The sequence below is a fragment of the Spodoptera frugiperda genome, chromosome 27 (genome assembly GCF_023101765.2).
Source record: "Spodoptera frugiperda isolate SF20-4 chromosome 27, AGI-APGP_CSIRO_Sfru_2.0, whole genome shotgun sequence".
In the NCBI taxonomy this organism is placed as follows: Eukaryota; Metazoa; Arthropoda; class Insecta; order Lepidoptera; family Noctuidae; genus Spodoptera; species Spodoptera frugiperda.
The window spans coordinates 4,434,095-4,494,720 of NC_064238.1; the positions used below are offsets into that span (position 1 = coordinate 4,434,095).

Here is a 60,626-nt window from a genome sequence, read left to right on the forward strand (position 1 = left end):
GGACTTACAACCTAAATTGTGAAAAGTGGGTGTACATTGTACAGTGGCATTACGTGCCAAAATGTGCACCTTTGCCTACCCCTTCAGGGATAAAAGGCGTAAGGATAAAATAATGTTTTATGTAGACAATATCAAGGCAAATTGTATGTTGTAATTTATAATATAATACATAAAATAATTTCATTTATCGGTACCTGCTTTATAATCTGCCACGCAGACGTACTTAATAGCTAGTAAAGACTACTTAATAGTCACCTTACAGTGCACTTTTTTCTCAATCTTTCTTAAGATGATAATCGTTTCCGATTTAATCTCATATACTGGCGACTGGGTACTTACCTATGTGATAAAGAAACCTTGAAAAGCCGCGATATGATTTATATGTTTATAGCTTTGATACAAAATCTTGCATAAGATTATTGTATTAGCTCATTTGGTTTTTGCTGACGACTTTGCAGAAGAAAATTAAGTGTTTTTTTATTTGATGGGTCGACGTTTGGCCAAAATCTCACCAGGTGGTTAAGTGATGATGCGGCCTACTCGGGCCTTGAAGACACTCCATCAGGAAACATAATGATGTTCACAAAATGTTTCAATAGGTATTTAAAATGGGCTTATTACTCAAAACTCAAACTCAAATTGTTTATTTGCATGTTAAGGTACTACAGGTCTTAATTTAAAAATTATGTACTTACGGCCCTTCTTTTTTTTTAATAGTATGCATGTGTTATAGTAGTATGTATTCAAACTTTTTTATAAACTGTGTATAGGTACTGCTTTCTTCAAGCAACATACCAAAATTCAGTTTACTACGACCAAAAGGTACGTAGTTTCAGCTTAGCGGTGTCCGTCATTTAGACATCATTAACGGTTTTTTATTAATTGATTGATTGACTGGTGGGCAGCCAATAAAGAATAGCATTCAGTTCGAATGTTTTAATAATAAAAACAATTACGTAATCTTGACGTAGGTACCTAATTACAATGTCACTTTAGCAATTATATACAGACCTAAGTAGATGCCTATGTAGACGTTAGTAATTATAAGATATATTATATTTTTGTGCAGATTTTATTTGCTAAAGAAAACGATTATCCTAGTAAAGTTAATTTTTTATCCACTTATGAATTTTGTTTTCATATAAAAAAACATGTGTGTATATAATTTTAAGTATTATATTTTATACTAGATTTTTGATTAGTAAACTTAATGTTTTCTTTCCAATGAACCCTTCAGGTAAAAAATAGATTTGTCATAATTACAGGATATTGTGTAATTATCTCGCTATGACAATTGTTTGATTTGTCTAGAAACGACTGAACCAATAAAGCCTTATATAGTACTGATGACGTTTATTTACTTCTACGAAATTAATTTCACAGAATAGCAAATCTAAAAAGATTGGAGTTTTTTTGGCTGCAGTAAAGTACATTTGTAATATTGCTATTTCTATTTTGATCTGACTACTAGTCAGCTTTATCTTAGGTAAATGCGAAAATGTGTTTGTTTTTCATTCCTTCATGTTCTTTTTTCATTGTATAAGCCGGTAAACTAGCAGACGTATCTCCTGATGGTAAGCCATCACCTATGGACATCCGAAACATCAGAGGTGTTACAAGTGCGTTGATTTAAGGGTTGTTGGGGAATCGAGGATTAGGAAGGGGGAAGATTGGGACGTGACAACTTACAATAGAGTCATTTTATGGTACGGTATCTGAGTCTAGAGATAGAAGGCTGAATAGTGATATAGGCTACGTTTTTTTGCTTTGAACAACTCTGGCAAAGTCTCGAGTATGTGTGAAGAGCGCAAATATTTTGTTGTTGTGCGGGAATTCTCCAGGTACTACCTACGTAATACGTTTATAATTTCACTTAGTTGTCAAACACATGTTGGTTACATGTGTTTGACACACACATTAATAAGTTTGTTTTAAGTAGTCGAAGAATATCAATATTGTGGACTAGTTGCATTTAAAGAGTCATATGGAGAGAGCTCCAGAAATTTAGGTAATTGTTTTACCAACCCGCAGATTTAAGTCTTTTTAATCGAATTACGAATGGATTAGTTTTTCTAAGGTACAGTTTTTTTAAGGAGGAAATTATCCAATGACTTCTTCCGCCTTAGGTGAAGCGAGAGAGACTATCAGATTCTTACTGACTAAAAACCACCCCGTTCCTACTTCTGCTCTTTGAGTCGGAGCCCCGGTAAACCCGCTAGATACTCCGCAGCTTCGGTTTAGGAGCTACTAGGATTTTCTTCTGGTCATTTAAGAGTAAAGTAATGACTATTATTATTATATTTATTAAAGATAATATAATTATAACCTTGTCTGTTACATTTATTCCATTTTAACGTCCCATCAGTATTTTTTATGTCATGGCCAGTATTACCCAATGTTACTTAAAGTCTAGAAACTTAATCTATTTATTACAAAAGTAAACTACACACTTATAGTATAAACAACACACGCAACGCCACGTGCGAATTCGATTCCGAATTATGTAATTGAGCTTCAAACAATCTGCATAATTATTTTTAATTAATCGACGGAGCCTCATAAGGTTTTAATAAAACTTGTTTTTTTTTTGATAATTATTATCATTTAAGCGTCTATTATAAGTTCAAATAACTGATTATGGTTTCGATGTGCTGTGTACATTCTCTGAGAGTATTTCCATTGTAGACTCGGTGTCGCGAGGACGTGCGGACGCCGGTCCTATACAATGCAACCGTCGTAACTTCGCAAACTATAAATGGATACGTGTTACATTAAAAATAACTAAATTTAAATTAAAATAATATAATATTCACTAATTATATTAAAATATTTGGGTTAATATTCGTCGAGTTGTTAACATTTTCGGGTTTTAATTTTAAAACGTGATATTCGGTTACTGTTAAAATGGATGAGGCTTTCGCGCATATAGAAAGTGATGAAAAGAAGTCCAAGAAGGGGCTGGTACCTCCAGACGGAGGCTGGGGATATGTGGTCGGAATAGGAGTCGGATTCACATTCGTAAGTATTCCAGAAATTTAACATTTTCTCTCAATTAAATTTCGAATTTATTATATAGACTTTTAAGTAGAAATTAGATTGTTTTGTATTATATAAAATAAAAGCTCGTCGGAAACGAGACAAGTTCAAGTGCACTGAACTCTAGTACATAAATAATACGAAATAGAGGTGAAGATAGTGAGGCACATAGTAACAAAAAAACTGATTTATTGTTTTATAGTACAATAAATCAAAGGACAATAATATTTAATAATGTGTCCAACGTTCATCTACTGAAGGTCCCAGCACGTTCGTTCGTATTTAAATTAACACATGATGGGGTCAGGTCAAAACTGAGGCATTCGATACCAATTGCTTACAGAATGCAAAGCACTAAAAGCTGCGAAATTACCTTCTACTCGTACTTACATGACCATTTTGTTGAATTTTCAACTTTAATCTTGACAGGGTATGGTTTGTTTTTTGTTGCCAATTTTTTGTAAAATAGGTTATTGTTGGGTTTTTACTTTCTGTAGGGGTGGTCTCAGATGCGATTATAATTATTTTTTTTGATAATTATAATAGTAGTCCCATGTGCGTCCCGGGAGGAAATTTAATGTAATTTATTGAACATAATTTTAAAATTTCACGAGCACATTAATATTTGATTTTTTATATTTTAAAAGTGCATATTCATTTCCTTCTTGCAAACGGTTCGTAACAATTATCGCCATTTAATACAAAAGTGATCAGTAATGATGTATAGCGTACATTGATCGATGTGTTTGGCACTTTAATCTTTCGCTCGCCCTTGACCGTTAATTACAGGCCATCCAACCAATTCATTCTTTCATTACCACATACTTTTCATAATTTAATAAATACTTACTGAAAAATATTATAGAAATAATCTCGGTTTTATGTTGTACGTAGCTTTTGCCCGCGAGTTCGTACGATGTGAAAATCTTGATATTTCAAGTTTTTACCGGATTTTTGAGAACTTCTTTCTAGGTGCCTCAGAATTTTGTGATCAGTAATTTGTTTAGTTTTCTGTATAGTTTACAAGTTATATTAGACATGAAGACAATCACTAATAAATATTTAAAAGATAGTTATCTTTTTTAACTCCAGCTATGTATGTAAGAAATTACATATAGCAAATAGTGTTGGAAAATTCCTTAGCTTTTCTTATGACCAATAAGCAGTTCGTCGGTACCTATGTCGATATACGTTTACTTTGCAAAAAGTGTTCTATATTTTATTAAAATTAATTTGTTTCCTAAGGATATTGCGTAGCTACCAACATAAATCAGATTTGTTCAATCTTTCGTTAAACGATACCAGCTTCCTATAGCTTAAATAGTGTTAGTCATTCCAAACTGTTGCTTAGCGAATAACGACAGCTCATTATCTATAACGACCGGTAAGTTTAAAGAAACGGATATATAACGATAAATATGCACGTGAGTCATATCATTTAGTAAGCATTATCACACTTATTTGCAAATAATAAGATAATCTGAAAATTTACGTGTAGATCTCTATCTAGTATTGCAAAATACTTACCCAAGTACTAGTTCAAATGGGGTTACCATCGGCGTCGAGACGACTTGTTTACGCTAAAAAGTACCGAAGTATTGGATGGTTTGTTTTTAATTAGTATTATAGAGACACTAATTTGAAGATTTGCCGGATCGTTTGGAGGCGAAGGTGCTATTAGTAGCGATTGCCAGATAAGTGCGTGGCGGGAAGTGATTATTGTCCAGCGACTGTGAGGGCGGCTCCTGTAGGACAAGTACTTGGCGGGCAAAACGATCCTCACCTACCGCCTGAACATCAGTTCTTTGTTTTAAATTGGTATCGCCCTGACCGAGACAGGACAGTCACCAATTTCTCATCGGGTTGAGCATTTCATGTGTCGGCGACGTCGACTTCTATGTAGTGGTTATTTAGACGATGCCAGTCTTTTTCAGTTGTGCTGCCCTCACGTGAGAAAATGATTTAAGTTTCATTGGCCCCTGATCTGCGCCCTCTATAGTCAGACGCATCAAAAATGCTGGAGGCCCCACAATCTTTTTCTCGAACTCCCATTTCGGAGCCAATAAACCGCTAAAGTAACTTAGTTATATATAGAGTAATTTGCCTGAGTATTTTTGATTAACGATTGATATCCATTGCTATTGATTTCATCCATATTTTGCTTAAAATTTGTAATCTGGCTGCGAATGGTAAGTTTAAAAAATAGTTCATGACATCAACTTTTTTGCAACATTTCGAGAATCAAGAGATTAAACAATTTGAAATTCTGAAAAGGGCTTTCAATCCTTTTTTAGAGGCAAAGCTGAAAAATTTGACAGGGCTTTCAGTTCGAGGCGAAGGACAAATCACACACAACAGACATAAATTATTTGGACGCGTTATTTACTTTCTTATCGGTGGGCAAGTATTGTTAATTGTTCTAATATTGCGGATTTTTTATGCCTTCTTTAATAAATAGGTACTTAAAATAATGACCATATTAATTTGTATTTCTCATGGAACGAATAAATCATGTTGGAAATAATAAAAATTAAATAAATATTATCTGATCACTGTCAATCGTAAAGTATAACCCTACATTATTGGCACATTTTTCATTGAAATGAAATAAAATATATGAAATGAAATGACATTTATGAAATGAAATTTGTAAAATGAAATGACACTTATGAAATAAAATGAAATTTATGAAATGAAATTGATTTATTCGCAAGAATTGTAGTACATATTGACAGTTTATTAGTGAAAGAGTCAAGGAAAAACCCCTGATTTCTACTTATTACATGACATATCATAAACAAGGGTGCGATACGTTACGTAGCATTGCACTTTGTTTATGTTTATCAACATGGATACAACAAGGATAATAGTTGATTGCATTGTTTTTCTACATAGGTATAAAGATTATAAGTTATTGATATTAGTATAGAATCCCCTAATCAGTATTAGTATTTACCGAATTTCCAGATGTCCTTCCGATAGCATACTTAATGCCAGATAGGTTAATATCTCAAGATATTGTGAATTTGATACTAAGCATAGTGTTTACTACACACCCCAGCTGAGACAGCCAATCCGGGGCTCTGAATCGAAAAGCAGGAGTAGGAACGGGGTGGTTTTTAGTCAGTAAGAGTCTGACACTCCCTCTCGCCTCGCCCAAGGCGGGAGAATTCATTGGATGAATTTCCCGCATTTAAAAAAGCTGAGACAACCCTCACGTATTTTCCGTCACTTTGTTATTATTGGCCATTATAAATAACCAGATATCAGTTTTGTAAGTCAAAAAGGGGCACGTAAAGTTGTATCTTTATTATTTTATTGTTTCCTTATCATGTATTTACCGCCTTTCACTAATTATCTGATACGTGATAGAAAATATCGTTTTCTCTACAAAATCGTTTAATTTGTAAAGTGCAATATCTGAAAAATTATTTCAACAAGCCAAAAAAACAGACTTATTCCTCTTTATGATCGATTTAAAACCTCTTGTTTTATAGAAAGTTAACAATTTCGCAACAAACAAAACCTTCTTTGTTCTCGTATTTTTTAATTCTTTCAAAAATCTTACTTTTATATACATTTATAGACTATAAATGCAATTTGACGAGAGAGCCATGTTTCTAGCAAAAAATAAAAAGTAAATCCAAATGTAAGTGATCTCATTTAAACACGTGACAAACGGCTCAAATTTTGCTTTCAATTCGTATTTTTATTGAAACTATATACTCTTATTCGTGTATAATTACATAGCATTCTTTCGTAAATACGTCTACTGTTCATTCATGGGAGACTTTCAAAAATGATTACTTATGAATCGGACGGATTTCTCCAAAAAAGATTTTGAATATTATATAACTGTATAACTATGTATAATCGTGTAATAACGAAATAAAACCTTTTGATTTGATTGAAAAAAAATATGTTGAGAGTGTAGAGTAACTTTGTAACTATACATAACAGTATAACTTTAACTATGTATTATCACACAGAGGGTGCTTCTTAACAGGGTCGTACTTCTATGTGGTTGAAACACAATGGCCGAAGACATTGTACACCATTCAAAGTTGTTATTCAGGTCGTTCATGCTAAATTCTAAAACGTGCAAGCAAAAAAACTGTGACGCTTACATACTTTTCACTGCCTATAATATAAAAGTTGACCCAGGTAACGATCAAATCTAATTCAATATTACCTTTATCAGTACTTAGGAAATCAAATAGCTTTTAATACGTATCTAATGATAAATAATATCTAAGTAAGTAGGTATATCTAATGCAGGATATCCTAATCTTGAGACAAGGCACGCTTTCATTACAGATTACATTTTATAATGGGTAATTCTCAAGTTGATAAGGAAGTAAAACAATAATATCTAAATAATGTTATTTACGGAACGGAAAATATCATAAACATTAAGACAAATAAACAAGAAACTCAATAATATGTTATTGTTTTGCTTACAATGTACCTCAATGTAGTTATCGTATTGATTAAACCATGTCATATATCTTGCCTATGGGTATAATCCATGTAATATATTTTGTTTATTATTATACAATAGGCTCACCCCCTATTGCATGGAACATACAGCATAAATTATAAAAATTGGGTGTATATTGTACACTGTACAGTGCCATTATGTGCACCTCTGCCTACCCTTTCATGGATAGAAGGTATAATGTATTATTTCTTTTGTTTGGTTTGTTGAAACACACTGTAATGAAAACTCAAAAAACTAATAAAAAACAAAACATTAAGGCTATAAGTTATTTTGTTTGTAAGTTACTCATTTTAACCAATGAAATCCTTTACTTTTATGGCAATTTCTATTACTTTTTCACTCGAAATTGTCAATCAAAAAACCTGCAATTAAGGTAGCCATTTTTATTTTCAATGAAACATAGTTTCGTTTTATTCATCGCTAATTATTTTAACAGAAACTTGTTGGTGACAAACGTTACATAATTCCAATTTAATTGTCATTAATGGCGGAGTAATTTACTCAATTCTTTGTAAAATCTCACTTTAGGTTTTTGTAACATAATATAATTGATGTTTCAAACGTTTACTTTGTCATCGTTGATGTGATGATAGTGTTGATCTGATTTTTTATTGATTTACCGAAGAGTCGGCCTTGACATTTTAGTAAAGGACGCTTGGTGGACAATAGCTTTCGTGAATGCGGATTTTACACACGTGCATCATGCAGAAATAGCTAAACTAGATAAGACGTATAAATTAATGTAAGACGTAAACCCGTTGCTATAATATCGACGGCCCCTACGTAAACTATCGAAACTGCAAAAAAGCCATTTTCATTTTATTGCACTAATAGTATGTGGAGATAAAGATCTATTATTATATATATAAATTATGTTCCAATTGTATACCTACAACTATTTTTCAATCGAACAGAATCGTAACTGCATAAAATGAACACATTAAAACATCGAACCTGCCGTTTTCGATGATATACGCGGTCAGCGTTGTGCGAGCGAGACACGAAACTGCCTGTTTCGTCAGTGTTCCCGAAATGTGAGTGAGGACGCACGTGTATTTTGAGGTTAGGATTACGTTAGTCATTTTTTTACTTTTAATTCAAAATGAATAGGAGAGGTATACACATGGTAAATATAATATACTATCGAAAGTGGTAGATTCGATACTGTTCTAGTGCAAAGAGCAAATTTGTACTGTCGAATCTACCACATTCGATAGTATTCTTGGTATTTGTACTGAGCAATTTATCGAAAGTGACACATTCGATACTTTTCTCTGCTATAAACACATCGAATGTACCACTTTCGATACTTTACTACGGCAAAGTAATAGATTGTCCTACAATTTCGATAGATATAATATGTTTGTCTTGGATTTTCAGCATCTCCTGTGCAATGTTAATTCACCGACGAAGAGTGGAAATATTTAAATGATATTTACAAAGAAACTGATGCGGTTGAAGGGGATTTTCTGTATAACGATTCTGAAATCGTTCCATCTCCTAAATCTGTCCAAGATTTTTATTTCCAACAAACCAAACCTTTTCTTTTACATTTGATGGGTAGACGTTTGGCCGCTATCTCACCTGATGGTAAGTGATGATGCGGCCTACGGTGGAGCACGTCTGCCCATAAGCAACCTATTCACTCGGGCCTTGAAGACACCCAGGTTATACCCATCAGGAAACACAGACTCCGGCAAGGAGTTCCACTCCCTAGCAGTTCGCACAAGGAAGCTTGAAGCGAAGCGCTTCGTGCGAGTGGGTGGGATATCTACCATGAAGCGGTGACGCCTCGCCGATTGTTTTGTGGTTCGATGATGAAAAGGACTAGGGGGAATCAAGTTGTGCAATTCCCCCGCACACTCTCCGAAATGTATCCGGTAATAAACGGAAAGGCTTGCAACCTTACGCCTGTGTTCTAGGCTTTGAAGCCGGGCCTCCACAAGCGCATCATCGTTGATGAGCTTCTTGGCACGCCTTTCGATTTGTTCTGGCGCATCGAGCTGGTATTTAGCCGAGCCGTCCCAAAGGTGAGAACAGTACTCCATACAAGACCGAACCTGCGCTTGGTACAGGCTCAGTAGCTGTTCCGATGTGAAATACCGTCTCACCCTCCAGAGGATGCCCAACTTCCTACCAGCCAGATGCGCCTTCGACTTTATACAACGTGTAACAAAAAGGGGGTATACATATCAATTGCACGGTTTCTAGATAACATAACAAACGATACGGGAAGGGTTTTTAAACTCATGTTTTCATGGTACCATGTTATGAATCTTTTCCAATCGCGCCGACGCGCGAATCAAAATTAGGTAGACAGGTACTAGGTGATCAGATTGACAGAAAATATGTTTCGTAATATTAGCGAGTGATCCCTGCAGGGTTGTGACACGTTTGTATGATTTGAAATCAAGAACTATGCGATACCAAGTATTTGGTACTAATTTTTTTAAACATATTTTTTGCTGAAGCTTTGTCTAGAGATTCTATTCAACCTGTATTCATCAGGGCTTCTTGATGTATATGGGTATTTTGTTACACCTTGTATACGAGCCGAAGTTTAGGGTAGGCGATAGAGTTACGCCCAGAAGCTCAAGATGATCCGATATTGGAACGGATACATCTCGGAAAGTAGGAGCCAGCGGAAATTGGCTCCGTTTGGCAGAGAATAGACACGCCTGGGTTTTGGTAGCATTGAACTTGACCAAGTTGGCGTCACCCCAATCGGAGACCGCCTTCAAGGAGGAGTTCAACCATTCGACCATGGATTCTCTTAGAGACTGGATCTGTGTTTCGCTAGTCCGCGCATCGGACACATACCTTTCAACAACTGTGCTGTCATCTGCATACCCAAATTCGTCGTTGATATGCAGCAAAAAGAGCGTTGCTGAAAGTACTGTCCCCTGAGGACTCCGGCGTTGATGCTAAATTGGTCAGACGAGCAGCCATCAATGACTACTCGGATTGACCGACCCCTAAGGAAGTCAGCAATCCATCTGCACAGATCAGCGGGAAGTCCATATGCAGGAAGCTTGCCGATAAGGCTGTCGTGCCAAACCCTGTCAAAGGCCTTCGATATATCGAGTGAGACCGCTAATGCCTCCCCGTGCTTCTCGATGGCCTCGCTCCAAATGTGGGTGGCATACGCAAGAAGGGGACCTTCTGTGGATCGGTTGCGGCGAAACCCATACTGCTGATCGCTGAGGAGGTCGTTACCTTCAAGGTATGCCAGGAGCCTGTTGTTAAGTACACGTTCCGACGTGACTGAGATTGGTCGGTAATTGTTAGGGTCGGCACGACTACCTTTTTTGGGCACAGGCTGCACGTTGGCCTGCTTCCATGCAACCGGCACTTGACCAGTCTCAGGCGCACAGGTTTTTAAAACCACGGCTGAGATTCCGTCGGGTCCACTGGCCTTGTTCACGTCAAGATTACGCAACGTCTTATATACCTCCTTCTATCGGATGCGAATTTTTGACATATTCGTCTCGCAAACTCTATGGAGAGAAGGAGGCAAAGCGCCACCAGTATCAAGACGTGAAGATTCCGCAAATAGAGAAGCAAACAGGTTTGTTTTCTCTACCGCGGTGTGTGCCAGCGTCCCGTTAGGCCCCAGGAGAGGTGGGAGTGAAGGGCGGCAGAAGTTCGATTCAACTTTAGTGCAAAACCGTGCAATTACTACATTTTTAAGTTCTTTATTTTTTAATACAAATTGCTTGATTAACAATATTTGATTGATTTTCTTCATTTGTCACTAATTCCCCAGAAAAAATAGCAGTAAAAGCTTGACATAAATAAATAGTTGGACGGTATCTCATATCGAAACTAGTCTAATGTTACCTTGACTTGAGCAATGTAACAATGAATACAATCGAAAGTACCACATTCAATCGTTTACTAGAGATACTTGTCGTGGAAAAGTATCGAAACTGGCACATTCGATAGTAGATTAAATTTTTTTGTCATAGAACACTATCGAAACTGCCACATTCGATAAAAAAGTAACCAGCAGTAACCAAGAAAAGTATCGAGTGTGTAATATTAGAAAAAGTATGATAATTATGTAAAACTACAGTAGATAGTATAAAACACTAATATTTTCCACGTTAGATATACTGGTAATATTGAATATACGAATTTCATGTTTAACAAAAATCTAAATCGAAACTTAAAATCGCTCTCCTGTAAAGTAGAGGTTTTGTAGTTTCGATAGTTTACGTAGGGGCCGTCGATATCACATCTGGTTTATTGAGTAAGGGAAGGTCAGGTTTATTGTACGCATTATTATATTCTATTGACATTGTGTGTATTGGTAGGTAGTCTATGCACAAATCAAACACTATGCTACTCCTACGAGTCTGTAGTTGTATTTCGGATTAATATGCGCAATAATAAGGAATTAATTTACGTTACGAATACAAGAAATACTAACTGATGGGTAGATAAAACATCAAAATGATTATACAAGGTACAGTTTTGGAATCATGACTTATTCAAGGACGTAACTCGGCTATCGATTCTCTCAGTCCGAATCAATAAAAAAATTGCGAGACATTTTTTTAATTACGTAAATTCGCAAGTGTGAACTACTTTTATAAACTGCCCGCACGCCTGTAACTAGCTTTAAAACGTGGCTCGACACACACAAACTCAAAGACGTATTTGGTATTATGTAAAAATACGCAATTAAGTTATCACGTATTACTTATTATATTTCTGTAATAACTATATTTTGGTCTCTGTTCTATAATAATTACTTACAAAAGCTCTCGTTTTTCACTGCTTTTCATATAGGTATATCCTTATTATCATGTTATTGAACTATACGAAAACAATACCAATTAACTATCAACAGTACAGATCAATTTATTAATCAAATCAATTTATTTCGATAAAATTTCCCGCTTGGTGGTCGTGGTAGCTTACCGATAGATTACATCAATGTTTTCTCATTATTAGCCATTAGGCGTCTTGATAAAAGATAATGTATGAGCAAAAAAAATATATATTTTTTAACAGAATTTTAGTGAATGTATAACTAACTTTTCGTCCTCTGGATAAAATATTCCCCATATTCCAGTAATGCAAAAGTTACTGTTTTCACAACTTTTTTCATCCGATCCGGAGCTGCGGACCACGTAACAGGTTACCGGAGTCTGACACTCCCTACTATCGCTTCACACAAGGCGGGAGAAGGATTTTATTCCCCATTGGATGATATTCCCCTTTTATATTTTATAAATCTTGTATAAAATAAAGATTTAAAAAATAAGAGAGTAAGTTAAAGTAAAGAGTATCTAACTAGGTTAAGTTACCTCGACGGATAAGTGCGAAGTGCCACGTTTGAGTCAAAGTCAAGTTTGAGTTTTATTAATTCAGGTTTTTCATAATTTAGGATAGGTAATAATAGTATGGAATGTAGATTTGACGTAAATGTCGGTTAGATGACTTTTCGATAAATTTTATTATAATAGTCTACATAATATATACAATAAAAATAAGATAAGACTAAGGTACCAGGTTCTGAATGAGACATTTAGGAATATCTAAGTATAAGATATGAAATTATATTCTTGCTCAAGACACAGTTTGCGAGGGGTAACGTATTCCTAGCACCTAGTTGACTGACGGACAGACTATTGTTTATTTCTTTCTTTGTTAACGTTTCAAAAGTTCCTAAGTATATGGTTTAATTGGAATGAATGGTTTAACTTTGATATAATTTTTCTCTTTTGCATACAGGTGTAGGTAATTTGTAAATTGTTTTTAGGAACATTAATGAACCGTGATTTTCTAGATTAGACTAGATCGATCTACATGTAGGTTATATTATCCGAAAGATAAAATGATTGATCATTACGAATTCCATTCGATTTAATCCGTGATTAATTAATGCAACTACATGTTTAAAATATGAACGACAAAAAATGTGTTGACGGGCGTATGAAATATATTTTTTTATATTATTATGTTTAAAGCACCAGTTATAAGTATGGTAATTAAAAAAATATACAAACCCCATTTTTTGTTTAAAGACGTTACTTTTCAAAATGTGTCAAAAGTGACAAGACAAGACAGGTATTAATTAGTATTTTTAGATACCATAAGTAGAACTTATTTTTCAAGTTGCTAATAATGTAATGTGATGTTACATTGACAATTTGAGAATAGTCTCTAAAATTAATTATTGTAATTTGTAATCAATGCCTATCCAAATAGTTTTGATCTAAATTTGTTCTCAGTAATCTTCTTCCCTACCTCTTAGTTATACAATGAAGTCCAATGTCAAGTTTCAAAGAAATAAACAATCTCACTCATAGCATTATTAACGACAATTAATTAATTTATTATCAATAAAATAATTTAATTTACTGCAAACAAAGTACCTTGATATCACACAATTTATGTAGGTATTTTATCATTGTTTTTTAGCCTTTACTCTGATGAGAAACACAATATATCTAACTATGAACCGTATATTTCAGCTGTAAGTCCTTCATGTTCCTTAAATAAATCTATTATATAAAAATAAGTCGGGTTTTCCTTCCTGACGCTATAACTCCAGAACGCACGCACCGATTTCCACGGTTTTGCATTCGTTGGAAAGGTCTCGGGCTCCATGAGGTTTATAGCAAAAAAAAAAACAGGAAAAATTCAAGAGAAAAGCCAGAAAACCGGGAAAATCATCGGTGGCGAAACGGAGTTCGCCTGGTTTGCTAGTTACCTATATATTTTTGTCCTACTACTATTTTCTCTACAGTATGTTGTTTTAAAATCACTCTAATTCAATAATGTGATCCTTTACAAATTCAGCGCATGCCGACTTAACCTAAAAACACCCTACCTTGACCAGATACCTACTTGGTCAAGGGTAAGGATTACAATATTTTAGTGAGCACACTCGTGTTTGTTAAAACTACTTTTTAAACTTAGTTTTCTTAAAAAAAAACTGGATTATTTTGTCTATATTTCGTACCGTGTATTGATTATAATTATAGAATGCCAGTAACCAAATAAGAACTAAAAGTAAAATAACTGGTGAATGTAAACTTCGCATATGTATAGAGTATAGACACCGTATTGCCAACGACCTATTATCATAGTTTGATTTAAGATTCAAGCCTAATTAACCTTGGTACTAAGTGTATTTTTAGTACAGGCTCATCTATTTCATATTTTAAATGTTTTAAAATTCCTGCATAATAAAATAATTATCTGAGAATAATCTGATTTAATTTTGTTTCATTCTTTGCAGATGTTGGGTTTCGGATCTTCGAATGCTTTCGGCATATTGTTTCATAATTTCTTCTTGGAGCAAGGCAGTGCCAGTGGTCTGCCCTTGGTGATAGGAGTCTACAATGGAGCCCTTTCAATAGCTGGTGAGTTCAAAAATAATATGACGAATAGAAATTAAAAAATGAAATTCCAATAGAAGGAGTGCAAGTCTTTAAGATTTAAAGCAAGGGTTTTCTGATATCTATTTCTTTACTTTACATGCTGATTGATAGCTGCCTTTAATTGATTTTCAAAAATGGTTGTTGCTTTAGTTAATACAAATGCATTAACTTTGATTGACAGTCAAAAGATTAACACTAATGTTAATCCAGAAACACGTGTTAATCCCAGAAGCCGTTGGGACTTACGTACACTATTATAAACCAGCTCAATTAATGCCATACAATGGGAGTCAAGCCTACTTTCAAACACAGGCCATTGTGCTTCTAATTCTGTATTTCAAAATTAATATTTTAATGAATCATCATTGCTTGGGCCCCAAAAAAAGTAATTCGATAGCACATCACTTAAACCAATTTTGTCGTTACGCGGATGCATTGAACTGTGCGTACAGGCGTACACGTGTAGTTCTACCAGTTCTAGTATCGATCGTGGCTCAAGTTACTATCACTAATTAAGGATAGACAATGTAGCACAGCACAAATCGTTTAATCGAGTCAGATTGGGCAAAGAGACCGATAGTAGTCTAGTTACAGTGTCCTTCTGACCTCTTTTAACATCATTATTCATAATTTGTCTTGTCAAAGATGCTGTCGATGCTGTAACGTGAAGCACGTGCGGTTTTTTTTGTCTATCGATATCGTATTAGATTGTTGCTATACAGACAACTAAAAAATAACTAAAAATGAATCTAGCCATAAATGACTTTTAGTTAATAAGTGCCTCTTAAAAGAGGAGGAGAAACTACATCTACGTAAAAATCAAATTCAATTCAACTTCATCACTTTGGTTAGAACTCGAAAATCGTCTTGAAAATCATAGCTGTGAATGTTCAGGGTAAGATAAAAACACTCGTGGAAACCGCGTGTTAAAAAAAAAGTTATTTTTATAAACATAAACAAAATTACGTCTCATGTATTATTTATTTCTATTTTCAATCCGGCCCTAATCTGTAAACTGATACAGTCTGTAGTATGTAGTGTAAATGACACCATTTCCGCGAGTGACTGCACTCCTGTGTGATACCGACCTTACAAACATATACTTCTTATTACGCAACGTTCTCGTTTCATGTATCAGCATATTATTCACTTATATATCATTTCGGTGGATAATATTACTAATAATAATTTATATCCTTATTGTAATTGCCGACATTGAATATTTTAACATCTTTCCTTAACTTATAAAATTGTAATGATCTCGACCATGCCCCATTAATTCCTATCTGTCTGCTGTGGCGTCTGTATTTATGAGAATTTTTAAACCTGTTCAAGAAGAATTAAATTGTGATGTAATTTTTAAATTTCGTTTTATTTAAATGATGTTTTAATTTTATATTAGCACGTTGTCTTATGTTGAGACATGGCGAGACTGTAGATATGTTAGATACCGATGCGATTTCGAAACTTCACAAGTAAAGTAGAATTGTATGTGTAAAATTCGATGATTTATGAAATCTTCAGCCAGTAGCTTTGCCCTGCGCCCGCGTTCCCGTGTTATAAAAAAGCCTATGTGTTATTCCATATTCTGTGTTATTTTATGTTTGCTGTTTTGACGTTATTGAGTTACAAACATTCACATAAACGATATTACAAATTGTAGCATTTTTGTAATATTAGTAAGAAGTAAGATTAATGGGTATGGTGAGATATTCATTCGCGTACGCACTTGACTCAGGCTCTTCACGCTGACTCTGGGTTGTATACATGCACCAACAGGTAGAAAATATTATAAGTAATTTATATTATTTACAGGGTTCTTGGGTGGGATTGCTTTGAAGCGATATTCCTTCCGCCAAGTTGGTCTGGTTGGAGCTGGACTCTTCGTGCTTGGCGATGTTCTCACAATATTCGTTCAGAAGACTTATCAATTAGTATTTACATTTGGAGTAGTTAGAGGTAAGATAAACCAATTCTATCACTAATAAAATAATTTATGCTTTTTATACCGAGAGCCCATTACTATACCATTCTATTTCTTTCCGCAGGGGCAGGTTTCGGTATGATGATACCAGTTAGTTTCACAGCATTTAACTGTTATTTCACCAAGAAAAGAACAGCAATGATGAGTGCCAACCAAGCAATGAGCAGTTTGGCGTCTATAACGTTCCCAATGCTGGTGACGTTCCTTCTTTCGGAGTATGGGTTAAGATGGACCCTCGCTTTAATCATGGCTGTGGACCTACATCTAGTCTTCGCTATGCTAGTCATGCATCCTGTTGAATGGCATATGATTAAATCTGACGAATATGTTGAAAAAGGTAACAAACAAATTTATTGAGTTTTTGAGGCTTTGAGTTCTCAATACCGGTAACATCGGGTTTCTTTGACCCTAGGAGGTAACTTTGGCCCAAATTCTACAACCAATAGGAATCCAGAATAAAACGTATATTAGTTTTTCATTGGTCTAAAAGTTTGGATCAAAGTTACCCTCTAGGGTCAAATAAACCCGATGTTACGGTACGGATTTATGATGAATTGAACTTTAATAATATGTTCTTTTTCTTCAGAATTAAGTGATATAAGCAGTATTAAAAAAGAAAATTATGATGAGTTCGCGGTAAGGATGTTGCCAGCTGGTGAAGATGAGACAGAAGTTAGACCTGTTAAGAAGAGAAAGAAAGAATCAATGAAGATGAACATAGTGTAAGTGTTTATAAAGATTAACTTTAGGAACAAGAATGTAGAAGTAACTACTGAGATAAGGCTACAAATAAAATACACGTTGTAGATCATCGCTCTATTGACCCATTGCTTTAAGATGACAATGCACCCTCACAGACAACACTGACAATTAACCTTTCTCAGTCTTATCTTTGTAGTGTTTCTCATTAGTACTTCGTTAAGTATTCGTGATAATGATGTCTGATATTTGTTTCAGAAAAATTATATGTGAAAATGTTGAGATGGACTTGTTAAAAGATCCCAAGTTTGTGAGCACGCTGGTTGGCCTCGGATTTGCTTTTGTGTCCGACGTAACGTACTTGGCCATGGAACCAATGCTCCTATTCTCATACGGATTTTCTAAGGTAAAGAAAAATGTTCAGCAAATTTTGCGGTATCATATTTTTACACGGCGCTTTTAATTAAATCTACAGTTTAAATCAAGTTTAACGTTTTGGCCTTTGCTCTTGATAACAAAAATGATACTGAGATAATTTACGAAAGATTACGATTATCTTGATCATTATCATTTCAATTAATATACATATTATCAGTTGCTGCGGCGCCTTAGTGATTGTTAATGTATGTTTACTTTCGAAATTTACAGATGCAGGTAGCAACGTGTGTGATGGTCGGGGCGATATCTGATTTATTAGCAAGATTAGTGCTCGCTGTAGTCACTTATTTCATTGTTGTCGACAGCCGATTAATTTTCTTCATAGGCACCTGTATCACTGTTTTTCTTCGTATTGGTAAGTATTTTGATACAAATACTTTTTAATGTTCTTTTTATCAGTCAGACAAACAAATCATTTTAATTTATTTAATTGCTCATTAATTCGTGAGCCTTGGACTCCGATATGGTAGGGTATAATTATGTAGATTTCTAATCTGTTACGATTATGGTTTTGTTTTTCCGTTTTTTTACCTGAATTTAAAACGGTTTCTTGTCCCAGATATATAATAAGGAATGTTAATGTTTTATTTCCAGGTTTAGTAGCCACTAGTTCACTGTGGGTTGTTTTTGGCATCACTGCAGTTTCTGGGCTGGTGAGATGTTCAGTCCAGGTGTTGTTCCCGTTGGTTCTAGTCGGTGCAGCACCGGACAGGTTCCCTGCAGCACTAGCTCTGCACATATTATTCTCTGGTACACTCATGATGTTAGCTGACCCCATGATTGGTGAGTAATCCAGCTCAATATCTACTTTACAAAAATGTACTTCGATAGTTTTCTATCTTCTAATCAGCAAAGATGCACGTCCATTGTTAAGATATTGAACGATAAGATTTTCAAAGCCAAAGATCGAAAGATTTGGTTTCTATTAATTACATATTTATCTATGTATAATATAATATATCAAGCATTAATAAGTAAGATAAGTAAGTTAAGTAAGATTGTATCGTTTTGATACTTCCATTAGTATATCACTTATTAATTGCGCTTTTCAATTTCTTAGTCATATAAGTAATTTGTCAATGTCCAAGATATCTTAGTACATGATTGATAAATTAATAACTTATTATTCAATGTATTGTTGTTTTTTTAATTTAGTGATATATACATACTAAGCTTGCGGAAAATGCTTATCTATAATGTTGTTTTCTTTCAGGGGTGCTGTACGAAGCTACTGGCAGCTACGTGTACTGTTTCTTCGCAATGAGCTTCTGTTGTTTAGTTTGCGTAATGCTGTGGAGTATAGAATACTTAGTATACCGCCGAGGTAGCACGAATAGTAATAGAAGATATTAGAAAAATTCAATGGACTCATAGTTTGAAGCTAAGATTTGTGACTAATTAAAAAACGTTTTAGTTAAAGACTAAAACAATGTGATTGATCTTACCAGCACCATGCCTTTTAGTAAGACTGGCTGGGTTTCTTTGTGTGATGTTCCTTAGTAGAGTAAGTTTAGTTAATAAGATATTGATAGCGTATTTCATAGGTTAATAGTTACCTTATTAGAACTTTCACTTCACTTTATATCAATGATATGAGCTGCGGACTACCTAGCGGGTTACCGGGGCTCCGGCTCGAAAAGCAGGAGTAGAAACGGGGTGGTTTTTAGTTAGTAAGAGTCTGACACTCACTCCCTCTTGCCTCGTCCAAGGCGGTAGAAGCCCTTGGATGATTTTGCCCTTAAAAAATACAATGATGTACAGACCTAATGTAGATAATTGGACTCTAAAATAGATGAAAGTTCAATATTTTGATTATGAACAAGATTGTTACAATTTTATGTGGAAACACATTTAAAATTCATAAGAGAATAAAGTGAAGTAAAATTAAAATTAACCAAAGATTTGTATACTTTTAATGTGACGTGACTTAATGACTGCCAATTGCATTGATGCAGTAATTTATTAGACTTAAAGTAACTGTAAAATATTCATACATTTATTAATGTAAGAGTATATGTATTATAAATATCTTGCTAATAACAGGAGTGTCATAAAAACGGAGTTTTTTTGTAAACAAGTAAATAGTAGTTTCTCTTCTAGCATTCTTTCCACCTCAATCCCACTCATGATTTTAAAACAGATGACGTCACGATTCATGTTATTTAAAGCTATCAGATTTTTAACGATTGTATTATGTTTATTTTATTGTGATAAAAGTATTTCAACCCATTAAATTATCACTTTTATTGTACGACCAAAATATCTTATAAATTACTGCATTAACGTCCTTTATGCAGAAATATTGTATTATTAAAAATATATTATAATTATTTAAGTTTGATTTAGGATTGTTTTAAAACCATACGTTGAGGCCGTAGCAACGCGTTGCGATGACTACGTACAAAAAGACACGCGACGTGTCGCAAAATGTGACGACGCGACGCAAAAATTATCGTACGACATTAACTCATCAGTTTAGTACGATTGATTCATTTGTACAATCGGAGTGCCTACTGCGAATTTGTATTTCGTTAACGCGATCGACACGTGTGTGACGTTATGCGCAATGATTGGCTGTTTCAATAAAACAACCAATCAGAGGGTTATACATACGCGCGAATGGTTCGCTCGTGTTAACGTAAGGAATTACTTGCACTGGGGCTCGAACCATATTAATATAGAGTTGTGTGTCTTGTGCGGTGTCGTAGATTTCTGCGACGCGTCGCCTCGAGTCGCGGTCGTAACACAATACAGCGTCGCATATGTTGGCGGTATATTGAATGTAATATTTCAGTTATTAATTAAGTAATGTGCCATCTTGTAAATATTAAATATAACTATTGATTTAGTTATAGGTATCAATTTAGACCTTATATCATAAGTAGTAAGAGCGAATTTGATAACGAAAAAAATACCTTTTTGTATTCTGTTTTTCAATGAATTAAATATTCGTCAATGTATATCCCGTGGATTTCAAAAAGTGTATATTAAAATAAATTACGGTACTTTCTTGTGTTCATAATTTCTTATCAATATCAATCATTCTAGCTTAAAATAGTTCGCAAAATTATGTTAATAATATTTGCTTTAAAATGTAAACCAGTTTTTGTAAACAGTTTATTTACATGTTGTTTTATAAAAAAAAAAAAATGGTTGAGGAACAGCTGTTGTTTATATTTATGTTAAGTGTTATTTTTACATACCAAACTTGAATTATAATTATTCATTCTTATCACTTAATTTTATTTAAGCACTTAAACCTTTCTTCCGATTTTTAATGGGACACTATATTTAGTAGATTTTTTTTTTACATATTTCCTCAAATAATGAAGCGAATATTTTTTTATTAGCAATATGAATGTTTTGAAACACAATTTTGTACAGCGATGTGAAAACAGTGTAGTAAAAGTCATTTTATACATATGTATCATACATCACACTTGCACGAAGCGCTTCGCTTCAAGCTTCCTTGTGCGAACTGCTAAGGAAGGAATTATTTGCCTGAGTCTGTTTCCTGATGGGTATAACCTGGGTGTCTTTAAAGCCCGATTGAATAGGTTGCTCATAGGCAGACATGCTCTATTGTAGGTCGCATCATTACTTACCACCAGGTGAGATAGCGGCCAAATGTCGACCAATTAAATATAAAAGTAAAAAAATGTAGGTATCTAAAAACAGTAAGCATTTCTTTACAACTAAACGAATACCACATTAAGGTAGCCATTAAATAATAAAAAAAATATGGCGTAATAAAACCACAAGATATTTTTTAACTTTTATTTAAAGACATAATTAATCAATTGACCTTAAAATGACACAACTAAAACGTCTAACAATAAAATTATGGTTACCAAAATTAGTAATCAGGTTTTAAAATAACGATATCTTGACGCACTGGTAATAATTTAACCGAAAATTAATCGAAAATAGATATATTATAATCTTTACATATTTTTTAATAATAATCGTATTTTCCGAATAATAATAGCTTTAATGATATGTCATAAAATATATTATCGTGACTAACGCATGCATATCAATATAATAAATGTAGATATAACAGATTTTTTGAATAATATATTTAAAAATTACAAGTTCTCATTGAATTACAATCTTCTATTTGACGAGTTCAATTTATCAAGATCTTTGTGAGATACATTTTCTAATTTTTTTTCTGGTATCGACCTATCTAGAAGTTTATATTCGTATTTAACATATGTCTTAAAAAATCAGGTTTAGCTCTACTAGTCCTTACATCGACCATGAATTAAACAATCTATCTTAAGATAGTACTAAGTTTTACAAATAAGTTAAGCTGCATTGGATGGTACCCTCACTCGTGGTTCGATTCTGATCCTGAATCCATCAGATCTCTTCAGAATGATGTCTCCTTTGAGCTGGAACTCTTCCTCAGGAACGTCAGAAATTGTCTTGTAGTTTCTCAAGATGGTTGATAGAAGAATCTTTAGTTTTAGCAGAGCGTACTTGCGTCCTGTAAAGTTATTGTCAGTGTTAGTATGGAGTACAACATAATACCTAACTTATTATTGGCTGATATCAGTCCACACTGTCCACAGTACAATAAAAATGTAGAGATGAGAAATAAAAGTAATAAAAAAAGATGGCAGAAAGCAGGTTGATGGCCAAACGCAGACTAACCAACGCTAAAAAAAGTGCCTAGATAAATTTAATAGTCAGAGAATTGCCATGACATTAAGTTCGTCAATTTTACAGCGTATGTGCAATAAAGTTTAAAATAAATAAATACTATTTGTTAGGTACCCATTTTCTGTTAAAGTAGTACTTATACAGTGTGGTAAAGTACAAAGTAGGAATCACACCAAATAAGTATTTTTGGCTTGAAATTGTTTAAAACTAGTCGAATTCCTAGTCGAGTTACATTTATCATCAATTAATCAATTTAATTGTCCAACATTAGCATGGTAACTAAATCAGTACTGATAGGTAAAATAGAAATAAATAATGAATTTAGATTTTACTGAATGTAGTACGTAAAAAACTAATTAAATTAGTAACAAAAAACGGTGCTTAATGAATTATGTAATTAAATTTTAATTAATGGTATATAGCGAAAGTTTATAAATGAACAGTGAAACTGTGACCTTTTTTAGGTAATAAATCAAATTATTCAGTATCTACTGAATAACTACTGAATGATAATAGATAAGGAAGTAAAAAGTATTGTCATTACTCGCAATCTTTGCTTTGGCATAAAATATGGGTTTTTCTAACAAGTCAATATCTACGGTACTTATGATGAAATTAAAAAAACGATAGTCTTCTATTAATTTTGTTCATACTTTTTAGAAAATTAACGCGTATTATAACCATAGCCGTCCATGATTTTTGTATGGTAGTAATAAAGATATGTAATTTTTCTAAATTTAATTGCTATTTTTGTTTTTGCATTTTTGTTACACCCAAAAGAAATAATAGACACGATTGCTTCACTTATATAGTAAAGCTAGCTAAAGTAAAAATATACTAAATTGAGTAATTTACTGATGTTCTGAAAAAATGATCAGCGCTACCCATAGACAGCCGCAATACAAAAACGATAGTAGGTATTGTGTTACCGAGCCTTAATAAGATTTTGAGTTTCGGGCAACCTCATAATGTGGAGTACAAAACGTAATTTGGGGTGTATTTAAGACAGTTCTACTAACCGACGCAGCTCCTGGGTCCAGCGCTGAAGGGTATGTAGCTGTAGTAGTGCCTGTTGGCCATGTTCTCTGGGAGGAAGTTGTCAGGGTTGAAGGTGTCAGGGTCCTTGTAGTGTTGAGGGTGGCGGTGGATGCCGTACGTGGCAATCACAATGGTAGCTCCCGCAGGTAATACGTAGTTGTTGGTTACTGGAATAAATAAAGTTATGATGAATGTAAATAAATCTGAGATTGAAAGAAAATTGCGACCCTTCGCAATTTTCATTCCCTGGTCAGGAAAAGTAGGTACTACATACTTAGATTTCTATCCTTCTGAAATTATGCCTGGTGTATGGTAACACATTCATAACACGTATGTGCACGACCACGGCCTCACAGAAAATCGACGTGAAACAACGCTTGCGTTATGTTTCTTTGTGTGAATGAAGTTATCGGAGGTCCAATTACCCCCTTCCCATTATCCAATTCCCCAACAACCTCTAAATTCCTAACTCCCAAAAGGTCCTAATTCCTAACTCCATGGGCGACGGCGATTGATAAAAAAAACTTTTGCCTACCTTATCGGGGATTACAAGGGGTTTATGTGTGACGAACCTATGTATAAAACATTTCTTACCGATTTGGGCGTCTTTCTTCAACTGCCTAGCAATGATGGGTACAGGTGGGTACATTCGGAGAGTTTCCAGGATCACTCGCTCCAAGTACTTCATCTGTAGAGTGTCGTTAAAGGTGGCGGGCCTGTCGGAGTCACCGAAGATCTGGTACAGTTCATCGTAAACTCTCGTCTGCACATCCTGGTGGAGACCCAACATGCACAATACGAAGCTAGAGCCGGCTGCAGTGGTGTCGTGACCCTAAAACAAAAATACATGTCAGTAAACGATTTTGAGTCTATTTTCTATCTACTCCAGAGTCCAATTTGCAAATTGATAGGTACCTCAAACATAATGGTGTCAACTTCTTCCTTAATCTCGTGATCACTGATCTGGTTGGTGCCGTTTTGAGCTGATTCAATCATCAGATCCAAAAAGGCCAGACGTTTTTTCTCACCTGTAACATTTAAAATCATATTTTATACCGACATCTTTAATTGATTTAGTCTGGACTTTAAAAGAGACTATGACCTCTGAGTTTATTTCGGCATTTCTTCTCAGAGTAGTCCGATAGGAATTGCCGGCCTCATCTAGTTATTTGAAATATTGACGTGTAAAAGAGTTACTTGCAACCTATTTGCAAAAATAAATATCATTTATAATTTATAACATTGAATGTACTATAATACTCATTTTCTTGTTTGAAAATATTAATTGATCTGCTTTTAGCGGAATTATCCTTTTTTTTTAGCATGGCGTGTCTTATGATCGAGTTTCTTGCTTTTGTTTGGGCGAAGTAAAACGACAAATTGCTCAACTTTTTCCTTTTTTTATTACTGTCACGCGACATTAAATGACACCTAATCAGGTTTTATGTAATTGGTTTTTAGAAGCAATTTCTCAACTCTGGCGTCAAATTCAAATTAGTTTCATGAACTGTATCTTTATCTGTAACATTGCTAGTTTGATTGTTTAATTATACCAATTAATCCTATTACTTACCGACGTCATTTTCGTCGTTGAAGTCCAGATCGTCACGGTAGCCTTTGAAGACTGTGTCTGACAGAGTTTTAGCATTGTTCGCCAAAACAGTATCGTTATTGAGGGCCTTGCCATCAGTCAACTCTTGGAGACTGGGAGGGATGATTCCCTTAGCTTTGTTTTCTTGGTAGATTTTCTTCTTTTGCTTAATGACCTGAAAAAGTTTACCATTTTAAGTTAGGAGTCTAATCCTTATCTGTATGTAGCGATGTTAAAATCGACATAATCTCGTTCGCTATGCCAAAATTCGCTTCAAGCTTTGTGATGTGGTTTGCTATATTTAATATCGAGGGGTAACGGGCTATTTGGTTTAAGCGACATTTTTGCAACTTTACAGGAGAGCCTTTTAAAGTTTGAAATTTCGAAATAAAATTCATAACAAAAAAACTTCTGCGGTTATTTAAACGGGGTAAACTGCATTGAAATTTAATTAAAAATATCTAGTTGTTGATGCTAATACCAAATAAAGCGGACCTTTATTTACAAAGATAAATGTCGCTTAATACAACGTGCCCTTTTTTAGAGACAGGAAAAACGATTTAAGTGACTTCATAACCTACAACTGGCTACAGGGGAAAAAGTTAAGCGACAACGCACTCTATTTACGGAGTAAGCCAAAAGGTATGAAGTAACGAAACCCAAAATTAGTAGAAGCAAGCTATTTATCTTAACTACCAATTTAGATTCAAATGACTGTCAGGCTAAATTACTTATGTGACATATAACATTGAAATTGTAACGTTTAATGTTTATGGTTTATACATCTAAGACTATCAATGGCTGATAAAACAACCAGGATATTTTGCAATCACCGAAAATTTCAGGTGCTTACATTGAATAAATAAACATACAACATAAATAATCAATCAAAGTATTTATTTAGAGTAATTTTGCTCTATATTTATTTAAAATTCTCTAAATTTACATTTTTAAATACTACAACATACAAAATAAAATAATATTTAAAAATATAAAAATAGGAGCCGACCAGTAGCGGGAGCATGGTCCAAGCTACCGGTGGTTAGGGCTCCAGAGACAGAAACCTCCTCACAATACGTGCCGTTTCGAGGAGTACTGCCTTCTGCATCAGGCCCTTGATCCATCCGCCCAACCCCAGCCTCCTAAGGTGATTGTCGAGGCTGTTGGGTATTAATCCGTTGGCCGACACGACTATCGGCACAATGATAGCCGAATCCACACTCCACATGTCGACAACCTCGTGAGCCAAGTCAAGATATTTTATTTGTTTATCTTTTTCAGCTTTCACGAGGTTCTCGTCATGAGGAATGGTGATATCGATTATCATCGTGCGGCGCGCTTGCCGATCTATCACCACTATATCAGGTTTATTGGCTACAATAGTCCTGTCAGTGATGATAGATCGATCCCAGTACAACGTGATATGGCCGTTTTCGAGAACTGGATCGGGCACATACTTGTAGTATGGAACCTCAAACTCAACAAGTTGATAGTGCAAAGCAAGTTGCTGGTGGATAATCTTGGCCACCTGATTATGTCTATGCAAATATTCACCATTAGCCAAACGACCACAACCAGAAATTATATGTCTTATGGATTCACCAGGACTATGACATGCCCGACATATGTCAAGGGTCCCATCCTTAATAATATATTTCCGGTAGTTATTCGTAAGGATAAGTTCGTCCATAATTGCACAGACAAATCCTTCAGTTTCACCAAAGAGATTACTGAATCGTAGCCAAGATACGGACGCCAGAAAATCTACACTGGGTCCATGAAGGGCCCGGAAGAAGCATCCGTGGAGCTCCTTGCTATGCCATACCTCGGTATGGCATAGCGGTCATTGACGCTTAGTACCACAGGTTTGCGCCAGTTCTCTTTTGCTAAAGATAGTGGAGTGAATCCATTGTCCACTGCTGCTACTTCTCGATGCATACCCTCGTTTACTTTCAGGAAATATTTCCCTGAGGTTGCACACCTCACGGTTATGAAGGGTCTTAGCATTTAATAAGCCTCGACCCCCACACTTCCGCGGGATGTACAACCTCATGATCGATGAACGAGGGTGATGCATACGATTTGCAGTCAGCAGTGTTCGGACTCGCCTATCCAGGGTGTCAAGTTCAGTCTGAGTCCACTTGAGTATACCAAAAGAATACATCAGAACCGGCATGACCCAACCGTTATAGGCTCGCACCTTGTTTCCGCCTGATAATGAACTTTTCAGCACTTTATTCAGGCGGCCAAAGAAGAAGTTTAATGTCCGGTCCATTAATGCCTAATCCCTCTGATGTAAATGATACTTACAAGTACCTGGGTATGTTACCCAGGTACTTGTAAGTATCATTTGCGGAGAGCGTTCTTAGTTTTGTGAAATCTGAGAGTTCTAGACCCTCAGATTCCACAATCCTCCTCGCTTCACATGCATGACAGTACATTTATCTACTCCAAATTCCATTCTGATGGAACTACTAAATTTTTCAGTTATTTTCAGTAGTTCCATCAGTTGTTTGTTATTTGGAGCAAACAACTTGAGGTCATCCATGTAAAGCAAGTGGGATATGATTAGACCTCTTCTCCGCAAAGGATAGCCTAGCCCTGAAGCCTCCAATAAAGTACTGAGAGGATTCAAGGCCAAGCAGAACCATAGTGGGCTCAGACTGTCACCCTGGAATATTCCTCGCACTATCCTTACAGGCCCTTCACTCCCTTGGATTTGTCTACATCCCGGATAGCAAAGCACAGTACTCCATTGCCTCATACATGACTGCAAGAAGGCGCGTAGAGTTGCATCTATCTTATACAATAGAGTAATTATTATTTACATAATCACGGGACCATAGGGTCCCGGACCTTTGGAAGGCGTACGAGGGGCCGAAGCCAACTCGCAGAGGCCCGTTGAACAATTTTAATCTAAATGTAATGGGACATCAGCCGGCGATTATCCCTGTATGCACTATGGAAGTACACCAAAGGACAATCCCCGGTTGATGCAGGACTATTGTGAGATATGGTAAAAAGAAAAGATAGGGATATGGGTGTGGATGGCTGTGGAATAGTTAACCGGTTAACTATGGGGACTATGGCCCCTGCCCCTGACCAATATTGAAAAATACGGATAAACAGGCAGGGGGTGACTCGCAAACTCAATAATGGGCCCCCAGAAACGGCCGCTAGCATGTAGCGACAAGGGGAGCAACATATCTTGAGCTGCTTGAGGAAGGAGAGGCATCCCAAGGCTATCAGGGCAATCCCGGAAGTACGGTCAAGACCCCTACCAGCATCTTATTGGGATACATCCTTCCCCCAAGTGGAGTTGAAGGCAACTCCACTCTTGCGATCTCCACTCAAACCAGCCGGTTAAGGCAAGAGTGAGGCAGGAGAGGCCGCTCCGGATAGTCACGAGTACTAACCGGAGTAAAAAAATAGGGTCTCTCCCGGGAGTCAGGTCCGTGGGGTCGCCACTGTTGTTGTTGGAGATTTAAATATTTTTTATGAAATATCTTGGGTTTATACCCACTGGGGTTATCCCCAGTGTCGCACAATTTCTTTAAGTCCATGTATTTGGCTTTGGTTATCGGTAAACTTGAAATATAATATGTACGATTGATAGCTAGATTCAATTTCGCTGAGCGTTTTACGTAAACACTGGCGGTGTGCGCCCGTCACATCTGTCTTCGGCACACTCTGGACTGTGACTGAGGCGCCCGCGCACGATAGTTCAGTTGAATGATTACGATTTTTAACACCCGGGCGAGGAAATAAACATGGTATCATATGACATGATTGAAATGTACCATATTAAAATTTTGTTATTGAAATACCGACTTGTATTTTTATGAATACAGGCAAAATGTTTCAATGTACATCATTAATTTTATAGTCTGTATTAAATGACATGCATTGAAAAAAAAGTAGGACTAAAATGGTTTAACGACTAAACAAAATATCTGAACAAAAACGAGTATTTGATTCAAGTAGCACCCGGCGTGGAAAATAGATGCAGCTAAAAGAGTTTAAGCGACGACCCGTATCGTATTTAGGTGACGGACAAATGGTTTAAGCGACATCACACCGTGTGATTAGGGAAGACAAAATGATTCAAGTTACTTCTTAATAAAATTTAGTGACAGGAAAAACGCTTTAACTCTTATTCACTTATTTATGAGAGATAGGGTGACTGGTTTATGTCACAGTTATTTATATGATGGTATAGTTCAAGTACATGATTTAATAAAAAATGCAAAATCCACGTCGTTTAATACACTGCCACTTTGGAAACGACACGAAAATAGTATTGTTTGAAACGCCAAAAAAGTGCTCCGATTTTAATGAAACCGGCATCATTCGACGGAGAAAAATTCGCTGATTCCAAATATGTATATAACTCAATATCACCCAAAATGTCGCTTAAACCAAATAGCCCGTTACCCCTCGATATGGTTTTCGAACACAGAGCATATTATTATTTATCGTGATAATTACTGGTCAATGACACGATGATGGTCTATTGATTGACATCAGTCTGATGATATGCCGTATCAATTTGAATTTCACAGTTCCTTTTAATATTATGCAACAAACACGAACTTTGCCATACAAACAACGCGTCGAATCATTTTCAATTCAAATGCGAATGGTGACATTAAATTACCTTCAAGTGATTGATTGATTAGTCATTTATTGACTTCGTGGAGTGTCAATAATGGAAAATAAAACAATTTGCCTATTAAACAGTTCTTCAAACCAAGCTTAGTTTAAAATTCAACTGTAAGCCTAATGTCACAAGGGACACTTTCACCTGAATAAGTGTTTATTAAACAATTATGTTTAAACAACAATGGTTTGATGATGTAAATATGTTTAATTAAAATACAGTAATGAACTTATTTACTGTTTTACTAATTTGTCATGACTTTTACTCATGACATCGTGCAAGTCTATATATTTTCGCAACCTCATGTGTGTCTTTAAGGTGCCATCAATTTCTATACTACATTCAAATTAGCTTATGCTACATTAAGTTAAAAAAATATATGGGATTGATATTTATTCTTGTTATTTTTTTTTATTCATTCCAATACAGTCAGTAACCTATTTTAATCGACTGGCTTAGTTTAGCGCGATAAAATTTTCGCAAAATTGTAGTGCATGGGTTCATAAAAGAGTGCGCGCAAACGTGGTATAAAAAGTCGCGTGATAAATTTACAATAGAGCATATTCGACATGAAAAGTCGCGCGACTGTTAATTGTTGTGTGCTCTCGGCATTACCTTATCTGTATTGTATTTGTACCTCACGACAATAGTATCGAAATTGAAGTTCGTATCTTCAATATACAATGTGATAGGGGCGAGACTTATAACCCGTTAAGGCTGAGTTCTACACCTAATTTTATCGACAAAAGTCGGGGGTCGAAGGGGTAGAATCCCCTCCCTAACAGTTATGGCTATTTTAATATTGATTTTACTTTTTTTGATATCAAAGGTTGTATGCGTCGTAGAAACTAAAGAAAAACTACAAACGGTAGCTAATAACCTTGGCTAACTAATTCATTACTTTTTTCATATGTTTGATAATGTTATGGTGAGAAAAAAAATCATTTGTGAATTATTTTTACCGAAAAAATCACTATATTTCAATATTTTCAATTAGGGGTTCAAACCCCCATATTATTTTTTTATCGATAAAATTAGATGTAGTACTCAGCCTTAACGGGTTAGAAGTCCCACCCCTATCACATTGTATTGATATTGATATAAATACGATAAATTAATTAAATATGTCAATCCCATTAATTGAAATTTCTGGTTAGATGCAGTAAAATTGTAACAAACAGATTCATTCCCATATAAATGAATTAATAAATATTGGGACTACACGTGACTGTTAACACATGTCATGTCGGTCGCGTTTTGACATTTGATGTATACGCGAATAGTATTACATATCGATGCCTTCGGCCCAAAAGAGGATAATCAACATATTTATTGCGATTTTGAGTTATATACATATTCGAAATCGGTTAATTTGAAACCGACTTCCCAAAAAAGAGGAGGTTTTCAATTCAGCCGGTATGTTTTTTTTCTCCATAGAATGATGTATAGAAGCAAGTGTGCTTATAGTATCTATATATAGGTACATTATGTATGTGTTTACCTTATTAGTAAGTCCGTGAATAATGTCCAAAAGTTTCTGTTGTGTTTTGTGGAGCGGGTGGAATTTGAAGATACTGTCCAGTCGCAACCAGAATTTGTAATGCCTTTGGTGGATAATATCGCACATTCTGAAACAGGAATGATAAAGATTGTATAACATTTTCAAAATGTGAATAAACCAAAACGGTATATAACGTAAATTGCATTTAACATCATTGACATTATTATTTAATTTTTATTTATTAAGGAACTTCGCAATGACGGTTAATAGTATAATTTAGAACAAGTTATAATTATTCTTAACATTAAATGTATCGCTAGTCTTCAAACTAGGATGACCCTGTATATTGGGGAATTGAGTTGAGGAATGTAATTATGAATTTTGTCCGTCCTCTAGCTACAAATGGTAAAAATAGTATCTACTACTAGAATGAGGTGTTAATAAATAGATTGACTTACTTCATCACAGCCATAGCATAATCGAAGCTAGATTGATCCTGAGTCTTCTTTGTGATACCCATAGCCGTTTCTGTGAAAAAAAACATTGCTTAATTAGATCAGGAACTGATCATTTTAAACAACCCTCTATTTAGAGGTTTTATTGTCTGAACGACGGATTTCCAGACACTTATTATCCTGTATATACTAATAAAGCTGAAAAGTTTGTTTCTACGTTTGAACGCGATAATCTCCGAAACCAATAACTAACTGATTTGAATAGTTCTTTTTGTGTTGAATAGTGCATTTATTAAGGAAGGTTATAGGTTATTAAAGATCACGCTATGATCAACAGGAACCGAGCAGACCGGGTATAACCACGCGAAAGTAGCCAGTCATTTATATGTCTAAAACTTATATGAGTAGAGTTTTGCCATATCTCCTGCCTGGATGAAATCACACACACACGTGTGGGGGAGTCACGAGCTAACACATGACATTTCTACTTATAAATTATATTATGTCTAGTTTATGTAAAGAAAAAGTACGTGTAAAAAATAATGCAAGGTTATGGTCAGAACAATTCAATTGATTAGAATAATGAATTATACATGATTGCTATTGTTTTCTAAGTAGCTGTCGACTTTAATTTGTGTTTCATGTTAGGTATCGGCAAATAATAATATGTTACATCGCAAAAAAATATTGTACCGTAATTGATATTAAATGTTAATTATGATTTTTTGTGTAATAATTTGTTAATGACTTTATTAAACCGTCGTTGTTAGTATTCTTCCATAAAACAGAATTTTAAAGTAAGGAGGCTGGGATATAATGTCATCTTCTTTTTAAGATTCCCTGATAACTGGCCACTAAAGTAAGAAAAATCTAAGATACCATTAAAGATTACGATTTTAATTTTTTTCTTTATTTAATTTTAGAGCTGCTCTTTATTTTTTTAGACAGCTTAAACCAGTATTATGTAGTTTTAATAAAAACCTTTTGAATGTAACCTTTTTGGATTTTCTCTAGAGCCTAAGAACTAATTTGTAACCTATAAAATTTAAAAAAAGGAGGTTGTGACCATTGAATATGAATACTGGCCCCTAATGCAAAAAACAATATCTTAGATGCCTTTAAAGACTTATATATACTTTTTAATTTTATTTTAGAGCTGCTCAACATTTTTTCTTCGAAAATATCAGCCTGGATAACGTATTTTATAAACAAAATATTTTTAATGAAACCTTTATGAATTTTTATAAGTCATATTGTTAAAAAATATTACATCACACATCATTGCAGTTTAAGTAATAACTTACCCAATAAAATATCGACTGTAACACCACTCATGTGGTCGTGGACATCAAAAGTCTTTCCAATTTCAGATCGCATCTTCTCAACCACACTCTTACTGTTTTGGTTGAATACATCAACGAAAGATTTCAGGATATTGATATGAAATGTGGGAGCAATCATTTTTCTGTGTGAGCGCCATTTAGCTCCTAAAAGAAAGATCATACGGAAATTAGTTGTATATTATGGTACAAACATCTGGTATTGACGAATTATAGGAACTAATTCATTGGGACCACCACAACATCAGACACATAAGCAGCTAAGACAACATTCCAGTTTTCACACTGCTCCCAGTACCCTAGATACAAAAAAATACCCTTTTATTTTTAAGGGTAAATAATCCAATGACTTCTCCCGCCTTGGCGAGTCAAGAGAGAGTGTCAGACTCTTATTGACTAAAAACTACCCCGTTCCTACTTCTTCCCTTCGAGCCGCAGCCCCGGTAAACCCGCTATTTAGTTCGCAGCTCTGGATCTAAATGGCCAAGTAGCTAAGATGACATTTCAGATTCCAACTGCCACACTGCCCCCAGAACACCAGATTCAAAAAATACCCTAAAATCCAATTAAGGCTTGCAATTAAGTTGCAACGTGAGAGACCAGAGACATAACTCCACAGACACATTTTAGCATTGTTACTTAGTAGGTATTGAATAACGCTTCGTAGGTTATAAAATAAGTCATTGACCAATGATTTTTGCACTTGGTAATAATTTATTCTAGAATGTACCTATTTGTGTTAATTTTGCAGGTCACTGACAGTTAGCTATTACTTATTCGTTATTCGTATATGGTTAAAGTAATTCTGATGCAAATAGGCTTAGATCAGGCGCATGCCTCATGCTCTATACGTAAAGTTCCATTATAGGACTATAATAAGGAACGAAGGACGATTATGAATTAAGTGTGGGAGAGCCTTGCTTTGGCACAAATAAGCCAGCTCGACCGGAGTGATACCACGGCCTCACACAAAACCGACGTGAAACAACAACCTTTAAATTCCTAACCCCCAAAAGGCCGGCCACGCACTTGTAACGCCTCTGGTGCTTCCAGTGTTCATTGGCGGTCGCGGTTGCTTACCATTAGGTAATCCTTCTGTTCGTTTACCGGCTTATTCCGTAAGAACGCATGGATAGAACAGGAAAGTTAAGCAAATATTTAATCTTACCTGAGCTGATGAGAAGACCTTCCCCAAGCCAAGGTTCAAAGTATCTGTACTCTGAAGCCTTATCAATGTGCACTTGACTGTTCAGGATAACTTCCACATCTTCAGGGTTCGCGAGGAAGATGATCAGCTTTGAACCCAGCCAGCCACGAACCACGTAGCCATATTTGTCAGCGTATTCAAAACCAAGCTTAATGAATTCTGAAACAAGGTTATAAATGTCAAACAAGTGAATTGAATAAGTTTTGAAGAACTTAATGTCACGTAAGACTGACTTTATGTAATGTTACGAGTTCCAAGGGCATAAACAAGCAGTTTTAGTCAAAATGAACTATAAGATCTATACACTACGTCTTGAAATAATATGATAATTATGATTATATAGGTACTCATAGTAGGTACCCCACTAAACGGGTGCATATAGTTGGGACTTTATGTGCACACCCAGTGGCTTCAGGGAAGACGGTAGCACAGTGGTCACGTGCTGTCGTGCAACTTGCACAGCGAGGCTCAAGGGAGACGCACGTCTTCCAAGGATGTCCCATAACAGGCGTGACACCGAGAGGCTTCAGAGCAGGTCTATTAGAGGATCCGGTGTCTCTTACAGGTACTGAGGTTGCCACCAGGATAGTTTTAGTGAAGGAAAATCCCAAACTCCCTAGGCTTTTATCTCCAGAAAGCTTCTGAAGGTTTCCCCCCGTCATGAAAAATAGGTACCCCACGAAACTCGATAACTGCTAGCTGGAGGGTACTACGAAGGGTCTAACATATACTATATTTAGGTATACACATCCCAGAACACAATAAACTAGAAATCCAAGAAAAAAACTTACGTTCAGGTTTCTTGAAGAGAGCCAAAAGTGCATTTCCAAATAACGGAAGAACTGTTGGTCCTGGGAGCAGGTTGCCCATCCTGGACATCCTGGACTGTTGCTGCCATCGGTGGTACATCCATACCGCTGACGCCAATAACACCAGCGGGTAGAATATCATCCTCGTGGTATTGCCATTCTGGTCGACGGCGACGTCAACGACCGATGTCATTTTGCTAAAATATGTATAAAGTGAACTGTGTATAATGTAGTTCAAAGATTAGTTCGTTAACTTATACTGACGTTTTCGTTTGTTTCTACAATTGTTTTCGTACTTTAATTAGATATTTTTGATGACTTTTTGATACGTAAGCATTTAGCATAGATTGCAATACGAGTATCAGAATATTACGACAGTTTTTGTCGTTGCGTAAAAATATTGCTGACTAATGTCTAAGTATAACTTCTAAAGTTTATTTGTAATTTGTTTTTGTATTCAAAAAAATTTTTTTTTATCGAATATTGATTGATACGTTTACTGTGTTTAGTTTTATTTAAATAGGTACCAATTTTATAATTACTTGAAAGTTATCAAGAATATTTTTTATTTAAATTAATTTAAACTAATTAGTGTAAATGTGCAATAAAATAATTACCTGACTATAATATATCACTTGCCCTGAAATACTATCCCCTGCCTTTAACGTTTTCACTGGGGGGCCTTAAAACTATTACTGGGGAATTTGTCCGAACATATCGGCATTTTATTGATTACCATCTAATATACATGTGGCAGCCATTAGTACGATTTGGTTATTTGGCGAAATGGCCAGCTGTTTTGTATTTTTGTGAGATGATATTTTTGAATTTCGAATTTTATTATCATAATTTTAAGGTGTTAGTGTTATCTTCGTTTATTTGTTTGATGAATTCGTTTTGAAATATTTTGACTAAATTTCTATCGTAACTCAACATCATCAGATGGACCAATCAAGTGAGAGACTCATCGACCTCTTAATGCTACTCGGTAGTAAGAGAACCACTAGATTTCTGAAGCTGGTGGAAACAGATCGTATGCTCCAAATATAACCCTGAGGTTGATTACAATCCTCAGACATGAGGGACTGAAAAGAAAAGAGACACAATGTCTTTTGTTGAAACAAAACTTTAGCTTTATCTCTAAATAGTAAATTATAACAAATAACTACATATTTTAGTTTACAGTTACATATTTTATTGACTGCACGGTTGGCGCGGTGGCTGGGCATACCGTGTGGCGTGTTCGAATCCCGTACGGATCAACTCTTTGTGTGAAACACTAATAGTAATTTCGGGTTTGGAGGTCATGTGTATGTAAACTTGTGTGTTCGTAAATGCACCCACGTCCCACATCACAGATAAAAAAAGTTAGAACATAAAATAACAAATATTTTATTATTGCCTGTGACATTGTCGCAGTGTACAATTAATGTTTTTCAACGACTGTCTGTTGTGTTTTGATTTAAAGGACGTCATGACCAGTTTTCAGGACTCTATACAAATGCAAGTACCTTTGTATGTAAATTCTTACGATGCTATGCCTCATGATTTTCATGTTACAAATCGGTTAAGTCTAAATTGAATGTTTAAAACATGTCAAAGACTTTTCATGTTACAAATCGGTTAAGTCTAAATTGAATGTTTAAAACATGTCAAAGACTTTTCATGGTTGATACAACATGATAAGCCATACAGTTAGGTAATTTGAAAACCTAGATGGGACGAAGGTAGCCTGTGCCATCTTCAGCCTCCTAACATATCCTATCTTCAGCCACAAAAATCAAACCATATTAATTAGGTATTTATTTAAACTTTTTGCACAATTATGGTACAAAGGACTTAATGCCACAGCGATTCTTTCTTGTCAACTTTATATCTATCTCTGTTACTGATTAAAAACCACCCAGTTCCCGCCCGCTTTTCGAGCCAGGGTCATGGTAAACCCCCCCGCTAGGTAGTCCGCAGCTCCGGAAACTTTTAGGTGTTGCGTAGACAATACGGCAGGTGCAAAGGAGTCAGACATGAAAATTTTAATAATACGTACTTACTTATTAATTGATCAATAGATCATTACATATTTATTAATGATAATATTATACTATAAATTACATATTTACTAATATACTACATATAAGTTAATAATAATAACATAATATACATTTGAATATTCTTGTTCATACATCCCGATGACGAATTCGCTAACAATTACTTTGACCAATGACTACAGACTTTGGTTTTAAAGGATTGCACACTGGTTGCCCTTCTGATTTCCAATGGCAGGTCATTTCATAGAAGGATGGATTGGATATGGAAGGAGGGTATCAATCCATTGCGATGCGAAATAAACAAACACAATTTGTATTACAAAGGTATTGTAAAGAGGATTGTTGACACTTCAAGTGACCGAAGGCTGGCTTTTACCTAGATCAAAGGTTAAGCATTGCCATTCAACGTGACAATGCTGCCAGTCTTTTGGGCACCCTACTTCACGACTCTGATGAGTGATGAGATTTATTTTTTTGAAGCGTTATGTTAGTTTTAATTTATTTTAAGGTATTTTTAGATTGTAAATATTTTAGTCGCAGTTATTTAGTTAATATTGTTTAGGGCCTATTTCACAATGTGTCTGGATAGCTGCTACGTCCCAGATAACTTTGAAATTAAGAACGTAATTTGTATACACTATCTGTCACGTAAGTTTATCGGCCCTTACCTAATATATGAAATGGTGAAACAGGCGCTTAAAATAATATATTTACCTAAGTAGTTATAATAATGAAATCAATTAAAATTAGTTTATTTGTTTTATTTTCTTTGTTTTATTTTTTTTTATTACAGTTTTATGAAATCGAATCTTATTCTCCCAAAAAAGCTCTTTCATTATACCTTATGCGCTATAACAAGGTGCGGCTGACAGATTCAGCAACGTTTCGTATGCACTCTTGAAAGTTGCTGCGATTTAAAAATTATGCCTTAATATTTTAGCTGTATCACATTCGTATTATGTTAAATCATTCGGAAGCGTAGTTAATTAAATTAAAACCAACCGGAATGTTCTAGTATTTAATTAAAATCTAATGAAATGAAAAATAAAGTAAAGTGTTATGCGTATAACGTAAAGCCATAGTCGTGTTTAGTGATGGGATGTACGGCTACGATGGATAGGTAGTCGATGTTTTTTAGAATAAAAAACGAAAATCGTTTGTCGTTACAATTATCATTCTTAAAGAAACCTTTAATTATGTGGGTAAATCTACTGTAGACGCGGCTCTCTCTGCCTAAACCACAGTGACATTATCTGAGCAGAAATATGTAGTAGGCATTTTTCTAGACATTTCCGGCGCCATTGATAATGCGTGGTGGTACTTAATCTAACATATACAAACTAATATACCCTTGTTTTCTTCACGGTTCTGGAAAACTGAAACTCTGAAACACCTCAGGGCTCGGTCATTAAATATTTATTTTGACAAGTATATACACGTAGTTAGACTGCGCAAATAAATAACACACACATTTAATAAAAAAATTAAAGAGAATTAAATGTATGCTTCGAGTATCGATAGCGATAAAAAAAGATTTTTCTAATGTCCATCCCTAAAGAGAGACGTCAACGTCATACTGGCATCTGTCAGCCGCACCTTGTTACAGCGCATTAGGTATAGTGGAAATCGTTTGCAATAAATACTTGAATACTAGAATAGTTTTTAATTTTACAGGCATATGGACGTATTATTTATTAGAATCTAGTCCAAAAAATATTTACATGGTGTTTTTTCTAAAATTTAGCCCACCCTGTGCATAATAAAATTAATGCAAAAGAGACAAAGAGTTCGTTCAAAAGTGTCTTCCATGCCTATTTGAAATAATTAATTTTGTCTTCGACTTTGACTTTGAATTTTACACAATTAATTAAATTAATTATAATGAACAAAGTTCGCTAGGTTAACCTAAAAATCAATTGCCTATTTTTTCCAATTTAGGAATATAATTCATGTCAATTCGTGTTGAATACATTGAATTGCCAGAAGCAAGATTCAATGTTATTCAACTATACTTTATAATTTAAATTAATTGTAGTGGGAATTATTTAGTAAATTTAAACTATTGACAATTTAGAAGCAGATACGTATTTTAAAATACTAAGAATGCAATAAAATTTAAAAAAATGTGTGTGGATGTACCCAGATTAGGTACCTATAGCTTGAGAATGTGAATTGAGAATCACCATCTCATATCTCTCTACTCACTCTCTCTCGCGTTGTAGGTAAATACTATCGTTGCAAGTACACCTTCTATGAGGTAACAAGACGTGTCTATTGCGTTAAAAATAGAAAAAATGTTATAAAATCTAAGTAAAATAAACAAAACTCTGCTTTCTCCCAGCGACTTCCCCCACGTTAATCTCGTGAAAGTACTGGTTTGATTTAATAATATCCAACACAAAAAATATTTTTGTGTTGGATATTCCATTTATCGAGGAAGACCTATAGACGATAAAATATCATGATAATAGCCTTCATAGGATCTTTGAGTCAGGGTCGGCTTTCAACGAAAGTAGCTTATAAAATGCGGGTGAAACTGCTTGAAAGTAGCTAGTGAATTATAAAAGTGCCTATAAATGAAATTGAAAACAATATATACAAGTTAATTAGTCTAATAGTTTAGTAGTCTAATAAACAATGTTTTTAGTTGACTAATGCTGTAACAAACAAATACATCCTCATTCCATATAGAGACCTTGACTACGGGTCAAGTTGATGGTTAGTGAATTAGGCACCTTCCTGGTAACTTGCTTCAATATTGTTAATTGTTACATATTAAAAATACGTGTAATAAAAATAAAGTTGACTGCATGTTCGGCGCGGTGGCTGGGCAACTGGCTGCCGTGGAACATGACGCAAGTTCGATTCCCAATTTGTTGTTGCGGGTCTGTGTGTCATGTGTACGAGGCACGACACAGGAGAAAATACGAGTGTGGGGCAACGTTTTTAAAAGCAAAATGTGTTATTGTTCATTCCAATATCAAGTTATCTATTACTGTATATTTTTGGGAGAAATATTATATTAACTAAGCCACGTCCTGAATCGTGCGACGCGTCGTGTGTTGCGCTATGGTACTCATGAGTATGGCCTGACTATTCACGGTATTTGATCAGCCATAGAGGCTCACAATGGGTCCGTCAACGACGATTCATCAAAAAAGACGATAGATAATAATGGAGCATTGCATAAGGAATCGCGTTTTTTACGGTTCATCAATATATCCGCATAGATTTATTAATTACCCCCTTCCCAATCATCCCAATCCCCGAGTCTCTAACAACCCTTAAATTGCTAACCCCCAAAAGGCGGGCAACGCCTTCGGTGTTTTTAGTGTCATGGGCGGTGCCGATTCCTACCAGCAAGTAATCAGTCTGCTCGTTTACCATAAAAAAATGATCGCATTGATTTTGTGATTCAGATTTCATCACATAATAACTGAAGAAATAAGAATAGAATAGAATACACAGAATGCTGTATCTGAATAATGAACCTATATCTTGTGTTAGTATTAACTTCGACCTAAACAAAAAATAAGTAAAATAATTTACATCCCTCGTGTTACTATATTGATATAGAACTTATAAATGTGATTAGATCCTTTTTGTCTCTCTTACATAAAAACTACTTACTAAACTACGCGGATTACATATAAGAGACCCCGCAGACATACAATTGTAAGTTGGCCAACTATCGAGCGACTAAATTGTGTAGGTACTTTTATGATTAAATCAACCGACTTTATTTTATTGGTTACCAGCCGCTGACTTATTCGATTTAGTCAGTTGACAGTATTTAGCGTGGTGCGTGTGCGTGAAAATGCGGAAAATCGCTCTAATCGCTTAATTAATTAATCGATTGTGATACGATTGATTTCCAATTAATTAGTTGGACGATTTAGTTGGACAAGATGTGCGGGCTAGCATATGTCACTATACCTATTCGTATACTCTGCGATTTAGTCGGCCAACTTGAAATTGTAAATCTGCGGGGTCTCTTAAAACTACTGAACCGATTCGAATACGGTTTTCACAGATGTATTTGTCTTCTTTTATAAAAATAGTTGATATGTATAATTCCTCCGAATTTAACTGTATGGAGTTTCTGTTAGAAATTGATTGATCCAGAGATTTTACATTAACCTTTCGTATGTCGCATATAAGACAACAATAGAAAACACATTGTGTCTCGCGTGGATCCACGTTCCAAACATACGAAGGGTTAAAGCCGGTTATTAATTTTAGACAAGCTAGACAAAGATTTTGGAATGAGATCGGTTATTACGTGTAATATCAGTTATTTTGTTTCAATTTTCTTTAACTGTTGTTGTAATGTTTAGCCATTGATATAGGTATATGTGATTAAAGAAAACAAATGATTAATTATGAATAATTTATTAATAGGTAGGCATTTCATAATTTAGGTTTTGTAAATGCGCAATAACACCATTGACATGACTCTTACTAAAGCGATAATGGCCGTGCTTTATGAACCGTATTCCATTTGAGTGAAATAATATAGAATATTTTAAAATATTCTTTGAAATTAATAAATAAGACTTAATAGTAATATAGGGTAATGTCATAATGAGTGTTTAATATCGCAGTTACTGTCTTATCTCAGGGAGACAAGAAGATGTACGTTCTTTGGTAGATCTAAGCGACGTTGGGGATTGGGACCCTCTGTCTGGGGTGGATCTTCAGCCTGAAGCCATCAGTCCTCTTGAGGATGATGTCAGCCTGCAGAGCGAACTGGTCTTCAGTCACGTCAGACGTCACCTTGTAGTTACGGAGGATGGTTGACAGAAGGACCTTCAGCTTCAGAAGAGCGTATTTGCGGCCTGAAATGGCGAATTTTGTTAGTTATTAAAACGTATTGTAGAACAAACTGTTCGCTGGTTTAGGGCAAAGGTAGAATCCACTATTATAACTAGATCTTTCAAAATAATTATCTTAAATTCAGCTTAATTCCCAACATTACTAGAAATTTTAATTAGTGCTATAATAGTAAAAAACTGGTGTGCGTAACCAAAGCTGATATAAGAAAGTACAACTATTGCTTAACCTTGCTTATTTGTTACATGCCTAAAAAATAACTCTGAAAGATTATTTTAGGCACATTCCACAATATACGATAGTAATATTACAACCGTACAATCTGATATCAAAATCAGATTGTAAGGTTATAGTATTACTATCGTAGTACAATAGTACTATAAGTAGTAACTTATAGTACTATCGTAGTACAATACATAGTACTATAAGTAGTAACTTATAGTAATATCGTAGTACAATAGTACTATAAGTAGTAACTTATAGTAGTACTTCCTGCATATTAATGCAGTATTAATTAGAATAGTAATTATTCAAAGAAATTAGTAACTTCATTAACAATTGAACCAAAATGGTGCCCTTGACACTCCAAAAACATCTATAAACTCACCGACGCAACTCCTGGGTCCAGCACTGAATGGAATGTAGCTGTAGTAGTGCCTGTTGGATGTGTTCTCAGGCAAGAAGTTGTCAGGGTTGAAGACGTTGGGGTTCTTGTAGTACTGAGGGTTGCGGTGGATCTTCAGGGTACCGACGACGACGGTAGCACCAGCTGGCAGCACGTAGTTGTTGGTGGCTGGAACATTAAACATTCATTAATGTAGACACTGACGCAATACACTCTGATAATAGAATTCAATTTCTCTAATTCGGTTTACTTAAAGGTTAAATGCTCATGACGTAAACGCAGATTACCTATGCATTGCGTCATTTGATCGAAATAATATTAATCTATTTAAGTATATTCGTTAGTGGACGTCATGTCTATTGTCAGACTTATAATTTCTTCCGTGTCTTGGTGTTCTGAAGGCTAAGTAAGCATTCTGATGCAAGTTGCAAACTTGGCCACTTCCTTTGTACTAACTTTCTCAAAGTAATAGATAGAACAGATAAAACTTTTAGATGATCCTCACACATTTTGCACGGTAGCATTAATTACTTTCAAAGGAATGTCAACTTACAGATCTTCACGTCACGGTTCAATTTCCTGGCAATGATGGGTACTGGTGGGTACATTCTGAGGGATTCAAGGATGACTCTTTCCAAGTATTTCATCTGCAGGGTATCAGCAAAGGTGGCGGGTCTGTCGGAGTCACCGAAGATCTCGTAGAGTTCATTGTAAACTCTGTCTTGGATCTGCTTGTGGACACCCAAGAGGCACAGCACGAAACTTGAGCCAGCGGCGGTGGTGTCGTGTCCCTGGAATAGCAGAAAATGTCACGATAAATATCAGGTTCAATATTTAGTTCTAGTTCTGAAGAAAGTCACCTCACCTTACAAAATCTAACTGCTATATCCAAAATTAAACTGACACTCCTATATCTAATTGAGGTTAGAAATCCTTAAATTTTAGCTGACGTGTTAGCCATGCCTTTTTATACACAAACAATGTGAATAGGAATTCAATCCTCACTTTCTAATCTTAACACAATTGAACTTTTAAATTTTATTTGTTATAATCTAGAAATTAAAACTTTAGCTTAAGAAAGTCTATTTGGGTGATAAGTCTATAGAAAAACTCGTGTATGTAATGTTCTCCATTTCACGTGTCGAGGGCGACTACCACAGCAAACTTGTAAAAGCGTTCTTACACGTTATTTGACATTTAAGGTATTGTCAATCAACATTTTATTATTACAGTATTGTAATATTAAATTAGCTTCATGACGTGTGTAAGTATTTAAATATTCAAGTTTATTAATAATTTTATTACCTCAAACATGATAGTGTCGACTTCCTCCTTGATTTCGTGGTCACTAATGTTGTTGGTTCCATTCTGGGATGATTCGATCATCAAGTCCAAGAAAGCAAGACGCTTCTTCTCACCTGATAAAAATAACGAATATGTTCAGTAAGAATTTTGTATTCGATTTTGAATTTTAAAGCTCTTGTAATAAAAAATATTTTATATTTACCAATGTCATTTTCATCGTTGAAATCCAAGTCATCACGGTAACCCTTGAACACGTCTTCGGAAAGAGATTTGTCGTTGTTGGCAAGGACGTTCTCATCAGTGGTCTTGGTGAGTTCCTCCAGGGTTGGTGGGACGACGCCCTTAGCTTTGTTTTCTAGGTAAGTTTCTTTCTTGTTCTTAATAACCTGTTATTGCACAAATAATAAAGAGTTACTGATAAGTTTTCTGGGATTGTAAATAGAATTAAGGTAATTCAAGTTTCAAATGATCCTGAATGAGCTATAAAGTGATGTTACCTTGTTGGTAAGACCATGAATGACGTCCAAGAGTTGCTTCTGTTGCTTGGAGAAATTTGTATAGTTGAAGATGGAGTCAAAACGAAGCCATAATTTGTATTGCCTCTGGTGGATAATGTCGCACATCCTAAAAAAGTAACCAATGAAATCAATCAACCAATTTATTCAAGAAACGATCAAAGTTTTAAACGAAATCTTTATGAAGAAAAATAATTTATAGAAGTTTATTTGTCATCTCTACTTACTTCATTACAGCCATAGCGTAGTCAAATCCAGATTCATCTTGGGTCTTCCTGGTAATTCCCATAGCAGTTTCTGTAACAATCCGATAAATACATATTGATGTTTTTTTTATTTATTAACAAGTCATGCTTACATGTAGAATAATTTAAAAGTTAAATGTCGACAATTATAGTGGCAACATTTTTGCAAAGGTTAAATGCGTAGATGTTTATAAAGCAGGTACAGAGGTTGAAAAGGGAAATAAATTTGAATATCATTTGAGTAAAATACTTAATTAATGCAAATGTAATTACATACAAATTGGTATAAAAATATGCTTCAATAGTTTTATGACATCTTTTGTTCACATTAGGTACATATGAGTAAATATTCAGGGTGGGAGAGCCATGCTTCGGCACTGCTGGGCCGGCTCGACCGGAGTGATACCACGGCTTCACAGAAAACCAACATGAGACAACGCTTGCGTTGTGTAAGTGAGGTTACTGGAGGCCCATTTATCCCCTTTCCCAATCTTAGCAATCCCCAATTCCCCAACAACCCTTGAATTCCTAATCCCCAAAAGGCCGGCAACGCATTTGTAACGCCTCCGGTGTTTCGGGTGTCAATGGGCGGCTCTTTACCGACGTATACCATAAAACAATTTATGCTACTAGGTAAAATGCATCTTTTCAGAATTTTTTTATGGTAATAAAGAATCCACGTAATTTTGGTTTCGTCAAAATTGTGAGAGTAAATATGTATGTAAAAAAGTAACACTGAACAAAATCCTAGCGGGTGGCCCTCCCTTAGGATTTTCTTCCCAGCGCTACGTTTAAAAATAATAATCTTACTATTACTAATTCAATTCAATCTTACCCAGTAAAATGTCGACGGTGACACCGCTCATGTAGTCATGAACGTCGAACTCCTTGCCGATCTCTGGGCGCATTTTTTCAACGACATTCTTGCCGTTCTGGTTGAAGATGCCAACGAAAGATTTCAAGATGTTGATATGGAATGTGGGAGCGATCATTTTCCTGTGTGCACGCCATTTGTCACCTGGAAAAGTGGTGTTTGTGAGTCATCTGCTCTCATTGTCCGAAGTTGTCATTGAAATATTTTACTGTAACCTTGAAATTAGATAAGTATTCACTTCTTTTAACTTCGAAATTTAAAGGTAACGTCAATTTTTCACTAGTTACTTACCAAGTCCCAGCTGAAGATCAAATACAGTGGATTGCTATTGGAGAGGCCTATATCTAGCAGAGGAAGGAAACTTACTGATGATGACTGATTGATGAAAGACCAATTCCAGAAATAGATAATTTTGGTTTAACTTCTTGATTGTCAGTAGCAGGGGTTAATATTTTAGATCTAAAGATGCTCTCTTCGGAAACTTCTACTGTAGCAAATGGGTCACGTGGCGTTGATAAAGAAGTATCTGATGTTTTACCCACCTGTGCTGATGAGGAGACCCTCTCCAAGCCAGGGCTTGAAGAATTTGTATTCAGTGGACTTGTCGATGTGGACCTGACTGTTGAGGATGATCTCAACGTCATTTGGGTCGGTAAGGAAGACGATGAGGTTTGATCCCATCCACACTCTGACAACGTTGCCGAACTTTTCTCCATACTCAAGGGCGAATTTTACCAGTTCTGAAATTAATATTTGAATTTGATTACTCTAATTTTGTACTATATTTTGAAACAAATTGTGTAACTTTTTAGACATGTTAATGACTTTTTTTACAAGAAACGGATTTTTATAGGTTTGTTTTTAACCTCGTTATAAATTATATATAAAAACATTTGCGTTTGTAAACAAATCTACTCTTTGGGAGACAACCTGCGGGTGTTCAAGTGGGGTGCTGATAGTTCGCCAGGTGATCGTTCGCTCATTTGGCCCTTATTTCATAAAAAAAGAAACAGTACATAAAGGCATAATTTACTACTAGGAGAAGGCTATTTTGGTAATTGAATTCTGTCTTCTTATTTCTGAGCTTTTTTCACTAGGTAGAATATGAAAACTTTTAAGTTGTCAATATGAAATTAGTACTCAATTTTGATTGATACGTGTACGCGTATGAGAGGTGACACTTACCACTGGGTTTCTTCCTGAGTACGAGAAGTGCGTTTCCAAGGAAAGGTATAATGGCAGGTCCGGGGATCTTCTCAGCGAATTTGTACATGCGTGACTTCTGCTGCCATCTGTATAGGATCCAGATGCTGGATGCGAGTAGCAAGAGTGGGTAGAAGATCAGTCTTGTGTTGTAGCTCGGCACCTCGGTCTCGTCGACCAACGACGTCATTGTGCTAAAACAAAAATATTACAATTGATATTATCATGACCAACTTTTATTGCCCAATGAGGTAACTGTTTTGCAATTCGCAGATTGCAGGTTTTCTATGGATATTTTCCAAACCTGATACCTTTTTACAGGTTAAATGAAAATATTGACATTGATATAGGTATGTTGCATGGAATTACACGAAAATGAATATAATAAATACCTTTAAAATTCTTAGGAAAAATTATAAAAACAACTTGAAAATAACAGAATTCAGAAATTCGATGGCAAGCTTGTCACATGAAGACGATAAAAAGAAGCAAGAAAAATATTTCAAATCTTTATGTCAACTATGGTATCAAAAGAGTTTTTTTATACACATTAATTTCAGAGGTTTTTATTGACATTTGCTTTTCAGTTTCATGTTTCACAAAAAAATACAAAATAAATAAATATTGAGAAAAATCCTACTATTCAAAGCAATAAATATTCCTGTGGCACTTACATTTTATTTTTATTTATTCCTAAATATATTTCAGTCAAACCTATCAACCGGTGGTCCAATCACAATTAACGTATTTACTAAACAACAGATGTCATTTATATAAGTACGCATCACTTCAGTTGCGCATGCGAATACATTAAAACTGATTAATATTTTATAAGCTACTAAGTTCTTACGCTATTGTATACATATACAATAGCGTAAGAAATTGACGACATATAATTATTCTATATACATATACAGATAATTACGTCAGAATTAATATGTCGTCAATTTAAACGTTTCCAAAAACCTAGACATTTCATTCAAAAAGTTAAACTTTTCTTTGTTATTTGTAACTAACTTTTTCTTTAACATTAAGCTAGACAAAATTAAGTAGGGCTATAAATCTAGGATGTTTGTCGCGTGTTCTTTTAATTTCATAAAAATATCTAGTGCTGAATTAAATATTATCCAAGTTTAGTTCTTAAACTTTAAAATGCGCAAAAATTGCATGGATGGACAGAATTTCGCAATACTAAATCTAGGTTTCTCTGAAAGGGTCATCTGACGCCTGTTTACGCCATTGGTTCTGCAAATAAACCTTCATACCTACATTATCCTCTGCAGTGCTGAAGAGATCTTATTTAGACGATAGTTAATCTACAAACTAGATTTAACCCATTTAAGCATATGTACTATGTATAACAGCTCCGTTGACTTTCTATGTACCTTCAGAAGTAGGTTACTTACTGATTCCAGTGTATTTCTTCTGTTTGATGATATTAATTCTGAGGGAAATATTTTTTTTTATTGGACGATCTATCAGTCTCAAAAGCTAACCTAATGAGAGCACAATGAGTATCCTTTGAAGATCTCAAAGTATAGGCTCTGAATTACTGGAGTCGTCACATTTTGGAATTTTTGGAATAGGCTTCTATTTACTTTTAAAAGCAGTTCTAATTTTCAGTAAAATACTTTTTAACTGTGGTTATTTTAACTTAATGACCGAAATTAAGTAACATTGTGCATTGTACCTAAAGATGGGACTACAACGAAGAAATATAGGCACCAGTCAGAGCTTAGGATCACCATTTGCTAAAAAAATATGTGCTGTAAACTATTTGCTACGGAACCATAATATTAAAAAATAAGCGTCGAATATGTAATTTTGTGTTAACATGGTGTAAAATGCTAATTAAACATTATTCAGAATTAAAAGTAAGCTAATTTGTTGGTTCGTATTATGAAAATTGTGCGTTAGCTACTAAACAGCTGTAGCGATTTTGATGAAATTTGGTATAAAAACAGATAATATCTTGAAGAAATATGTAGAGCATTAATTACTTACGGGGAATGATAGATAAAATTATTTGACAAATATAGGTTTGGGAAAGACGTGAAGTCGTAGACCAAAACTAGTGAAGAAAAGAAAAGTAATTTGTAGTGGATATTCATTTAATTTGTATTACAGACGTAATGTCTCACGTGTAGTCGCTGTACAAATACCTACCAATTAACAAACAACACTTGTAAACGCACGTCCGCGGACACCATTCGACCCTTTCACCTAATTTTGTTGTTTTTTAAAATAATTATGGCGTTTACGTGATCACGTGCTTCTTTACTGAACTATAGGTATACTATAAGGTTTAATTTACGAGATGTTGGAATTGGAAGATTTTTAACTTTTATGATTACAATGTGGGTGTCTTCAAGTCTAGAGTGAATAGGCTCTTAATAAACTAGTGCGCCACACCATCAACGATTACATCACTACTTACCATCAGGTGGGATTGTAATTAAGCATTAGTTTATATCGAATAAAAAAAAACTTTCATTACTCTTTTGAAACTATACTTGTTTTTTAACCATAGCTTATCTTTTGGTAATAACTGGTAATACGTATCAGTACTGTCTAAGAGTTTGTTGTTCGTTGGAAAGCGCTAATCTCCGCAACTACTGATCTGTATTGCATTTTTTTTTGTGTTGGATAGTGCATTTATCGGGTAGGCTATACTGTATAAAACATTACCTTATGACCAATAAAAGCTGTGCAGCTGGTGGAAGCAGGAGTAGCTAGGGACTGATAACTGGAAAACCCTGAGTAAACTGTAAGTAATATTCCTACTTCCTTAACAGGGAATAAAAGGCATGATGTTTCATATATTTGCAAGTTCGAGTGTTGTTCGAGCCATACTGAATTAAATACTAGGTAAACTTTAACAGGTAAAAACGGAAACGCATTAGGTACTGAAAATATTTTGATAGTAAGTTTAGAATTGCATACATAAGTAATTTTAAATTGTAATGAATTGATTAATTTGAACTATTTATTCAATTTGGAGTTAGTTTAGGTTATGAAATATATCCTCGGTTTTAGTATTCATGTTTGTATATTATGCAGTATTATTAACATATACCGGCCCTGATTAAGTGTATTGACGACTTAAAAAATATATTAAGTAAATAAAAAATAAATTACTCTATGTGACAATGTCGAAACCAGGATTTCGTGCTATGTGTGTAGCAGTTGTATTTTCTATATGTGAAAAGCGTTGCCCACAATAAGATATTCTCCTGTGTCGTGGGTGCGTTTACAGACATAAAAGTTCACATACACATGCACCAAGACCCAGAATAACAATTTGTGGATCAAATAAAGAGTTGCTCCGTGCAGGAATTGAACTCGCGCCACGTTGGGCGCCCAGCCAGTTGTCCAGCCACCGTACAGCTGTAGTACAGTCAATATTGTACCTATGATCATTGGATATACTTCATATACTGATACGGATTTATAATTATCATGCCAATAATTATTTTAAATTTTGGTCTCTTTTTCTTAAATTCGGATAATACTAAGTAAGATCATCATAGTCTTAAAGCCTACGTGATCGATGGGACAGCAAATAAAATGATTGAGTGTTTTACAAAATGTACGTAATCAATTAAGTATTAATCGCATGCCAGTTTGTTCGTTAGGAATATACTAACAATGGTTAATTTCGCTTCGTAATACTGTTAGAATATTGTTGATAAACAGTTAAACTGTATAATTTATTCAGTAATTACATGTAGGCGCGGTACCTGCCATGTTACTTGAAATGAAATAATTTTCTAATCGATTAAGTAATCGATATCGACTGCTGAAAAAGGCTTCCAAGATTGATTCCTACGCTCGGAAAATGTGATATCAGTTCTTATCATAGATTTATTGGATACTAGCTTCAGCCAGCGGCGTCGCCTGCGTTCCTGTGGGAAAAGGTATTCTATCACCCAAGTCAGCTTATACCCTGTTTGCATACCGAATTTCATTAAAATCCGTTCAGTACTTTCAGCATGTAGTTGATTTGCTACTGGGTAACTACAGTAAAATGGGGTGAATAGGGATCGAGAGGTGAATAGGGACAGAAGAGGGGTGAATAGATACTATGAGGAATTCCCCTATATACCTATTCATCTCTCTTTTGTCCCTATTCACCTCTCGATTCACCCCATTTTATATGTAACTAATAAGCTACTATAACAAAGTAACTAGGTTACATATTATTTATTTATTCTGAATTGGTTTGCATACTTATTAAAGGAATAATGATTTTAATGTTAATTCTAAATAAAAGTGTTAATTCTGTATATAACCGAACCCGGAGCTGCGGACTGCCTAGTGGGTTACCAAAGCAGGAGTAGGAACGGGGTGGTGTTTTTATTCACTATGAGTCTGGCACTCCCTCTTGCCTCGCCCAAAGCGTTAAAAAAGATTCAGCTTAATAATTGATTCATCTACGCTTTGACGATTTGACATCACTCAAGTCTATTGCAAAAAAAGTAAAGTAAAAACTGAAGACAATAAAAACTAAAAATAAAATAACCTTTATTTTATTACGAAACAGTCTACAATTCTTCACATTGTGTAGGTACTCCCGTCAATAATTAAGTATTGTATTAATGTGTAAATAAATGAATACTAATATAGTCTTTGTTTGATTAAAACATGACTATCATAATGAAAGCATCAGGTCATTTTAGTACATATTTATGCAATAGGTACTAAATTACTTAGTATAAATCTATACAGCATTTGTTGGTTTTCGTATCCTAGGAGCAATCTGCAGTCTGAATCCGTCTGATCTCTTCAAGATGATGTCTCCAAGAAGTTTGAAGTCTTTCTCAGGTACCGTGGATGTACATTCGTAGTTCCTCAAAATCGTTGACAGCAAAATCTTAAGCTTCAACAAGGCGTATTTGCGACCTGAAAATGTATTATATGATAGGTTAGTCTCTTGCAGAAACAACTTTAATCAATAATTGAGTTAAGGACTATCCCGATAACATTCGAAAACTGAAATGCTACTAAATTTTATATACTTAAACATCGTGAAATTTATGACATTTACAAAGAATTAGTAGCGACAGAACTACTCGAGAGCATCTTAAAATTTAGTGATGTTTAAGTATTTGACCATAAAACTACACTTGGGGACAAAGAAACGCTGTCACAAGCGCTTTAAAAAACAATGGTTTTGCAACAGAATATTCTCATTTTAAAGGTAATTAAATGGCCTTTCATACGAGATACGTTACCAATTAATAAATACGTTAGACAGGGCCATAGTAGTATTCTTACAAATGTAGTGTCACCTTTGTTAAACTAACTACTACTACTACTAACTAACAATAGGTGTCTAAAAATAGCTAAACCAGTAGGTAGGTCACAGCTATTAGTTTAGAACATAACGTTAATAAAATAGATAGTTTGGTAAGAAAAAAATATTGAAACTAACCGACGCAGCTCCTGGGTCCAGCGCTGAAGGGTATGTAGCTGTAGTAGTGCCTGTTGGCCATGTTCTCTGGTAGGAAGTTGTCAGGGTTGAAGGTGTCAGGGTCCTTGTAGTGTTTGGGGCTGCGGTGGACCTTGTAGGTTCCGATCACAACAGTAGTATTGGCAGGAATGAGGTAATTGTTGGTAACTGAAAATGAAAACATAAAATATGAAGGTGACTTATAGACACAGGATCAGCAACTTAAAACAGTATTTGGTCGGTCATATGTGGTATATGTATTTTGCAATGAAGGCCACATTCAGGTAGTTGCAGTGCATGACACTTTCCGGGTAGATAGCCCGTAGTTGTTTTATGCAAGTCGTTGCATAATTATTGCCGAATTTCTGACTAACTAGGTTAACGAAGTCGCTGTCAAAACAATCTGTATTCTCAACTTGTATTTGATTTTTGATATCGAAAGTTCATTTTAATCTCTATATATAAAAATCAATTACTGTTCTGGCAAATTTCGGCCTTAAATTGTTTGCGGAAATCTAGGTAAGGTTTAAAAGGTAATAAAAAAATATTTAGGCGGTACGAAGTTTGCCAGGTTAGCTAGTAATAATAATTATAATTACCAATGTGAACATCTCTATTCAGTTTCCTTGCGATGACTGGTACTGGTGGGTACAACCTCAAAGTTTCCAAAATGACCCTTTCGAGGTACTTCATTTCCAAAGTGTCGGCGAAAGTAGCTGGTCTGTCAGAGTCTCCAAAAATATTGTACAGTTCATCGTAGACCTTCGCTTGAACGTCTTTGTAGATACCCAGTAGACATAGGACGAAACTGGAGCCAGCAGCCGTGGTGTCGTGTCCCTGGAACATTTTAATAATTAACAAATTTTGAAAGAGCATGTAATCAAAATTGGAATTAAACCTACGGCCCGTGCTTTAAGCATTTTCTGAACTAAGTTTTCGACTATGTAGCTTAAAGGATTAGCAAGCTGAAGTGGCAGTGGGCCGGCCACGTTTATCGAAGAACCAATGATCGTTGGGATACAGGTGTTTAAGCAAGCGTAGTGTGGGGCACCCTCCAGCTAGGTGGAGTGACGATATAAGCAAGGTGCCTGGTGGCGTCCCAATGGAGAAGTCCCTGTCCAGCAGTTGGACGAGAATAGGCTGATGATGATGATGGTTAACTTAGTTTCGGATCCATTTTCTATTCATCGATTTGTTAAAGAGTCAATAAGTTTTATTTAAACTTACCTCAAACATAATAGTATCAACTTCCTCTTTGATTTCGTGGTCAGTTAACTGATGAGTACCATTTTGAGCTGATTCAATCATGAGATCTAAGAAAGCAAGTCTTTTCTTTTCACCTGAAAGAAAAAGTATAATTAAATTAGATCGAGGAAACGTCTTATGAATGACTAATGTAGGATATGAAAAGGATAGACACATTTTTAATTCTTTATTAAAAAGATGAGACATTCCTGTTGGACCAGGGTATACAAACGAGAAATCTTAGTTACTTCCGTCAACTTTATTTTAAATCTCAGAACGACATTATGTTAAAGAAATATCGATTAACTCATTGATATGAACTTCACCTGTATTGTTCAACACATTATAAAAAAATCTCCTATTTCCTTACTAGAACGACAGTAAAAGAGGCGGATTAGCTAATTAAGTATTAATTGACCCATATAATATAAAAACGTCACACTTACCAACATCATTCTCGTCATTGAAATCCAGGTCATCCCGATAGCCTTTAAACACTGCATCAGAAAGTGTTTTGGCATCATTGGCCAGGACGCTTCCATCTTCTTCATTCTTCGTCAGTTCTGCCAGTGTTGGTGGTACAATGCCTTTGTTTTTGTTTTCAAGGTAGGTTTGTTTTTTATTCTTGATCACCTGAATAAAAAAAAAAAAACATAGTGCAAAATATGTAACTTAACAACTTTGTAACAAAGGTAAAGTTTTTTTTATGGTATAGCCGTTAAACCAGCAAACGGTTCACCTGGTGATAAGTAATCGATGTCACCCATGAACACCCGAAACAGCAGAGGCGTTACAAGTGCGTTACCGGCCTTTCGGACGGTTAGGAATTTAAGGGTTGTTGGGGAATAGCGGATTAGGAAGAAGGGTAATTGGGCCTCCGGTAACCTCTCTCACACTTACGAAACACAAAGCATGCGTTGTTTTCTGTGTGGCCGTGGTCACTCGGTCAAGCCGGTCCTTTCGTGCCAATGCATGGGCCTTGAAGTAATTAAAAATATCAAAATATTAACAAAAATCATGTACCTTATTAGTAAGTCCGTGTATAATGCCCAAAAGCTGTTTCTGCTTTTCAAAGAAAGAGCTGAATTTGAAAATTGTATCAAATCGCAGCCAGAATTTGTAGTGCCTTTGGTGAATAATGTCACACATCCTGGAATCAACAAAATTACGTAATTAGTCATAACTCATTTTAAAGAAATCTATTATTTTCTTGATATCGAGTAATTACTTTTTACTTCATAATAATAACGAGTGTGATCACTTACTTCATAACAGCCATAGCGTAATCAAAACCTGATTCATCTTGGGTTTTTCTGGTGATACCCATTGCAGTTTCTGGAAATAATTAAACATATCTTGAAAAGAAAATATAATAGGTTTTCCTTATGGTAAGTGTCCAAAGGTCTATATCGTGTGCATTGCACGCAATGGACGGATCGCATCAAAAGTATTGACTGCGTCCGTACGATGCGGATCAGTGGACGCAGTTGTAGTTTTAGTATTAGTTTCTATACAAGACAAACTAAAATCCGTTGCGTGCGATGTGTACGATGATATAGTAACTGGTTTAGTTGAACTATATATCAATATGATTCTTTTTTAAATATTATGATGGCTGTCTTCATATTTTGTTATAGGTTTAAGAAAAGGTTCTGTAACAATCTAGTATTAATGAAGACCAGTTTACTTGTTAATTTTGTGTGCTCACCTAGTAAAATGTCCACAGTTGCAGTGCTCATATAATCGTGGACATCGAAGGTTTTTCCAACTTCTTTTTGCAGTTTTTCGACAACATTCTTGCTGTTCTGGTTGAAAACTCCAACGAATGATTTCAGAATGTTGATATGGAATGTCGGGGCAATCATTTTGCGGTGGGACCGCCATTTGTTTCCTGTAAACATTTATTGAATAAAATCAGTCTCTATCAATCGCATTAGCGTTCAGGTGCAGAAATAATGGCAGAGCAAAGCACGCAAATTTTAAAGTGTACACAATGCAATATTGTAATTCATGAGTTATTATGTTTTAATCAAAATAAAATAAACGTTATGGACGAAGAAAGTTTAACTACTCAAAACTAAAAGGACTCACTAGAATGTTTCCATTCGTGTTGAATGTCTGTAAAGTTTTCTATATATTCTTTACCCTTAGTATGAGTTTGCTTTCCGTTTAAAGTAATCGAAACGTCGTCCCGATTGGTTGATTTATTCAAGTCGGCCAATTAGAACGCCGAATATTTCGAGTACTTTAAACGTAAAGCAAACTCATACTAAGGGTACAATATCTATTCTTACATTTACTTGCCCAGTTCCCTTTGTAACAGTTCCTTACAAATGTGTATTTATTTGTTCCTTAACCCATCGCGTGTTTAACTTAACGTAAATATAATATTAGTTATGACTTTCGCAATTAAGCACATTTTGTTTAAAGGTAAATGGACTTACAGGCGTAACTCAAGACCTAGTCAGCTGTCTGATGGAATGTGATGCATCGTCAGCAGAATTTATTAGGAACAGTTTTATTTGCTACCCAGTGTTACTTTCAATTCATGAAGTGTGATTTAATTATGAATATGGTAATGTATTGAAAAGTTGAAACAATTTATTCTAATGAGTATTTCAAATAGACTGGGAAGGCACTAAACGTTAAAGCAAATATTATAATATTAATAAAATGTCTGTCTGTCAGTTATCTAGTGAAGCTATTTGTTAACTACTTCAAGAATAACACGTTCGTGATGTGTTGATCAGATGTTGAAGTTGACCCAATCAGTTCATCATCCATCATAGGTCAAATAAAAAAACTTACCGATCCCAAGCAACTAAGTATTAGCAGCATGCAGTCATTCATGATCGGCATGAAGTGGTAAAATAATATGCGAAATCTGTAGTTTTCAAGTAGACGGTAGGTATTTGTTATAAATGTTAATGGATGTTTAATTATTCTGTTAACGCTTTGTAGACTTAAGTTATGTATATGTAATGCTTAAATAAAGGCGAAATTGGCACAAGTATACACGTTGATTTGTGTTCTATATTATTGTGAAACTAGTTTAAAAATATTCTTACCTGTACTAATAAGAAGACCTTCTCCGAGCCATGGTTTAAAGAATCGGTATTCAGGAGCTTTGTCGATGTGAACTTGGCTATTGAGTATGACTTCAATGTCTTCGGGATCCAGTAGAAACACTATTAATTTGCTGCCAAGCCACCCTCGAATCACAGTGCCATACCTATCAGCATATTCAAGACCGACGTTCACCAGTTCTGAAATGTATAATTTACTTTTGAGTAAGTCAGGTCATTTACGTTATTGGTCTCCAACCACTAACCAATCTTTTGTAAAATCTATGTGGTTAGAAGTACTGAAAAATATACTGAGACGGGAAAATCATCCAATGGCTTCTCCCTCCTTGGAGGAGGCGAGAGAAAAGTGTCAGACTCTTACTGACTAAAAACCACTCCGTTCCTACTCCTGCTTTTCGAGCGGGAGCTTCGCAAACCAGGTAGGTAGGCCAGAGCGTTTGAAGATCAAATTCAGTGGTGTGCAATAGCACAAATAGAATTGAATCGTCACACAAAAAAAGAAAACAGCTAAGTATTGATGCTGCTTGTCATAGTCTCTGTTTCAGGGGAATAACGGGATCGAAGGGTTTTAAGAACATATAGTAGGCCTAATCTCTGAATCTACTATTGTACATGTAGACGTGTAATATACACTTAGTTTCCACTAGTTACGTTATAAGTCCCAGGTCTTTTAAGTTTTAATAAGAAATTGTTACTTACGATCCGGTTTCTTCCCCAAAGCAAGGAGTGCGTTACCGAAAAACGGTACAGCTTCGGGACCTGGCAGGACATTGCCCAATCTGAACAATCTGGATTGCTGCTGCCATCTATGTATCATCCATAGACCAGACACAACTGCTACCAGACCGTAGAATATGAAACGTGTGTGCCAATCCACATAAACGGTGTCGTCTATAAACGGCGCCATTTCGCTGGAATAGAGAATAAATATATTGAGTCAGTAAAACGTTTTGCTAAGTAGGTACCTAAAGTTTGTAACAATATCACTACAAAAAAACAGTGACAGTATAATATTTTTTTTCTAATGAAACTAGAAAATATTCTATTGTTTGAGTAATAGATTTTTTATATTGTTTTATCGATGTGATAGGCACAGTAGGCACATTATAGCACAATAGGTATTACCATACTACACAATATACAACCACTTTTCACTAGTTATATTATAAGACCCATGTTATATCTGAATTAAAATCCAGCTAACGAATTGACATGTGAGTTTGTTAATAATAATAATCTTCGAATATAAGAGACACTATAGAAAATATTGTGTCTCACAATAAGTTACACAAATAAGTTAGTCACAAAATAAAATTAAATAATAATAATCCACCTGTCTCTACGCGACGTGCTCTCTTCAATAAACACAACAATAGTAATGAAATTTCAACAACGTGCCCTGTATTAAACTTTTAATATTAACCTCCAATATTTACATATCATGTACGCATTTATAATTTTAATAATATTTGAAAGTGATTAGGTCAACGTTTAAATGAACTCTGTTAGGCCGCATACATACTGGCATATTATAATGGCACATTATGATATGGCATAAAATTGGTTTAATAATCAATTTCATTTATAGTCACCAATATTAATTGAAACAACTAATTATGCAGTTCCATACTATGTTTCGAATTGTTACGAAACGGAGATCTAGATGAGGTGTAGGACCACGATTTTAAGTAGCTTTTTCGACGTTTCAAGACTACCAAATTTTTTTATTCAAAAGCTTACCGTTTTTGATATTTCAAATGAGTATTGACTGCTATTAAATTTTGGTCATCTTTGCTATTCTTACAGGTGTGTGAAGGAGGGCTCTCCCCTTAGAGAGGATTTCTAATAAACAAATTTCAGGTACAAGAAAATGGGAAGAGGTAATATGAGAGAGTACTGTGGCAAGCACTTTATCATAAATATTAATTGATTTTGATGTTGACTTCTCACCTCGATATTCATTGTTTACTAATTATTATGGTACTTGATCAACTGACACAAGCAAATCAATGAACTATTATGATGGCTTTTCTTTGTAATAAAGATTTTTACCTCATACCAATGGACCCTGTGAACTTTGATTCAGCTTGGAAACAATTTCTGCGCATGTTTGTTAAGTTTTTCGTACCCGATAACATTTTTCTAACAAGAATAAATCTATCGAAAATATTGCGAAATCGGTTCAGTTGTTTTCCGCTTAGCAACAAACTTTACGATTCATTTTTATATTAAAGATGTGCATTACAGACCACTTTTCAACACGTTTGTAACACATACCTTTAGTTTATTAATAGACCTGGAAAACTACGAACCATATTTTGTAATTAAGTACATTACTATTCGTAGATGATAAAAATATTAGCATCGGGTTAGAATTTAACCCATAAAATAGCGACAATATATTGTAACGCCCGGGAAACTCGAATATAAAGCTAATAACGTAATCTATAAAAGTAGTAAATTATTTTAGCGGCAGTGCAAGGTTGAGAGAAACTTTTAAGTAGGTAGTCCCGATGATTTACTGTATATTAATTAAAATGAACATTAAAGACAACAGTTATTTCAAATTCATTTTTTATAAAATAAGCGATGTTAATGATACTTAGATGTCGGCTTATTGCAAGATATCATTAACTGCCATTTAGGATAATATGGGCAAATCAACAACCAACCAATACCTTATTCAAACTAAAGTACCGTTTATCCAGAATAGTGGGATATGTCACATAATGACATCTTGCAATAAGCCGACGTAGAACAGTCATTTGTTGTAGTCACTTTAGATTATTTTGAATTTTGATCGCACTAAAATTTAAGTGTTAGTACTATTAAGAAAAAAAACCCTGTAACCTTGATCTAATTAAATAGGTCATTGGTGGTTAATGCCGACTCCACAAGGCAAGAATGAGATTACCTTAGCGAATTTGTTAGCAATTCACTTGAAAGCGACTTGCTATAATATTTGAAACAGGCACCTATGGAGCTCGCGTTTTTAAATAGTAAATAAACTGTTAAATTATTTACAATTTATTTAATTAGTATTTTATGTATTTATCAAAACTATTCAATCTTTTAGTATCTACATTATTGAATTTTTCTACGCCTACTTAATTTAACATATCAAAGACCGTAAGAAATATTTCCTACCAGCTGCACTGTTTTGCGTAAAATTAACTGAATTTGTGTAAGTATGATATTGATTTATACTCTATGTAAGTATGATATATCTATACTCCTTGAAAAAATAGTGATCTTGACCAATCATAAGTTTGTTGTCAATCACACGCAACAAGGTTAATGTTATTTCCTTTTTCTTATGACTTATTTTCATGTATCAAATATTTAAATAAAGACGTCATCGCCAATTAGTTTATCAAACTTTAGGTACGTAAGCAGGTCCATAGACTGAAAAATACTTAGGTACGTCATAAAACCTTGACTTTCTTGAGTTTGTAATTTTGATTATTTATAAATTAAAGAACTTACGTAAGCCTATAGCGTCATAGTATTTGTTAAGCAAGAGTATAGTGATCATCGATTATCAGAGGACGTCGAAAGGAAAGAAAAGTATGAGAACATAAAGATATAAAATATAGGCTTTCGTCTAAGAAAGATTAATATATACTGTATACTGCGTATATTATATACTGCGTATTTTCTGTCTTACAATAACCAAATATTTATAATATTAATACTAATATTATAAATGTGAAAGTTTACAAACTTCGCATTTGTTTGTTGCTTCTTCACGTCAAATCAGCTGAAGGGATCGAGATGAAATTTGGAACAGGTATAGATTATGGTATTTTTATAAGTTTAAAACTCCCCTCAGTAATTCCAATTTATTAGTCATTCTTAAATGTGTATTGAGTCT

At 34.9% G+C, this 60,626-nt stretch overlaps 4 protein-coding genes across 5 annotated transcripts; 1 reads left to right on the forward strand and 3 right to left on the reverse strand.

Annotated features, from left to right (window-relative positions):
* Positions 1 to 2,652: 2,652 nt before the first annotated feature.
* LOC118263449 (monocarboxylate transporter 2-like) lies at positions 2,653 to 21,287 on the forward strand. The gene is made up of 9 exons (XM_035575456.2): positions 2,653 to 3,018; positions 14,793 to 14,916; positions 16,750 to 16,893; positions 16,983 to 17,255; positions 17,505 to 17,640; positions 17,876 to 18,023; positions 18,266 to 18,410; positions 18,650 to 18,838; positions 19,269 to 21,287. Exons 1-9 carry the CDS (start codon positions 2,905 to 2,907, stop codon positions 19,406 to 19,408), a joined length of 1,413 nt encoding a protein of 470 aa, XP_035431349.2. The 5' UTR covers positions 2,653 to 2,904; the 3' UTR covers positions 19,409 to 21,287.
* A 531-nt stretch (positions 21,288 to 21,818) lies between these two features.
* Positions 21,819 to 36,092, reverse strand: LOC118263448 (cytochrome P450 4g15). The gene is made up of 11 exons (XM_035575455.2): positions 35,942 to 36,092; positions 35,307 to 35,521; positions 34,477 to 34,674; positions 33,273 to 33,455; positions 31,972 to 32,041; positions 31,514 to 31,640; positions 25,335 to 25,527; positions 24,677 to 24,789; positions 24,356 to 24,593; positions 23,743 to 23,928; positions 21,819 to 22,547 (listed from the first exon to the last, which is right to left on the reverse strand). Exons 2-11 carry the CDS (start codon positions 35,515 to 35,517, stop codon positions 22,366 to 22,368), a joined length of 1,701 nt encoding a protein of 566 aa, XP_035431348.2. The 5' UTR covers positions 35,518 to 35,521; positions 35,942 to 36,092; the 3' UTR covers positions 21,819 to 22,365.
* Positions 36,093 to 41,745: 5,653 nt separating this feature from the next.
* LOC118263457 (cytochrome P450 4g15) lies at positions 41,746 to 47,804 on the reverse strand. 2 transcript variants are annotated; one of them, XM_035575475.2, is made up of 11 exons: positions 47,644 to 47,804; positions 46,952 to 47,163; positions 46,309 to 46,506; positions 45,728 to 45,910; positions 44,875 to 44,944; positions 44,630 to 44,756; positions 44,335 to 44,518; positions 44,133 to 44,245; positions 43,381 to 43,618; positions 42,810 to 42,995; positions 41,746 to 42,207 (listed from the first exon to the last, which is right to left on the reverse strand). In XM_035575475.2, the coding sequence occupies exons 2-11, from the start codon at positions 47,157 to 47,159 to the stop codon at positions 42,023 to 42,025; spliced, it is 1,692 nt and encodes a 563-aa protein (XP_035431368.2). In that variant the 5' UTR covers positions 47,160 to 47,163; positions 47,644 to 47,804; the 3' UTR covers positions 41,746 to 42,022. The 2 variants fall into 2 exon arrangements, with proteins under 2 accessions (XP_035431368.2, XP_035431369.2); XM_035575476.2 differs by lacking the exon at positions 47,644 to 47,804 and adding an exon at positions 47,362 to 47,584.
* A 3,672-nt stretch (positions 47,805 to 51,476) lies between these two features.
* LOC118263350 (cytochrome P450 4g15-like) lies at positions 51,477 to 58,251 on the reverse strand. The gene is made up of 11 exons (XM_050705255.1): positions 58,086 to 58,251; positions 57,452 to 57,663; positions 56,735 to 56,932; positions 55,375 to 55,557; positions 54,932 to 55,001; positions 54,690 to 54,816; positions 54,113 to 54,299; positions 53,649 to 53,761; positions 53,021 to 53,258; positions 52,404 to 52,589; positions 51,477 to 51,871 (listed from the first exon to the last, which is right to left on the reverse strand). The coding sequence occupies exons 2-11, from the start codon at positions 57,657 to 57,659 to the stop codon at positions 51,690 to 51,692; spliced, it is 1,692 nt and encodes a 563-aa protein (XP_050561212.1). The 5' UTR covers positions 57,660 to 57,663; positions 58,086 to 58,251; the 3' UTR covers positions 51,477 to 51,689.
* Positions 58,252 to 60,626: the final 2,375 nt, after the last annotated feature.

Excerpts from the sequence above, each read along its gene's own strand:
- LOC118263457 (XM_035575475.2), bottom strand. The coding sequence starts at position 47,159 with ATGACGTCGTTGGTCGACGAGACCGAGGTGCCGAGCTACAACACAAGA. Across the intron at positions 44,246-44,334 it reads CAACGATGAAAATGACATTG|GTGAGAAGAAGCGTCTTGCT; the intron begins GTAAATATAAAA and ends TATTTTTATCAG. Across the intron at positions 42,208-42,809 it reads TGGACCCAGGAGTTGCGTCG|GCCGCAAATACGCTCTTCTG; the intron begins GTGAGTTTATAG and ends TCGCCATTTCAG.
- LOC118263350 (XM_050705255.1), bottom strand. The coding sequence starts at position 57,659 with ATGGCGCCGTTTATAGACGACACCGTTTATGTGGATTGGCACACACGT. Across the intron at positions 55,558-56,734 it reads AGGTCTTCTTATTAGTACAG|GAAACAAATGGCGGTCCCAC; the intron begins GTAAGAATATTT and ends AAATGTTTACAG. Across the intron at positions 52,590-53,020 it reads GAATAGAGATGTTCACATTG|TTACCAACAATTACCTCATT; the intron begins GTAATTATAATT and ends TTTCATTTTCAG.
- LOC118263449 (XM_035575456.2), top strand. The coding sequence starts at position 2,905 with ATGGATGAGGCTTTCGCGCATATAGAAAGTGATGAAAAGAAGTCCAAG. Across the intron at positions 18,024-18,265 it reads TCTCATACGGATTTTCTAAG|ATGCAGGTAGCAACGTGTGT; the intron begins GTAAAGAAAAAT and ends CGAAATTTACAG. Across the intron at positions 18,411-18,649 it reads CACTGTTTTTCTTCGTATTG|GTTTAGTAGCCACTAGTTCA; the intron begins GTAAGTATTTTG and ends TTTTATTTCCAG.
- LOC118263448 (XM_035575455.2), bottom strand. The coding sequence starts at position 35,517 with ATGACATCGGTCGTTGACGTCGCCGTCGACCAGAATGGCAATACCACG. Across the intron at positions 31,641-31,971 it reads TATGCTATGGCTGTGATGAA|AATGTGCGATATTATCCACC; the intron begins GTAAGTCAATCT and ends TTCCTGTTTCAG. Across the intron at positions 24,790-25,334 it reads CAACGACGAAAATGACGTCG|GTGAGAAAAAACGTCTGGCC; the intron begins GTAAGTAATAGG and ends TAAATGTTACAG.